General features: G+C 42.2%; 1 protein-coding gene across 1 annotated transcript; it reads left to right on the plus strand.

The window, feature by feature from the left end:
* The first annotated feature begins 4,116 nt into the window (after positions 1-4,116).
* SC5D (sterol-C5-desaturase) lies at positions 4,117-22,247 on the plus strand. The gene is made up of 5 exons (XM_010357008.2): positions 4,117-4,214; positions 12,606-12,825; positions 13,543-13,675; positions 15,567-15,667; positions 16,236-22,247. The coding sequence occupies exons 2-5, from the start codon at positions 12,616-12,618 to the stop codon at positions 16,689-16,691; spliced, it is 900 nt and encodes a 299-aa protein (XP_010355310.1). The 5' UTR covers positions 4,117-4,214; positions 12,606-12,615; the 3' UTR covers positions 16,692-22,247.
* The last annotated feature ends 49,842 nt before the right edge of the window (positions 22,248-72,089 follow it).

The following is a 72,089-nucleotide window of genomic DNA, read 5'->3' on the forward strand; positions in this document are numbered from 1 at the left end:
ACAGGAAATGAAATCGGTTTGCTGAAAAGATATTCTGTGCTTCCATGTTTATTGCAGCATATTCACAGTAGCCAAGATACGGAAACAACCTAAGTGTCTGACAATGACTATTTTTATTAGCACTCATTTTCTTGATTTTCATAGAAAATGATTTCTTTGCAGACTCGAGTTTTATCAGTTTATGCAATTCAATTAAATTACATAAGTATGAGGCATACAATGGAAATGAAGTTTGGGAACAAGCATAGTTGACTCTTGGGGAGTATTTCACTTAGCTGGTGGAAGCAGATATGTAGGAGTAAAACAAAGTGAAGGCTACTAGCTATGAGTCTTCAGTATTTTGAGAATCAGTTGGCATATTTCAGAAAGGGAATCAAGAATATTAAGTTGATGTTAGAAAACTTCTGTATGCACATATGTATTTTCTGGGGAAAGAGTCCATAGATGTCATTTAATTTTTGGAGGGATCTATGATCACTAAAATGTTAAGTACTGTTAACTTAAAAATTATTCAGTTTATAAATTTAAGAAAGGAGAGAAGAATTTCTTATAAAGTGTTACTATAAAGCCTGCAAGGTGACCAACCCACAGGCTAGGAAGTGTGCCTCCAGCCAAGACCAGAGACAGGCACTTTGGAGAAGGGGCTGGAGTAGGAGCTTTATGCTGAACAGGTTGGCTAAACATGCACATTCAACAGGTTACATGAGCTATGAATATTCATGAAGCTGATCCTGACATGCATATTGAACAAACATACATGTAACATATGACCATGTTCACTTTGGGATGGAGATTTAACATTTAAATATATTACCATTAGGCCCTATATGTCAAAATGTTTTTTCAGGACATGAAGGCATATAGATGTGCAACTTCTGTAAACTGATCAGAACCAGCTCATGGGTCAGCGGTATTCTTATCAGGAGAAAGTTACTAAAACCAGTCTTTTATCTGACGAAAGCCATAGTTGTGACTTGTGGAATAGGGGTCAGTTAGCATCTGGTGGATCTGTAAATTGTTTTAATATTGCTTATCTGAAGGCCAGTGTTTGTTTAGCTGCTAGAGAAAAAGAAAAATCTTGTGACAGTCAGAACATAGTTTATTCTTTAAGTGTAGGGTACATGACTTAACCCTTGCCTGGCACGAGTTTGGGTCCTATTTATAATTTGGTATTGTATTGTCACAAAGAATCTGTTCTGCCAGTTTTATGATCTGTTTTAACATCAATGCTGGTCAGTTGTTGTGTCTAAAAAGCGAAGGAGTACAATGAGGCCTGTCTGACCTCATCCCATCATAGCTGGGAACTAAGTTTTTAAGGCTTTTCTGGGATCCCTTTGGCCAAGAGGTGGTCTATTCAGTCTGGGGGGGGGGGGCGGTTTAAGATTTTATTTGTAAAGTATTATACTATAAATTATAAATCCAATCCATGGGGCCAGGTTAAGGAATAAACACTTTCTCTTCCTGTAATCTACTTTTGGACACTGGTACACCCACCTTTTTCATGAAGATTCTTTTCTCCCTAAAAAAAAAATTCATGCAAACAGATGCTTGTGAGCCAGTGGCCCAACCAGTTCATCAGAAACATTCACTCTAAATAGCTTGGTGCCTAGTGTTCTTAGTACAGTCCAATGTGATGTAATGAAGACAGGTTGATACATTACTGATGCATTCAGTGACAACATTTCATTAAGAAGACTTTTCTGTTTTACACATCTGAAAACCAGTTAGAAAGTGACATGATTTGGATGCTTCCGCCCCTCCAAATCATGTGGTGAAATGTGACCTCCAATGTTGGAGGTGGACTGAGTGGGAGGTGTTTGGGTGTTGGGGGCGGATCCCTCATGAATGTCTTGGTGCTGTCCTCTCAGTAGATTGAGTTCTCACTCTGTGAGTTCACATGAGATGTGGTTGCTTAAAAGAGCCTGAGTTTAATAAAAGAGAGAGCCTTCTTTCTCTTGCTCCCTCTCTTCATGTGATAGGCCTGCTCCCCCTTTGCCTTCCACCATGATTGTAAGCTTCCCGAGTTCCTCTCACCAGAACCAGATACCAGCACCACACTTCTTGTACAGCCTGCAAAACTGTGAGCCAAACTAAACCTCCTTTCTTTGTGAATTACCGAGTGTCAGGTATTCCTTTACATCAACGCAAACGAACGAATGCAGAAAGAAAGGGTCTGCATTTCCTAACTTCAGAAACTACAGTCTTTGTAGTTTCCTTTTGTAGTACCTTTGTAAAGACAAAGGTCTTTAAACAGTTTAGTGCTTAGTGTTCTCATTAAAGTATACTGTTGTATAATGAACATGGGCTGATAAATTATTGATGCATTAAATGGCAACATTTTATTTAAAAAAATTTAAACTCGAAATCTCAGTTTAGAATCTTCCAAGTGAATGAGGACTTCTAACTCTGTTCAGGTCAAATGTTGCCCGCCCTCTCAGAGAACCTCACTGACCACACTGTCTAACAGCTTCCGTTAATTTTGATTCTCTTACCCTATTTTCGTTTTCTTCATAGCACTGATCACTATCTGACATTGTATTATATATCTATTATTAGTTTTCTATCTCCTTACTAGCATGTAAGCTTAAAAAATAATTTAAAAATTTTAAGTGTATTTAACAAGATTGTTCTCTTGAGGTTAACTTATTACTACTTTGAGTTGCCAGAAGTGATTGCAAATTTCTTGGGAATCCCCAGGTCACCAAGAATAAAGACCACTTGTAATAGCTAAGGCATATTCAATGATAAAATTCTAGAGATTCAGGATATTTGATGTTTGCTTATAACATTTCACTTTTGAGCTTTTATTCATTTAATGTTTTATCTTCTATGCTCAAGAACATTAAGTGTCCATTCAGATCATTTCATTGGGCAAAGCAATGTTCCTTCCCTAATTTCCCTCATCAGAATAGCCATTTTGTCTCTGTGCTCAGCCCATACCACCAGTTATTGTTTATTTCCTCTCCTTGTAACAAGCAACAGTTATTTATACACGCCCATTTCTCCCATAGCGCATAAGGTCTTTGAGGTTGGGAACCATGTCTTTGCCATTATTTTAACTTCTCTTTCCGTTCCTGGTGTTTAGTATGATGTGTTATACGAAGTAGACACTCAAAACTTTTTAAAATTTAAAATTGTTTTTATTTAATCTGAGTCCTTTTTTTAAAAAAAACCACCTACAGTATTTTAAATTCATTTGAACTTTGTCCAGTATCCTATGTACATCTGAAGTTTACCAGAAAAGTCTTTTGAAGGCAGATTGAATCACGTTTTCCCTTAAAAATCCCTCATTTCTGTCATGTGTTCCTTGTATTATTTATGTAATACATAAATGGCCCAGTTTGCCACTTGGAGGTTGCTGAGCTGGTATCACAAGTCAGTCCCCTGTTTTAATCTCTGTTTAAGGAAAGTCACTCTGAAACGACAGATCTTGTGGTTCCTTATTTCTGCTTTCCTCCGTTCTCTTCTGCCTGTGAAGCCAGCCTCCTCTGCTCAGCTCTGTTTCGGGAAATCGGAGCTGCTCGAATCACATGTAGCAAATCAAAGCCAATTAGATCTGCGGTAATTTTGGTTTTCAACAACTTGTACTGTGAAAAGGTTTTTGTCCATGTTTACCCTCATCTTGCCACCATTTAGACCCCTATGTACACCGGTTCGCGGAGCCTCCAGCCATTCAGCGCTAGAAAATCGGGGGGACTACGCCTTAAAACCTTGAGCACCTGTTTGGGAACTTCTGCGCCTCCTCCCCTGAGGGAGAAAACGTCCCAGACATTCGCGTCAAAGAAGTGTCTATTTTCCTCAACGCAGGGCACCCGTTCTAGGAATGTTTACATAAACACCGTAAACCTGCCTGGTACCACCATGAATGACGGTCACCAGAGCTAGTTTAAAAAGAAAGCAAAGAAACGCAAAACCCGAAACCCCATTCTCCACCGCAGAGGTACTCGTATGGAGCGCCCGCCCTCCCCCATAGTCAGAGGACGGAGGGGGCGTGGCCGAGCGCGCGGCACCCACGTGACCGCGGAGAGCTGCGCGCAGGCACGTCGCGCGATCTGCCGTCATATCAGCTTATGGCGCCGGTCGCTGATTGGTTGGCCGCTCCAGTCTCCCGGCGCCGGCTCGGCTCCTCCCCGCCCAGCCAGCTTGCTGGCTGCCCGCGGGCCAGGGCAGTCTGCAGAGCAGTGGAGTGCGGAGCGGCGTCGTACCGCTTCCAGGTGTGGACGGTGGGTGGGCGGGCGGCGAAGGAAGCGGAATGCACTTGAGCGGGCCGGGCCGGGAGGCTATGGAATAAAAAAGGCTGGAGAGACTTCAGCGTCCGGGACTCGGGTGGGCGAGGCGGAGGGTGTGCTCGGAGCTCGGATTTTCTCCGCGCTGTGGGAGGTTAGCGAGTGCCCTCTGGATGGCAGGCGTTGGGTGGGTGCTAGGAACGCGGTGGTGGTACGGATCCGAGTCCTGCGCCGAGTGAGGAGAGGCTGGCAGGTAGCCTGGCATCCCGAGGACTGGCGGCGAGGGCTGTGCCGAGGGACCTCGGGGCGTGGAGGGCTGCGCCACCTGGGAGTCCGGGCGGAGGGGCCTTCCGCTCGCAGCGGGAGGGATCGCGGGGCGGATGGGGAGGCCTGGACGTGAAAGAGCCGACCGTGGACGGGCTTGAAGAAAATGCAGTGTTTGATGTTGGGTGTTGCAGATCTCTTACTCAAGGGAAGTCTGGTCCGGCTGCTGAACACGAATGCTTTACTTTTCCCTTCGTTCTTGGAGGGTGTTTTTCTTTTAAGGGCCAAAGGAATCAGGCTGAAGAATTGGTCGGTATCAGAATTCCTGACCACTGCAGCGCAAGCCTCTGTTACTGCGGCGTAGTTAGGATGAAGGGACAGCAGTCTGGGTCTGAGGAGACTGAAAGGAAAAGGGAAATAATCTATTCCTTTAGCACCATAGAAGGAAAAATAATATATACTGCCGTCCGCGTGTTACAGCAGAGTAGATTTCGAGGTGGTATAAGTGAAGAAAAGACCTCAGTAGATAGGGTTTCCATACTGGAAAGTTTGTGGCAGCTCGGTACTTTGAGCTGAAAGCCTCTGCAAGTTGTCTTTATATCACTCTCATTTTTAAAGTTTCTAATGATTGATACCTAATAAGTAATAACTGATCCCTGATCATTTAGAGTGCTTTTCCATTCATGATGTGATGTAATTAATTAGCATGTGTGGTACTCAGAATTCCTCATCTGCATGTAAAACATCTTGAGAGATAACATAATGTGGTAGCAAAGAGAGCAGGTTGTGGAGTGTACATCCCAGCTGGTTTTTTTTTTGTACTGAACAAGTTATTTAAATACTCGGACCTCAGTTTCCCTATCTATAAAGGGGATGATAGAAGTACCTGTCTCATAGAGCTAAAAGGATTAGATGAGGTTATACAAAGATAACACCTGGTTCTCAGTAAATATTAGCTATTATTTTTTCAGAATTCCTCATCTGCATATAAAATATCTTGAGAGATAACACAATGTGGTAACAAAGAGAACAGGTTGTGGAATGTACATCCCAGCTGGTTTTTTTTGTACTGAACAAGTTATTTAAGTACTCTGACCTCAGTTTCCCTAACTATAAAGTGGGGGTCATAGAAGTACCTATCTCATTGAGTTATAAGGATTAGATGAGGTTATACAAAGAATACCTGGTTCTCAATAAATATTAGCTATTATTTTCTATACTTTTTAAGTAGAGCAAAAAGATAATGGTAGACTGAGTTGTTCTAAGTCTGATATTGTTATTATAACTGAGTTTTAAAAAGTTTCTTTAATTCTGCAAGGACAACGTATTTAAGTTTCTGTTTGAAGCAGTGGTACTCAATTTAGGGTCCTTGGGGACCCCTTCAGGGCTTATAACCCCTTAAAATTATATGAGTTTGTAGAAGCACTGAGAGTTTTTAAAAATTCAGGAGTTGACGACTTGAAGTAGTGGTGAAGAGGCAATAGAACTTGGCAGAAGTTCACGTACTTTGCAACCAGATTGTGTGTATTTGAATCCTAGCTCCAGCATTTACTTACTCTTATGACCCTATGCAAGTTACTTAAAATTTCTGTGCCCAGCTTCTTCATCTATAATACAATACTAGTACCTAAGTTTTGAGGCTTCTTGAAAGGGTTAAATTAGTTAATATACGTAAAATATTTAGATTACCTAGTATATAGTAAATATTACTATCAACTACTGTCAGTTATTTTTCAAACAAAAATCAAGTGACACCTATTTTATCTTCTATTGAAGTAATTCTGACTCATTTTTGACTGCCTTAACAGTGATAATCATACAGGTGTTATTTTATTGAGTACCTTTCTTGGGTCAACTGTCAAAAGACTACTTAGTCTCTAAACCTCACAGCAATCAAACATGTTTGTGTTCTTTTTGGTTGCACCTTACTATTCTAGGTATTGTATTGAATTAGGGCTACAGGGCACTGTAGGAAACATGTAGATTGATTCATCAGCTGTTAGCAACCTTTACTGATATAGCAATATCCTTTTCAATTATTAAATGTTTATGTTCTCTGATATTACTTAGTACCCTGTCCCTGTTGCACCACCTCCCTTGACAGTCTTCACCCTTATTTCTTCAGCTACTACCTGTATACTAACTAGGCTAGCTTTTGAGCTTCACGTTTATATTTACATGTGGCCTATTGCCTATATCTAAGATATAAGATGAGCCACAGATAATTAGATTTTAAGATCTACATTGAACCCATTGTGAACCCCAGATATCTGAGACAGGTCTCAGTCAATTTAGAAAGTTTATGTTGCCAAGGTTAAGGATGCACCCGTGACACAGCCTCACACAGCCTCGGAAGTCCTGACAACATGTGCCCAAGGTGCTGGGGGATACAGTTTGCTTTGATACATTTTAGGGAGACATGAGACATCAATCAGTATGTGTGAGATCTACATTGGTTGGGTCTGGTAAGGTGGGACAACTCATAGTGGGGACTTCCAGTTTAGAAGTAGATAAGAGACAAAGGTTGCATTCTTTTGAATCCTTGATTAGCCTTCCACTGAATACACAATTTAGTCTGGCTCAGTGAATCTTCATTTTTACATAAACAATAGGGCAGAGGAAGCAATCAGATATGCATTTGTCTCAGCTGAGCCTCAGAGGGATGACTTTGAGTTCTGTCTGTTCTTTATCCACAAAGGAATTTTCTGAGGGCAAATTGTGAGGGAGGGATGTAGCTTCTTCTTCTTGTGGCTATCTTATTTAGGAATAAAGTGGGAGGCAGGTTTGCCTAACATAGTTTCCAGCTTGACTTTTCTCTTAGTGATTTTTGGAGTCCCAAGATTTATTTTCCGTTCATACCATCATTCCTTACCCACCCCCTATTCCTACCCTACCCACATCTGCTAGCTCTGCCAGTATTCCCTATTTCAATTACAATGACATCACATCACCATCTACTTAGACCTGCCAAAGTCTCACAGTCGCCCTAGATTTCTCTCTCACTTCACAGCATCTGTGGGTTATCCAAATCCTATGGATGTTTTTACTTGAGAAATCTCTGCTGGCTAGTCTTAACAGCCACTGCCTGAAGTCAGGCTATCATTTTCTCTGGGTTAGTCTGCCACAGGAACAACCAAACTAGTCTCCCTGCTTGTCACTGATAACCCGTATTTCTTTTCTTTCCTTTTTTTATAGTGATGGAGTCTCGCTGTGTTGCCCAGGCTGGTCTTGAACTCCTGGCTTCAAGCGGTCCTCCTACCCCAGCCTCCCAAAGCGCTGGGAATAAGCATTAGCCACCTCATCTGGCCCAGTACTCCAGATTTCTAATGGAATGGTTTTTATGAAATATGAGTCTGAGTGTATCTTTTTCCTACCCAGAAATCTTAAGTGTCTCCCTATAGTGTGTGAGAGGAAGTCCAAACTCCCCAGCAGGACAGCAGATCCCTCCATGCGTCGTCTAACACCAATCTCCTTTACAAGTCCATCCCCTAACATGTTTTTCCCTCTGCTCCACCCCATCACCCTGTCTAACACCCACCAGCCACACGGAGTGAGCCATGAATGCATCATGTTCTTCCCTTGCTTTGCAGTTGTGACTTCTCTTTGGAATGGCTATCCCTAACCTTTTCTTTCTGGTGATATCCTTCAAAGTCCAAATCTAATATCATAGTCACTAGGAAGCCTTTTACCATAAGCTGAGGTAGTTGTGTTGTGTTTTCTGATTTCATAGAATTTGCATATATATCTGTATTGCAGGACGTGTCCTGTTGATAGAATTGTTTCTGTAGTTGCCTTACCTTTAAGACTGATTTAAACCGTCTTTTTAATGTTTATATGCTCATTACCTAGTGCAGTGCTTAACACTTAAGTTCTTATTTGAATGAATTAACATGGCGTGTATGATAAGGAGTATGTGCTAATATCTGGCATTTGGTGCTAATGAAATTTTTCCTTCCCTGACAAAGTGAGGAAATGTTTATAATTCATGTCATAAACAAAGGGCCAAACTCCCTAATATATAAGGAGCTTCTAGAGTTTGACTTTTTTATAAAGATACTAAAAACCCAGTGGGAAAATGGGCAAAGGATAAAAACAGATAAACACAGAAAAAAAGTATAAATTATTCTAAATATATTGAATGATGCTCAGCTTTACTCATAATAAGGTAAATGCAAATTAAGTATACCCGAGATAGCCCTTCTTTCCTGATGAATATGTGAAAGTTTGATGATATCCCCTGCTAGTAAGATTGTAGAGAAATAGGTAAGGTACTGTCCTACATCGTTTGAGGACTATGAAGTCGTTGTAACCCTTATGGAGAGTGATTTAGCAATATTTACCAAAGTTATGAGTGTGTTACTCTTTGGCTCAGCTCTTCTGCTTTTAGAAATCTGCCTAATGAGGGCCTGTCATTGCAGCATTATTTGTAATAGCAAAAAATTGGAACCTATCCACATATCTAGATATGTGTTAAGTAAACACCTATATAACACTGAATTAGACATAATTCAGTTGAGCTCACAGAAAGGGACACAGGTCCATAGTCCCTAGTCACAATTTGGAAGTCTAGAAAGCTCTGAAAAAACAAAAAGTTGTCTTCTTTTTTGCTTTAAGTTCAGCTCCCAAACTCATTTGATGATCAATTCTGACTCCATCTGACTGAGGTGCCATTGTGTCTTGGCACCCCTACCAGGTATTTCTGGTGTTTTTTATTGTTTTGTTACTTTGAGTTTCATGTGGCAGTGTGGGAACTACCACCTCATGTGACTTAAAGAATAGAAAAACAGATTGCGGATGTTTTATAGTGGTAGTAAGGACTAAGAATTGATGAAAACTAGGGAGACATTGCACAGGACCACAAATGAAGATTCTGTGTTTTGGTTAAGTGGATTTCACAACAGGAAGTAAACAGAGACCACTGATTGCTTCGTTGATCATGAAAAAAGCTGTCATGTGTGAAGAACTGCTACTGAAGGATGTATGTTAGTATTAACAAGGAAGAATTCAGAAATTTAGGAAACAGTGTGGTGAAAAATACCTAAAAGTAAGGCAAGAGTCAACTGAAAATTTACTTTCTAGACAGCTCTGTTATCCATTCTCCTCAACCGTATATTATAGTTTTTAATCATTTACTTTTACCTCACTGTGAGCAGAATACAACCTTTTCCTTTGGGTCTTGCTCTGTTGCCCAGGCTGGAGTGCAGTGGCACGATCATGGCTCACTGCAGCCTTGAACTCCTTAAGCAATCCTCCCACCTTAGCCTCCTGAGGGTAGCTGGGACCACAGGGCTATGCTACCATGCCCAGCTAATTTTTATATATGTTGTAGAGACGGGATTTCACTGTATTGCTCAGGCTCAAGGAATAAGCCTACCTCCCAAAGCACTGGTATTACAGTCATGAGCCACCACGCCCGGCCAGAATACGATCTTTTTCTCCAAGGAGTGTTACGCTCTGGGAAAGAGCAAGTATATTGCTTGCACAGTTAAGGGAGGCCTAGGAATCAAAACTTCTTTTAAGAGTTCAGTTGTAAAGATCCTGTTTTCAAAATGACTTAATGCTTGAAATGATGATAAATCAGCAATAATAAATGTTTAACATTTTTAGCTGACAATGAGGTTTGAAAATGAACTTGTAGATATTTTGAAAGATTTTCTATCACGAATGAAGTGATGATACATAATGTATTTAAAATTATACCATACATTTAATGGCCAAAACCATAGATAGGTCAGGAGAAGCTGATGTTGACGAAATGCTGAACATTAATCATGATGCTTCCGTTAGGCATTTCTTGGGTGATGGGGAAATTGCTGAAAGGTTTCTGAATGCACCTAAGTGTCACGTGTCCATGTGAAGCGACCACCAGACAGCCTTTGTGTGAGCAATAAAGCTTTAATCACCTGGGTGCAGGCAGGCTGAGTCCACAGAGAGTCAGCAAAGGGAGTTAGGGGTGGGGCAGTTTTGTAGGATTTCGGTAGGTAGTGGAAAATTACAGTCAAAGGGGATTGTTCTCTTGTGGGTCACAAGGTGCTCAGTAGGGGAGCTTCTGAGCCAGGAGAAGGAATGTCACGTGGTAATGTCATCAGTTAAGGCAGGAATTGGCCATTTTCACTTTTGTGATTCTTAGTTGCTTCGGGCCATCTGGATGTACAGTGCAGACTAGGTCAATTGAGATTAAACAACTGGGAAGAGAAATATGAACAGACTTGGGGACACCATCACGCATTTCCACATAAGCATAATGAGAGTCCCAAAAGGAGAAGATTTAAGAAAGTGGCCCTAGACTCACCAGATTTGATGAAAAACTTTACACATCCAAGAAGCTCAACAGTATAGGGTTGGGGTTTCTTTTTGGGGTGCTGAAAATGTTCTGAAACTCGATAGTGGTAATGATTGCATAGCTCTAAGAATATGCTAAAAAACTAGTCAATCATATACTTTAAAATAGTGAATTTTATGGTATGTGAATTGTATCTCAATAAACCTGTTTCATTAAAAACAAAAAAAGGAGGAGCATGATCTTTATGTAGGGATGGAAAGATCTCCAAGATATATATATACAGTTAAGAAAAAGAAACTTCACAGTGTATATAGTATGCCACATTTTGTAAGGAAGGAGAGAAAAATCTGTTGTTCCATCTTACATTAACACTGTAAGGATTCTCAGGAAACTAATAGATATGGTCACTCAGAGGTGGAAATGAAATGACGGTGTGGTTTACAGTGACGTGGATGGAAGCGAGGCTTTGTATTGTATATCTTTTCCTATCGGTTTCTCATTTTGAACTATATGCGTATTATTTTTTAAGAAACTTTCTTAAATCCCTGTGGGAATTTAGTGGAGAAATCTCATAGGGAATCTAGTGAAGGAAATAGGCTACAAGGAAGTAAATCAGTATTTTCAGAATTTTCCTTACCTATGGGCTATTTTATTTCATAAATTGGTGTTTAGTAACATGGCCCAGTATGTAGGAGAGAAAGGCCATTTGAACACCTGAAATCTATTTGGGTAGGCAATTTGCAGATAGGCTTCTTGTTCAAAAATTTCAGTTCTAAGTGACAGAGGTATTTTAGATGCTGACCACATCTTCTTGTGCGAACAATGCAATGAGGAATGAGTGAGTCAATCGTAAATGATAGATTCCATAGTCAGATCACAAAAGCTGACCATAATATCACCGAACTGTATTGTAACAGGACCATGAGTATAGAATGTACTTAAATATGTACGGAACTGACTAATGTGTTTTAGAGTTTAGGCATCTGAAACAGGAGTTGGCAAACTATCTAAATGGCCAGGTAGTAAATGCCTTTGGTTCAATGGGCTGTACTGTCTCTGTTGCAGTGATACAAGCCCACCTTTGTAGCAGAAAAGCAGCCACGGACAGTATGTAAACATCTGGGTGTAGCTGTGTTCCATAAAGATTTTTACAAAGCAGGCTCTGAGTTTGGCCTGTGGGCTGCAATTTACCAACTCCTGATCTGGAATATTGATTAGACGTGTAGAGAAATAAATGTATTCTAGTTCTTAACACCAAGAATACATCTTCCTTTGTTCTGTCAATGGGAGTGTTAGAAGAACAGATAGATAGTCCCAATTCTATGGTTGTGGTGGCAGCATGGAAATCTTCTAGGGAATTTATCTTACGTGTCAGCGCTGAAGCAAAAATCTCTGAAGTATGAGTCCTTGAAGGAGAGAGATGCAGCTGAAACTTGTAGCTGAAAGAGGAAACTATTTTTCTGAGTACCTAGTCCCCTGCATTCCCATCTTTACTACTTGCCGTGCTGCCATAGGACGCACTAGGAAAGGACACAGAAATGGAATTGGATCTGGGGTTGTGCCGCTTAGCAGCTTGATGACCTTCCCTTGGCCTCAGTTTTTCTCTAACTGAACTTTAGTATCCCCATGCATAATATGAAGAAATTGGACTAGAGATGGCATCTAAGGTCCCCTCTGGCTCTAAAGATGGCATGTAGGGGATTCTGATAGCAGCAGATGTACTACATATGATTGTTCTTAAATCAGGAACTTGAGATACAGTGTTTCTGAAAAATTTTTGCCTGGAAAAATATAGACATGGTAACTAATTGTTGCACATGCTTATCTTTTAGGGGCTAAGTGATGGATCTTGTACTCAGTGTTGCAGATTACTATTTTTTTACACCATACGTATATCCAGCCACATGGCCAGAAGATGACATCTTCCGACAAACTATTAGTCTTCTGATTGTAACAAATGTTGGTGCTTACATCCTTTATTTCTTCTGTGCAACATTGAGCTATTATTTTGTCTTTGATCATGCATTAATGAAACATCCACAATTTTTAAAGGTAAGAATTTTTTTTACCCATTTTCTAACTATTAAAGTAAAAATAACAATGTTTCTGAGATTTTTAGATTGAGCTGATTATGTGTAACCATTAAATAAAATTTTGGAGACCAACCACAAATGGGTTAGATATTTTCATTTTTAACAAAACTGTAAGTCTAGTATCTTATATTGTTAGATGCATATTGGAGCATTTTTATGCTGATATTGATGAGTAAATGCATACATTTATGTCATTATTTTAATATGATTTTCACAAACTGAAATTTTTTTTTTTTTTTTTACCATGTTTTGTTTTTTGGCTAGATAGGGGATTCAAACTCAGTAGTTTGAAGTTGTTTACAATCATTTTTAAATTTCAGTTGTTTGTACTTGTCGGTGACTCCAGGGACTGAACAGCAAAAAGAAAAAATAGAGGATTGGGGATGGAAGTTAATTAGGAAAGAAACGATTATTCCATAAATAGAAGTTTAGAATGCAGATTTTGGAGGAAGGAAAAAAGGTTTCAGAATTTAAAATACTTACTGCATTTTCTCAGTACAAAAGGAATGATTTTCTTACCTACCTATTTTCAAGTTTTCAAAATTTTAATAGAAACAGTTTGGAGGTAAGCCCCTTCATGTAAAAGAGATTTTAAAAATCCAGTCCGGAACAGTTTTACGCTTGTTTTGTTTAACATGGATTTTGTGATTTTAAGTATTGGAAATTTCACTTTCAGAATCAAGTCCGTCGAGAGATTAAGTTTACTGTCCAGGCATTGCCATTGATAAGTATTTTTACTGTTCCACTGTTCCTGTTGGAGATAAGAGGTTACAGCAAATTACATGATGACCTAGGAGAGTTTCCATATGGTAAGTAAATAACACAAGTGTCAGGAACATAATAGTCTAAGCACAGGTTAGTTTTCTTAAAAAAAAAACAAATCTGCCTCTTTTTTTTTTTTTATCTTTTAAAATAATTACAAATTATTCGATTGTTTTCCATGTTCTATTTTCATGTGTTCATGTCTTGCCACATGTGCGTTTCTTTAGTTTTTCCATCAATCTAAAAGTCTGTTGTAGATGAGATTGTGTCTGGCCGAAGATTGGAGTGATCAGATGGGTCCTTGCATTTGTTTTCTATTAATTATTGAATTCAACCTTCTAAAAAAAACTTGAGTAGCTTATGATAATTGCTGAAAGTTAAAAACTATAGAGTTTTTAAATCCATTATCCTACTTCTTAGAAACTAACTCTTCTGGCATACGACCACCCACTTTTCTGCACCTGTATACTTCATTGTTTACATTACACAAATGAAGTCCTGAGGTGCATAGTGGTATGGGCTCTGCATTTTGTTTCTCTTAGCAACTTACATGGTTGTATTTTCATGTCAAAAAATCTTGAGATTATGTAATAGTACTGTGTGGATATTCATAAGTTATGTAAATGATACCTAATTGTTAGACCTTCAGATTGTTACCTACTATAAGTATAAATAGTCCTGTAGTGACTAAACTTTTGTGAAATTTTGAAACTTTTTCAAGACACATTTCTAGGATCTAGTATGTGAAAAACAATCATAGTATTTATTGAAGGCTGATAATGTGTCAGTGACAGTTCTCAGCTCTTCACAAGAATCAGTGCATTGTTTTCCTACAATTCTATGAGATAGATACTATCACTATGCTCCTTTTATAGGTGAGTCAATGAGGTGTACAGAGAGTTTCAGTAACGAGTAGGTGGTAGATCTGAGACTTGGACTCACGCTTGCTGGCACCCTGCTCTTTAAGTAAGAAGTCAGTTATTGCTGGGCGCAGTGGCTCAAGCCTGTAATCCCAGCACTTTGGGAGGCCGAGGCAGGCGGATCATGAGGTCAGGAGTTTGAGACCATCCTGGCCCACATGGTGAAACCCCATCTGTACTAAAATACAAAAAATTAGCGGGGTGTGGTGGTGCACACCTGTAGTCCCAGCTACTCGGGAGGGTGAGGCAGGGGAATCCCTTGAACCCAGGAGGCAGAGATTGTACTCCACTGCACTCCAGCCTGGGCGACAGAGCAAGACTCTGTCTCAAAAAAAAAAAAAAAAAAAAAAAAAAAAAAAAAGTTATTTAGAAGATGGGACAAAAAAAATTATATACTGGGGTACTGAATTGGCTGGGCTTTGAAAAATGGATATGATTATGAGTAAAAATAAAGGGAGAGAGGGCATTTTAGGTTCTTGAACCCCTATGAGGAAAGGTACAGGTACAGAGGTAAGACCTCCAAGATAGTGGGAAGATATTGAGTAAACCTGCCCGGTTAGAGCAGGAATACAGGATTGATGAGGTTGGAAAGATCCGAAAGGGTTGGAGTACGGAATAAATGCTAAATTTAAAGTATTTAGTGGGAAGTAAATTTTAAGCAGGGAGATAATGTGTAAAGATGGGTTTTAGGAAGATTAATATGAAGGAAGTGATGATTCCCAGAGATTTAAATAATAAAGATGTCTTAGGAGTATCCTGTCTCATAAATATCTTCATAGTTTAATTAAGAAGTACTTTAGGTAGAACGTTTCAAGTACTTATAAGAGGGAAATGAGGAAATGACCAGATTCCAGGAAGCCAGGAGAGATTAGTTTATAATATATTGAATTAGCTGAAATAGATCGTTTATAGTGTTTGAGTCTAGGATCCCATTTTACACTTAGATGTACATGTGAAAAGTGAACTCTAATCCTAGGAGCTGAGTTTTGATTCTTCTGTTTCCCGTTTTCTTTTCTAGGATTGTTTGAACTCATCATTAGTATCATATCTTTCCTCTTTTTCACTGACATGTTCATCTACTGGATTCACAGAGGCCTTCATCATAGACTGGTGTATAAGGTAAAGTCATTTGTGGGGAAAAGAGAAAAAAAGGTTACACATTTCAGCAATGTATGGTTATAAATTCCATTCTCTATTTCCAAGAATTTCCTCTAACCATATTAAATGTCTAGCCATAATCATAACAGGTACAGAGTGCATTTTGTTCATATTCTTTATGGGTCTAAGGGGCTGTCTTAAAGTTCTTCTGTTCTGGCAACAGGTACACATAAACTTACAGAGAGAAAAATAGACATTAGGGACTCCGGAAGGTGGGAGGATGGGAGAGGAGTGAGGGATGAGACCCTCCTTGTTGGGTACAGTGTGCGTTATTCAGGTGCTGGGCACACTAAAAGCCAGACTTCACCACTATACAGTATATCCATGGAACACCACTGCATTTGTACCCATAAATCCATATAAAATTATACTGTTTTAGGGCAAAGAAGGACATTTTATAGAATAAATAATTTTGCTGATTTCTACAGGATATGTTAGTTAGGTCGTTTCCAACATGAGTATGAGAAGCTAAGTTGAATGTTGCGTGGGGTAAGGTTTGCAGTGCTAATTGAGTCCTTTTCTTCTGTAGCGCCTACATAAACCTCACCATACTTGGAAGATTCCTACTCCATTTGCAAGTCATGCTTTTCACCCTATTGATGGCTTTCTTCAGAGTCTACCTTACCATATATACCCTTTTATCTTTCCGTTACACAAGATGGTTTATTTAGGTCTGTACATCTTGGTTAATATCTGGACAATTTCCATTCATGATGGTGATTTTCGTGTCCCCCAAATCTTACAGCCATTTATTAATGGCTCAGCTCATCATACAGACCATCATATGTTCTTTGACTATAATTATGGACAATATTTCACTTTGTGGGATAGGATTGGAGGCTCATTCAAAAATCCTTCCTCCTTTGAGGGAAAGGGACCACTCAATTATGTGAAGGAGATGACAGAGGGAAAGTACAGCAGCCATGCAGGGAATGGTTGTAAGAATGAAAAATTATTCAATGGAGAGTTTACAAAGACTGAATAGATTATTGCCCAGTTATTCCTAAGTAAGGACAAAGAAGGAAATATCATATTTCTTTTTTTAATAAGGAAAAAATAATCTCCATACAGCCAAGATACATAGTAAGCAAATGGTATCATTTGGAAATCAGCGTTGTGGGCACTGCTGAGGAATGATCATAGTGGCAGTCCAGGAGAAGATGCTGTGAACATCAGGATTTTAATCTTATGCTTAAAATGCCAGATGTTGTTCATTTGTATCTTTCTAGCAGCAGATCTGTAGTTTGTGTAGCCTCAACAACAATTAGAAATAAGATAGAGAATAAATTATTGAGGGGACTAGGCTATATGCATTTGCCTTAATCCACTCATTTTTATTAAGAATCATCGTGCTTAATACCAAGACTAAGCACCGTAACCAAGAAATACTAATATAAAGATTGTTTCTTGTTTCAGGAACGGTTAATTCTTCAATGTTGGTTTGATAATGATAACTTGTAGTACTCTATTCAAGTCAAAACATCAGTGTGGAAAAAAATTCGGATACTTTAGCAGCTATGTAACTGACCTAATTGATGGCAGGTGTAATAAGACTATCGTCTTCCTACACATAGGAGGCTCATTCTCTGGGCACACTGTCAACTGTTACATTTTACTGATTAATAAATAAATTGGAATTTTAAAATATCGATATCACCATGATTTAATCCAGATCTGGTATTATGTAACTAAACATGGTGGTGATTATTATTTAAAACCATTATTTAATAAGAGTAAAAATATGTGAATCTGGGTATATTTTTAAAAAAAATTTGATGCCCAGATGATATATTAGGCACTACTGATTTTTTAATTAAATTGATGGACTACGCTTTTGATGTTTCAAAGTTACAAACCTGTGATTTTTTTGTAAAGGAAATAATTGCCAAATACCCATTGCTGACGATTAGTTTTAAAATCTTATTCCTCCTCTTCTCCCTCACTTTTCCCTACTTCGTCTGCAAAAAGATTTGACAAATACTTTCATAAGGAAATGTGTGTTGTAACATAAATATATGGCAAAAACATAGTTTTTAAAGGCATTCTATAAGCTATTTATGTAAAATCAATAAAAGTTGATCATTATAATTAAACTGTATCAGTTAAATATTAGAGCAGCACAGAGTATTCTTTGTACAGATTTTGTCAAACTGAAGCCACAGAAATGATATGGATTGTTAAATGTGTTTCAGAACATCCCCAGATACTCAGTGTCACGGGGAGAAAGAAGTGGGTACCACATGCTGTTTATATTTCCCATTTTAACTAGATTTGAGTGTTTTAGCAAGAAATCGGTCATAAAAATCTCATGTCTGGGATCCAGAAGAAAATGTCTTTATGTGTTATTGTCACAATGTCATCTTCTTTAAATGTACCAATTAGTATTTTGTAATGGGCAAATGTCATTTAATACTTTTCACTAATCCCACTTGCCCCCGGTGCTCCACCTTGCCTAAGAAAAGGAAATTAAGGAGAAGTAAAGTTTATTTCCTAATATAATGACAGCTGATATTTATTGAGCTTTTCCTCTTTGCCCGGAGACTAGGACCCAAAGAAGTTAAGTCACTATTCCAAGGTTTATTTCTCTCTCATATAATGTCCCATGTGGATGTTTGTGGTCAGTGGACAGCTTTCCACCTAGTCATTCTGCGACCCAGGCTCCTTCCTCTTGGGGCTCTGCCTTTCTCTCAGTCCATAGAACCCTCTTTGTTGAAGGAGCGCATAGGAAAAGAAGGAAAAGTCTGAGTGGCAAATGTTCACGGGTGAGGCCTGGAAGTGGTGCAGATCTCTTCTGCCCATGTTCCTTTGGACAGACCTCAGTCACATGGCCCACCTAGAGAGATTCTGGCAAGTGTGTCCAGCTGTGTGCCTGGGAGGAAGGGGCACCATTTTCTTGAGCAGCTGGCCTGTTTGCCTTGTTTGTGGTGTTTATTTCCCTCTTCTTGACGTTGAAACGGTGAAGGAGCCATGAAGTATTTCAGGTTATCCACATGCTAATCATCTCAGTGTCTTTAATTCTGTAACTCGTTATGAGTGTTAAAGCTTCCTCTAGATTCTTATTCCTGTATAGCTAATAGAGAAGAAAGGACAGCTTCCTGTGGGGAAGACAAAGGCTTCCTCATAGGTGTTAGGAATAATCAAACTTGCCTCTGCCCTTTCACCCATCTCAAATTCTGGTCTCTTAAAGCAGCGTTATGTTAAGTAGTCCTAACATTTTAATATACACTACTGCCACATTCTCCTCTTTTCTCTTAGAGGAAGTCAGAGAATATTCATGGAAGTGAGGACCCAAATTACCTTCTACAGGTGACTCTGAAACCTTTTATAGTTACAAGACGGAAAGTGAAAATCAAGGTTACGTTTTCTACTTTTCGTGGTAGAAATTGAGAAGTGGGTGGATATGGTTCGACAAGACCTTTCAGAAACCCAGAGACTGAGTCTTTGTCTTCCTTCCTGTCTCTGCAATACCGAGTGAATTTCCTCATTCCCCTGTATCATGTTTTCCTCCCATCTTCTAGGGGACGGATTTGGAAGAGAATTACACAAGTTCAGTTTTTGGATTCATGGAGTTTACAGTGTATGCAGGTTATTTATGTAGAGAGGAGGTCTGGGAGAAAGATGGAAACTATAGGGAGGTGACTGAGAACAAATCTATTTGGGATTAACCCAGATAGAAGAAAAGTTTGAAACCATGAGATTGCCACAGAGAACATGAAGAAAGATACTCAAAGACACTAACGAACTTGAGGGGTGCAGTGGTGTGAATGTGTCCTCCCAAATTCATGTGTGGAAATATGTTCGCCAGTGAGATAGGATGTAGAGGTGGGGCCTTGAGGAAGTGATTAAGTCATGAGGGCTCTGAAATTAATGATTTGAAAAGCAGTGTGAGGCAACTGGTGAGCTCTTCTGTCCCTTCTAACGTGAAGACCCAGCAACAAGGTACCATCTTGAAAGCAGAAACCGGGAACTCAGCTAACACCAAACCCACTGGTGCTTAAGCATGACTTCCCAGCCTCCAGAGCTGTCAGAAAATCAATTTCTGTTATTTATAGATGACCCAGTTGAAGATACTTTGTTAAAGCAGTACGAATGGACTAAGACAAGGGGGAGGAAACTTCCATTCCTGATCTTCCCAGCTTCTTCAAATTCATGACACTTGAATGACAGCCTTATTTCAGCACTTAACAGCTATCACCTATTACTTTTATGTGCGTCTTACCTATTTTAGATGCCAGATTCCTTGGAAGTAGAGACTGTGTCTGAATCATCTTTGTATTAAACCACTCATCCTTAAAAAATGCCCAAGACGTGGTTAAAGTTCAATAAATACTTTGTTGAATTTATTAATAAAATGGCAGAAATGTCATTCTCTTCAATATATGTTTAATAAATCCCTGATGGGTGCCAAGCACTGCACTAGGTACAAATTTCTCTTCTGATGCTGTCTTTTTAGCCAACAGTTTTCTTTCTCATTTATTCATTAGCTGACATTTGCTGAGTGCCTTGGAGGGGTCAAAAGGGGAAGTAATGAGAAATCAAACATGGTCCCTTCATCAAAGATAAACTTTTTTTTTTTTTGGTCAAAGTCATAACCGTTTGGAAACAAAACCCACCAGTACCCCAGATTTTGACCACAGATGAATCAGTAATACAAGAACTGGTTAGAGAGTTGAATGAATCTGTATACTCAGCACTTAGCACTCTGGGTAAAAGAAAAAAGATCCTCAAAGATATTAGTTGGTTACATCAAGAAAGGGCAAACCTGGGAGGTTAATCTATAACTTCACCTCAGAGGAACAGGAACTTCGGAGATAAACAGGGCTCTGCCACTTGCAAGTTGCACAATCCTGGTTTCTCCATCTGTAAATTGATTAAAACACTGCCTATCTAATAAGATTAAATAAGTTAGAAGCATTCCGTTAAATGTCATCTGAAGCTGTTGTTCATGTAAATTGTGCTTGATGCTTTTTCTTTCTAGATTCAGTGATTATTGTCATTATACCTCAATAGGCCCTCAATAGAAATCAGTTGCAGAGGGCAGAAGCCTAGATATTTTCACCTTAAAATTGGAGGGTGAAAGACATTGAGGTGAAGTAGAGATAGAGGGTACAGAGAAAAATCGTATAACTCAGGTTAACATTATTTACTGTAAGTTATCTTTGTAAGAGAGGTAAAATACATTTTGTGTTGTTACCTGATTTCATTTAAAAAACACATCACTTTGTGTGTTTTTATATTGCTATAAACCATAAGGCCAGTCTACAAGGTTTGCAGATAAAATAGAAACATACCTTCCTTGAAAAGCAGAATAAATTTCTCAAAAAAGGCAGGAAGGAAGTGTTTGAACCATGCGTCAACAAGCTTTACTGTCAAAGCAGGCTTTTGGTATGGAAAGAAAAATACTTATAAATACTTGTTTTAATATTTGCTTTATTAAAATACATTTAAAATATAGCATTTTTAAATCTCTAAGTTCAACTTGAAGACATCATAAGAACAGTAAATTTGATAAAAATGAGAATTTACATTCCCATTTAACAATTTGCAAATTCCAATTATCCTGAACATTTAATACCACTTACATATTTTATTAATCACATTTTCTTAAACATTTGATAAGAGATTTAATATTTTGATCCAACCACCAAAAAGGCAGACTTGTGTACTTGACAGATTTTTCTAAACACTTGACAACTCACTATTCAAACAAACACAAAATAGCATATCAAAAGTTAATCACTCAGTTGGAAAACATTCATACCATAGGCTTTTGTTCATTTCTTGAATAATTTTGTTATATCTCCCTCTTTTAGACTGCAATGAGCTATAATTGCACTATTGCACTCCATGCTGGGTGACAGAGCAAGACGCTATCTCTAAAAATAAACATATGTTTATATATAAGTGTCTTCCTCTATTATAATTTAACTGATTAAGCCATTTATTTAGATGGAAACTTGGCCCCCGACGTGTGCCATGAAACAAGTAGAAACCTAGAAATTTAGTGCATATTCAAATATTAAGACAGACACTGGTGTGGTGACTTTTGTCTATCCCTTCATTGGGACGTTTTTTCTTTCTGATCAACTTAATGAAAGTATAATTTACTATAATTAAGTGTAGCCATTTTTACTGTAGAGTTCAGTGATCTTTGATGAATGTGTATACCCATGTAACCACCACCCCCGATCAAAGTAAAGAACATTTTCTTACCAGAATAAATTTCCTCTCCCTTTGCAGTCATTCTCCCCAGCCCTAGGTCACCACTGATCCACCTTCTGTTACTGGTAGGTTAGTTTTCTTCCCTGATTTAGAATTTCATATAAATTAAATCAGATAGTATATACTCTTACGTTTAGTTTCTTCAGCTTAGCATGTTTAGAGATACATGCTGTTGTGTATGTCTGTAGCTTTTTGTTTTTATTGCTGGCTGGTATTTCATTGTAATATACCACAATTGGTTTATGTATTTGCTGATGGATATTTGTGTTATTTCTGGTGTGGGATTATTAATAAAGTTGCTACAAACATTTGTGTACAAGTTTTTGTGTGGATATATGTTATTTCTCTTTGGTAAATATCTATTAGATTTGCTGGGTCATAGGGAAGAGACATATATGTATATGTTTAATTTTATAAAACACTGAAACTATTTTCCAAAGTGGTTGTACCATTTTACCCTCCTGTTCCCAATGATGAGAATTCCATTTTTCCCACATGTTCACTAACAGTATTGTCAGTCCTTTTTTGTAACCATTCTAGTGGATGTGAGGTAGTGTCCCAGTGTGGCTTAATTTGCATTTTCCTGTGACTAATGATGTTAAGCACCTTTTCTTCTTTTTTTTTTTTTTTTTTTTCTTTTTCAAACTTTTTATATCTTTTGTAAAGTATCTGTTCAAATCTTTGGCCATTTTAAAAATTAGGTTGTTTTTGTATTATTATAAGAATATTGACACATTCTTTGTTAGATGTATGTATTACCAATATTTACTCCAGTGTAGCTTGTCTTTTCATTTCCTTACTGTCTTTTGATAAGGAAAAAAAGTTTAATTTTTATTCAGACCACTTTATCAATTTTTATCTTTCATAGCTATTGCATTTTCTGTCCTACCTAAGAAATCTTTGCCAATCCCAAAGCAAACCTGGAATTTCCTTTGTGACAAGACTTTTGATAATGAGTTCATTTCTTAGAAGATAAAGACTTCATGTTTTCCTCTCTTCCTTTGTCAATTTTGATACATTGTTTTTCAAGAAATTTGTTTACTTCATTTAAGTAATACATTTTTTTGCCATAAAGTTGTAACATTCCCTATTTCCCTTTTAATGCCTATAGGATTGGTAGTTATATTTCTTATTTAATTCCTGATATTGATGATTTGTTTGCTCTTTTTCTTGATTAGTCTGAGATAAAATTGATTTTACTGATTTTTTTTTTTATTTATTTGTTTTGAGACGGGGTCTCACTCTGTCATCCAGACTGGAATAGAGTGGCTTGACCACAGCTCATTACAGCCGCAGCCTCCCAAATAGCTGGGACTACAGGCATGTGTCAGCACGCCCAGCTGTTTTTTTTTGTTTTGTTTTGTTTTGTTTGTAGAGACAAGGTCTCACTATGTTGCCAGGGTTGATCTCGAACCCCAGGGCTCAAGCAATTCTCCCACCTCAGCCTCCCAAAGTGCTGGGATTACAGGCGTGAACCACTGCGTCCAGCCCGCTATTATTGATCTTTTAAAGAACCAACTGCTGTGGGCTGAATGTGTCCCACAAAATTAGTATGTTAAAACTTAATTGCCAGTGTGATAGTATTAAGAGATGGGACATTTAGGAAGTGATTAGATCGTGATTGCTCCGCCCTTGTGAATGGGATTAATGTCCTTATAAAAGAAGCTACAGAGAGCTGCCACTCCCTTTTTCTTATTCCTTCTGCCACGTGAAGGCACAGCATTCATCCCCCAACCCCATCCCAGGGCATACAGCATTCAAGGTGCCATCTTGGAAGTAGGTACTGGGCCCTTTGCCAGACACCCAACCTGCTGGTGCCTTGATCTTGGACTACCTGGCCTTCAGAACTGTGAGAAGTAAGTTTCTGTTGTTTAAAATAACCCAGTCTCAGTTGTTTTGTTTTAGCAGAACAAGCAGACAAAGACACCAACTGTGGCCCTGTTGGTTTTTCTCTATTGCTTGTCTTCAATTTCATTTTTTTTCTTTTTTTCTTTTTTGAGATGGAGTCTCACACTGTCACCCAGGCTGGAGTGCAGGGGCATGATCTTGGCTCACTGAAACCTCTGCCTCCCAGGTTCAAGCGATTCTCCCACTTCAGCTTCCTGAATAGCTGAGATTACAGGCATGCACCACCATGCCCAGCTAATTTTTGTATTTTTAGTAGAGATGGGGGTTTCACTATATTGGCCAGGCGGGTCTCGAACTCCTGACCTCAGGTGATCTGTTCGCCTCAGCCTTTAAAGTGCTGGGATTACAGGCATGAGCCACTGCGCCCAGCCTCAATTTCATTAATTTCTGCTCGTGTATCTTTCTTTCTACTTATTGTGTATTTAAGTTGCCCTTTTCCCCCTAGCTGCTTAAGATGGAAGCTCAGATCATTTATTTTTTTCTTTATAAATATAAACATTTAAAGCCACAGCATTTCCTATAAGGACTGCTGTAGCTGTATCCCACAAATTTTGTTATATTTTCATTATTGTTAGTTCAAAGCATTTTTTATTTCTGATGGGATTTCTTCTTTGACTAGTGGTATGGTGGGCTTTTGTATTGTGTTACCTTATCTGAGCCAGAGCTCTGTTTCCCAGAATTACTTTTGTGCATAGTTACAGGTTAGCATGACTACAATGGGATGGGGGTATACAGGCTCCACGAGAGTGAGATTTAGAAGGTGGAAGTGGAGCAGTAGCCATCTTTCTATGCTTTGGAAGATGGAGCAGTCCACAAAAACACTTGGAATCCACTCATGTTGTCACTTCACTGGCTTGAGGGAGCAGCAGCAGCTCCTTTCTGATCCTCCTTCAGCTTCTCCAAATTCCAGGCCTGATGCATATTTAACTTCATGATGAAGGGCTCCAACCTCTGATGCAGGACAATGCCACCTCAAAGTTGAGGCTTGGAGATGGTGAAAGAATGACAAAGGGGCCGGTCTACCATCTTGAGTTGTCCTGCTCAACCTTCCAAGTTCTAGTTTGTTCTTGTCTCCCCCACCTCACAATCATTATCTTTCCTTCCTGACGTCCTACTCTTCAGACTTCAGATTCCAACACCAGACACAGGAAAAGTCATCTCACATAGACCTTGTAAGTAGCCTTCTCAGTTGCCTGTGGTCAAATCTCTGCTTCGCTGATGGAACACTGATCAAGAATTTGGCACTGGCCGGGCGCGGTGGCTCAAGCCTGTAATCCCAGCACTTTGGGAGGCCGAGGCGGGTGGATCACGAGGTCAGGAGATCGAGACCCTCCTGGCTAACACGGTGAAACCCCGTCTCTACTAAAAATACAAAAAACTAGCCGGGCGAGGTGGCGGGCGCCTGTAGTCCCAGCTACTTGGAGGCTGAGGCGGGAGAATGGCGGGAACCCGAGAGGCGAAGCTTGCAGTGAGCCGAGATCACGCCACTGCACTCCAGCCTGGGCGACAGAGCGAGACTCCTCCTCCTCAAAAAAAAAAAAAAAAAAAAAAAGAATTTGGCACTGAAAGTGGTTCCAGAGATTAGAACCTTACAAATGTGTTCTCTCAATTGGTCCTGTTATCTGCAATTGGTTCTCTTACATGATTGCATTTTGCAATGGTAAAGGGGGTGTTGGAAGTCCATCATGTGCACAAAAACAGCAAAACAATTACTTAAACGATCACCTATAGATACCGGTAATCATGTGCCAATAGAAGGCAAGGCTTGAGAAGAACAAGTATTTGCTGCATAGACTGTGTTAGTGGAAATAAGGTGTATGGTAAGTTTGTTTTATTGCTTCTAAGTGTCCTGAGGATCTTGGACAAAGAAAATGATGAGCTCATGACTAAATTCCCAGATTAGGGTCCCATTAAGGAACTTCAAAGCTTCTATTACTGCCCTATAACAAACCCTTAACTCCTATAGTTGTAATGCCAAGATTTCTGAAAGCCACCTCAAAGTTTAATTCTGCAGGCAGAAAATTGAGCTTCCCAAATTTACTGAGTTTTGTATGATAAAGTTATGTCAACGATTGGGAAGGAGTGAGACTCTGAAAATGAGCTAGGGCTTGAACCTATAAATTCTGTTGAGCCGTCCTTGTCAAGAGAAAATTATCTAGTAGGCAAGGTATATTGGGGAAGCACTGTTTAGCAGAAAGAAATATGGCATAAAATTAACATGGATTCAGATACTGGTTCTGAACTTACGTTTAAGGATTAAGCATTTCCAATATTGTAAATAGCTGCCATTATTGAATGCCTGTTTCATATAATGCATTTTGCAGAGACCTTTACATGCATTGCTTCATTTAATCTTCCCCAAAAAATCATGGGCAAGTTCTTTACATTACAGATGAGTACACTTGAGACTGGAAAGGTTAAGGTAATTTGCCGCAAATAAGAATTTGGCAAAATAAGAATTTGAACTCAGGTCTCAGACTCAGGTCTGTTTCATTTCACAGCCTATGATTATGCACTAGGATACACTGCTATAATGTAAAGATGAACTGAAATAACATTTGCAAAGCAGTGGTTGCCATTGTTATTATTCATTCTAACTCTGGTAACTAAAGCCCTTTTAATACTTTATTTGACTTCCCTCAGGCAATGAGGATCTTCAAAATCTGTTCAACTCTCAGTACTCTAAACCTCTTTCTCTAGGTTAAAGCCTGTATGATTCATTCATAGGTAGGGGTGAAGAACTAACGTATTAACTCTTCAAGAACGTTTTATGGAATCACAAAAGATTAGACCTATCTAGGATATCAAGGATCATGGGTTCAACCTTTTACTTGCAGAGGAAGAAACAAGTTCAAAGATATAAGTTGAATTACTCAAATGAATAGGGTGGAATAATAACTCTGTTGAGAAGGTTAAGAGAAGGATAAAATACTAAAGCAGGTGTTCACATTCCTCCTAAAGGAACTATGCTAATGATACCATCCAGGGAAACTTCAATTGTAAACTCTGTTGCAGTACTGGAGTTGTAAAAAGTAACCCCTTGATGAGTGTGAAATCACTTACTGGATAGTTATGGATAATCCTTACAAAATTCCATTGTTCTAAGTCCCATCCTACAGGAAATTAAGGAATCTGTTTATCAGACTTGAGTGAGGAGCTAACATGGGAAGTTCCTACTCCCTTAGGGGTGCCAAGCTTCCAGCTACTTGAGTAGCAATTAGAAATTGGGGCCGGACGCGGTGGCTGATGCCTGTAATCGCAGCACTTTGGGAGGCCGAGGCAGGCGGATTACCTGAGGTCGGGAGTTCAAGACCAGCCTGACCAACATGGAGAAACCCCATCTCTACTAAAAATACAAAATTAGCTGGGCTTGATGGCGCATGCCTGTAATCCCAGCTACTCAGGAGGCTGAGGCAGAAGAATCACTTGAACCTGAGAGGCAGAGGTTGTAGTGAGCTGAGATCATATCGTTGCACTCTAGCCTGGGTAACATGAGGAAAACTTTGTCTCAAAAAACAAAAAAAAAAAAAAAAGAAGAAAAGAAAAAAGAAATTGGGTATTTTTTTTGATACGGAAAGGCCTCTGTAAGGGCCTAACCTTACAATTTAGGACTAAGGATGGGGACTTAAAGTGGCATGGAAGTATTTTCTCTCTTCATCTTTCTGTTTTCCTCTTTCTCGGTAATTCAGTCCTAAAGCCATCAGGTTGGATCAGGCAAGTAAGATGTCCACATTGGTGATGGCCAAGTGGAGGAGCCCCAGCAGGTTGAGGAGGGCTTTGTGCTTTGCACACTGTTTAGTATATACGTATTACATTTCAAAATAAGCACAAGTCTAAAATACAGATCTAACTGATCTTTGGAAATAATGAAAGAAGAACTCATGGGGTGCTGTTTCAGATAAGGTGGTTAGGAAGCCCTCTCAGAAGCTAACATCTGAGCAGAGACTCGAATGAAGAGGAAGAGCAGGCCACATGGCATCCGAGAGAAGAGCATTCAGGGCAGATCTTGTGGCATGTCTGAGAAGGAACAAAGGGGCTGCCTCATAGAAACTGGAGGGTTATAGGAATGGGAGGCAGATTGTAGTGAGGACAAGGGTGAGAAATGTAAGGAGACCAGAAGGGACAAGGCATGTTCAGGTGTCTTGGGACACAGAAGAGTAGCAGAGGGGCTGTGAGTGAGGGAGAAAGAAGGTGAGGTGTAAAATGTGAAGACAGCACAGCAATGCAAGGTTGAGTAATTCTTGGAAACAGAGATGTCTTCCGATCTGTGTCTTACTGGTAGTCAGAGCACCTGATCTTGGTGGTCACTGTGTAAACTGTGGACATCCAACATCCTCTTCCAGTTTTTGTTCCCCATGTGTCAAAGGAAAGGCCAAATTTTCTGTCTCCTCCTTTTCTCATGGAATGGTATTTCCTGTTAGACACTAAATATTTGAATGAATAATTGATAACTCTGTAAGACACCGTTATTAAAATTATAGTCAATTTGAAAGGGTAGATGAAAAGTAAGTCTAGATTCTTGGGGAATACTCCCTGTTATGGACTCTGAAATTGCGTTCTTTCCGGTGGGCTTTTTCCTCACCTGTTCTGTTTGTTTTGTTGTGTTGTTTTTCCTGGCTGAGGCTGAGCAGTTTCTAGGATCAGACTGTAGGTGGAGCAGTTATGCTTTTCACCTGTGTTGCAGCAATGAAAGCAGAAGCATCCACATTTCATGTCTAGACAGAGGACGTGCCTGGAATCATAAAATCTTCAGACAGGAGGGATCCGGAAAGGTCATCTACTCCCTCCCTTGTCCTTTAGAAAATTGTGCTCCTAAACCAGCCTGGTGGGGATGCGTCCTCCCTGCCACGTTCCTTTCAACTGTGTTTAAAGCCCCGCCATTCCATTCCTGGCCATTTATTTTAGGCTCAACAACAACAACAAAACACAAAATAACAGACTTCAAATGTAATCAAATATGTGTGTGTACACACATCCCTTCCCGGGGACAAAATATCGCTCTTGGTACTGCAGGGTCTGGATAGTTCTTTACATTCTGATACTTTAGTAAATGTTATCTTTGGATTCTCATCAAACATTTTGTTTATCTTAGGTTAAGATTTCCTTGTGTTTTTGGTCCTGATACAGAGGGGGGAAAACATCGGGTAAATATCTTTACAAAAAGGCAGGATTAAAAGTCAATAGGGCAAGATTTAGATGCAACACCTCCATAGGCCCCAGGAAGACCCATGCCCCATGACTTATGTCTCACCCAGAAGGATGTTTATAGAAAGATTTTTCTCAAGTATATGAAGCTGGTTGCCCTGGAAGTTTTCCTGTGAAGTTATTGTCTGCATATCTAATCCTTTTCTTCCCATTTGAAATCACTTTGTTTTCCTTTGGAAAAAACCTAGATATAAGAGCTAATGTGAGGCCACATTTAGGGTTTAATAAATACTTTTTAGATGTTTAACGGACAATGTTGGCTGGGCATGGTGGCTCACGCCTATAATCCCAGCACTTTGGGAGGCCCAGGTGGGTGGATCACTTGAGGTCAGGAGTTTGAGACCAGCCTGGCCAACATGGTGAAACCCCGTCTCTACTAAAAATACAAAAATTAGCTGAGTGTGGTGGCACATGCCTGTAATCAGCTACTTGGGAGGTGGAGGTTGCGGTGAGTCGAGATCACATCACTACACTCCAGCCTGGGGCACAGAGTGAGGCTCCATCTCAAAAAAAAAAAAAAAAAAAAAGGACAATGTTTGTGATCATCTATTAATCATAATATTCAAAGCAGGTTTCACAGTATATGTACAAACTACTCAGCCGGTCTGAAGATAAAACAGCCAGGAGTTGTTTGAATCAGATGTTAGATACCTTTTCAATGAAACTCATACTGTATCCTACACCTGGAGACCAACACAGCTGCCTGGGTGTTGCAGCCTTTTCCTCCACAATTTTATGGAAGAGCCCAGTTGTTATGAATGAGCAGGCTGGTTTGGAAGCAGTGGGTGATTAGCAAATGGGAGAATACCCAAGGGCGACCCCCCTGAAGGGATGTGAAAATTCTCAAAACATGAATCCTCAGATAATGCTATTATCATTTAGGTAAATTCTTTCAACAAATAATTTTGATTGGTGTATAACAGGTGTTGTGCTAGAAGGTAGGATAAAGCAGTAAATAGTTAAGAAGGAATATCAATAGTGGACATTTCGATAGGAAATCTGTGGAAGTGCTATGAGATAGTAAGTTTGCAGGAGGTAACATACCCTAGAGAAAATTCTCCCAAAAGGATGCAATGCTTAACCAGATGTCTGAAAGTGACAGGTAGGAAGGCCAGTAGAAGAGGGTTCTGGGTAGCAATAGTTGGTTAAGGAAGGTTAAGAGTGGGAAGAGCATGGACCATTCAAGACACTAAAGGAGGTCCAGCATGCCTGGAATGTAGAATTCTAGAAGATTGGAAAGAGATAGAGGCTGGAGAGCAAGGTGAGGCCAGATCCTGGAAGGCTTTGTTGTTCCTGCAAAGAAAGTTGGTTTTATCATAAACGCAATGGGAAGACACTGAAAAGGATATTCTGTGAGGTGATGGAATCAGGTTTGTACGTGAGAAATATCACGCTGACTGCTGTGTGAATGGATGGGTGCCAGGGAGATATAGATTTGGGAGTTAGCAGGTATAGATGTGAACAAAAGCCATGAAGACATGGCCCAGAGAGTGTGTGTCGAGTGATAAAAGTGACAAAGATGGAATCCTAAGGAATATGGAAAAATCAAGAAGAGCAAGTAATAAACTGAGAAGGAGCCAGAGAACTGAGACTAACTAGGAGAAAGTTGCTTTGCAGGAACCAAGGGGAGAGACTGCTTCCAAAAGAAGGAAAGTCAGTGATGACAAATGTCACCAAGAAGCCAAGGAAACTAAGGACTGAGGAGCATCTGATGCATTTAACACAGGGAGGCGATGGGTAAGCTTGATAAAACCAGCTTCAGTAGAGTGGTGGCAGCAGAAGCCAGACTATGATGAAGAAATACAATGACTGGTTGTAAAGGAATGGAGATGGTCTTCTGGAAGTACAGTTCCAAATGTGGGGACAGATAGAGCCAATAGTCGATAATAGGGCATTGGGTCAAGGTGGGGAGGTGTTATACAAATACAAGAAATTTGGAGGATATTTAAGTACTGAAGGAAGTGGCAAATTGAGTGGGAGGATGGAGGAAGTCTCAGATAAAGTTTATCGAGAAGGCTGGAGAGGCTGTGATTCAGAGCACACACAGAGCAGTGGCTTTGTTTGGAGGAGGGATGGGCTTCTGCCTTTTGTGCATTTCTGGGTTCAGTGGCAATGGTGTGAGAGTGTTCCTGTCTGGCAGTTCTCATTCTCTCTGTGAGGATAAAAGGTACTAGGGACTACAATTTTCTCCACACCCATTGCAAAAGTTTAAAATTCCTCTCAAAGAGGAAGGTTTTTTTGGTTGTGTGTGTGTTTTTTTTTTTTTTTTTTTTGGTTTGTTTGTTTGTTTTTGTTTTTGTTTTAGGCGGAGTTTCGCTCTTGGTGCCCAGGCTGGAGTGCAATGGCGCGATCTCAGTTCACTGCAACCTCCGCCTCCCTAGTTCAGGTGATTCTCCTGCCTCAGCCTCCTGAGTAGCTGGGATTACAGGCGCACGCCACCACAGCCAACTAATTTTTTGTGTTTTTAGTAGAGATGGGGCTTTGCCATATTGGCCAAGCTGGTCTCGAACTCCTGACCTCAGGTGATCCGCCCGCCTCGGCCTCGCAAAGTGCTAGGATTACAGGCATGAGCCACCTCACCCGGCCCAAAGAGAAAGTTTTTAAAAAGTATTCATGAAATCGGAAGAAGGACAGAGAATTCCTAAAATGTGTTTTAAAAAAAACAAATTTAGGCAAAAGTAATTGATGGTCAAGACACCTTATGAAAGTAAACACCGTGCAAATTCTGCCTACAGCAATCGATGGTGGATGCACTAAAGACATGAATTCAAACAGAAACTGTGTATCTTACTCTAATAAACATTTATGAGCAAGTCTAATGGTTAGGTAAATGAAAACAATTCACTCTCCGTATCCAGATTTAATGGGTTTCATCTGAGCAGTTGAATGGATGCATAACCACTAACTGCAGTAGAATTATATGAAAATCAGGTAGTTTAATAAACTCTATGGATCTGAACAATAATTAACACAATAACCTGAACTTAATTAGATGCTCATATTAAATGCCGGCAATAAGCAAGTGCTTTCTTTGATGTCCACTTTAAGTGCATCCTTAATATCACAGCATAATCCAGTAAGAATAGACACGAATAGAGTCAATGATGTTTGAAGAAATGCGACAGAATAAATAAATCATACTCATGCCACCCTGGGGGTGGGGCGGGCACGGGAAAGCTTATCATTTCCTTGTCTCAACGTCATTATGCGGAATCCAATGTTTCGAACTACAAAGAGTTCATCCTCCTCACCGAAGCCATCTTTTTTGTAGTGTTTTTGGCAGAAGGGAGTCCTTGTCCTCTAGAAAAGGACCCACAGAGCATTAGGAGGGCTCCTTGGCAGCAGGAACCAATGTTCTCTTATAACTCAATCTACGATTTTCTCTCTTTCCAGCAGAGAGAGAAGAATGCGGATGTGCGACCTAGGATTCTACAGAAAACTCCCCTGAGTAATCATTCCAACACTCCTTCCTATATGGGCTCCTTGCATATCTTCTCTACAACATTTCCTTCTTATTAATTTTCCTCTATAGCAAAGTTAGGCGTTAACTTGAAACCTACAGGTGTGTAAGGAGCCCACAAGCTCCCCTACTCCATTGTTTTTTAAAATAGTATTCAATTTTAAATATTTATTTCTGTATTTGTTTATTTTAAACTGGTCTGTTGAGGTGTAATTGATGTACAAAAAATGGAACATGTACAATTTGATGAGTTTGGACAAATGCATACACCATGAAACCATCACAACCATCAAGGTAATAGACATATTCATCACCTCCAGAAGTTTGTGTTTCTGTTTTGTTTTTGTTCTTTTGGTGTAATTCTAAATGAATTACAGCAACTTCAGATTTGGTGCAGCAGTCCCAGAAGCCGTACTCACATGAGTTCTATTCCAGAGACGGTCGGAAACCAACCCCAGCCCCATGTCCCTTCATCATAATGGAGTAAGTTGTTTGCAACATCAGAGAGAAATCAAAGATCTACTCCTTTCCTGAAGATCACCACCCTGGCTCCTCAGGAACTGTGGGGACCTTGAATCTCATAGGCCAATATTGGCTATCCTGGGACCTGCGATATCTTGACCAGTCCCATCATCCTTCCTGGCTCTATTTTAGGCCAAGACCCAAAGGCTATACAGCCAATATTGGATACTGGTGGAAGGGCCAGGAGTGACCACCGAGGAAGTCACACTCTTGCACTTCCTTCCTCCCTCATTATCTCGTGAGAATGCCACTAACTACTTTTTTCTTTCCGAGAGGCTTTTTAAAAAATCATCCCTGTCTGCTCCTGTTACCTAATTCTCCTTTTTTTTTTTTAAGATAGGATCTTGCTCTCTCACCCAGGCTGGAGTGCAGTGGTACAATCACAGTTCATTGCAGCCTTGACCACCTGGGCTGACCTCCCTCCTCAGCCTCCTGAGTAACTGGGACCACAGGTGCAGGCCACCATGCCTGGCTAGCCTCATTCTTCTTGACCTTCATGTATTTAATTACTCAGAAATGTCAGGCTTGTTCTTGTTGGTGCATGTTAGGGATGTTTTGTATGTGTTTTGATGATGTATTCCAAGCAAAGATCAGTGCCTGTGTAGCTCTCTACTTCTTTCCTAGATGCCCATTCCTGTCTCTGTGCAGTGCAACCTCAGACCATGCCACTCATGATTGGACTGTTTATTGTAGTAAGAGCTAAGCATGTGAGTTTTGGCATTGGATGGATCTGGCCTTGGATCTTGCCTCTTGCCACTAGCTAAGTTTGAAAACTTGGTCCTCATTTTCATCATTAGTCAAATGAGAATGTAATGCCAAGTATTAATGTAATGCTCTCAGTCCAGCAGTTAGTGAGCATCTGAGATTCGATCTTTACCTATAACAGTTTTATAAGGAAGTAGACCATGATTGTTTTTGCCCTGTGCTGTACAAGATATTGTCTTCATAGATACTAAGAGCCCAAGGTGAAAGGCATTTTCATTTCTCTTTTAAATGGCAAAAGGAATGCTCTTCCCAACTACCCAAATGGAGATGAGCCTTAAATCAAAGTGTATTTACTTGAGTCAATACATTTCCACAATCTTATTCCTAGTCTTGTAACCTAAGGTCAGATGCCACCCATCTTCAGTTAAATCATTTGCATGAATCTTCTTTGTAGATAGATCTGAACACAGCTAAAAAAAGACTAGTGCTCTAGGCATTTGTATTTTCCATAAGAGTGTCATGAATCAAAAGGAAATAGTGAACTTTCACTCTTCTCATTTAACCAATATTCATTAAGCTTCAACGAGGACTAGGTGACAGCCACTGTGCTAGATGCTGGGACTGTTGTGAGAGATGAGACAGGCCTGGGATGCCCTCATGGAGCTTAGAGTCAAGCAGGGAGAACCCATTCACAAGAAAACGAACAAATCACATAAGCGGATGTGGGCCATGAAACGAACGCACACTGCAAGCCAAAAGAGTGATGAGGGGACTGGCTGCAGATAGTGTGGTCAGGAAAGGCCTCCCTTAAGGGGGGATTTGAACCTGCAACCTAGAGGATAAGAAGCTGACAACCAAGGGAAGAAGGAGGGAGACATTGTTTCCTGGAGAGGAAACTACAGCTGAGAGTGTTTGAGGTTGGAAAGGCCTGAGCTGACAGAATACTAGAGGAACAGAGCTACCGGAGCTGGTGGAGAGTGGGAGAGGCACTTCCTAAGAAACGAGATCCTGTTTCTCCTATTGCCTCCTCGAGTATTTCAGGAACCCATTCAAAAATGCTCTTAGAAAGCACCCACCTACATGTTTAACAATTTAGAAATTGATAGGTTATTAAAGCAAATTGGGAGTTTCAACAGAGCGTAGCAATTTAGGAAGGACATTTCAGGTTTGGTATCCTAAATTGGTAACTGGAACTGCACTGATTCTTTTTAAAGTGCCCATCACCACCCTTTAGTATAGAAGACTGCTACACCTCAGATCCCTTTGTGTTAGGAATCATCTGGACACTCAGCAGCTAGGTGTACCTTGAACATAGAGCAGGTTTCCTCTTTCATGATGAATTGTTATACAGTCGTAGTCTCTGACATTTTCCCTTGCCTCATTTTCTTTAGTGGTTTTGAAAACAATAATTGTACGTTCTTGACAATTTAAAAAATTGCAGGTTAAATGAAGATGTTTTTGGAGCACTGACAACACTGTCAACTTCATTGTTTGGCTCAAATCAAGCTTCTTATTTAGCTAGGTCAGTTTGACCTGCAATGGCTTTTTTTGCAGATTAAAATCGCACACCCTCTCTCCCTCTCTCCCTCCCTCCCTCCCACCTCTACCTCTGAAGAAGTGTACACTCACAAACCACAGAAACTGAACAACACTGCCCAAAAGTTCTATGCCCTTTCCCTGTCACCCCTACCCTGTCCCAGGCAGCGCTCCTGCCGTGGTGACGAGCAGCTTGCTCTGTTTCTGCCCTCAAAAAGGAACTGTGGTGCCCAGCATTTATACAGTAAGGAACCACTTTGATACTCAGGGCTGGCGGGTGGGCTTCTCTTACAGATAGCCCCTTCCATCCATTCCTCTCTGAGACCCTCTTCACCTCTTCTGTTTAATGCAGTCAACAGCAACCACTGACATTGACTTAGATGCATCTCATTGACTTTAACAACAAAATAATAGACCCTTGGAGAGGAAAGAACTCTGCCACCATCCTTCATGGGTCTTTAAAACATGATATTAGTAATGATAAGGAAAGCAGCAACCTCTTCCATCATTGACTGTGAGGTACTTCTTAATGCCTGACACATACTAAATGGGCAATATGTATTAAATATTAGCTAGCATTATCATCATCATTATCAGGTATTAAGCACACACTAAGTCCCAGGCCACTCTGCTGAATCCTCTCCATACATAATCTCACTGAATCATTGCAAGAACCCCACAGATAAGCAGATACCTTACGACCGTTTTACAGATGAGGAAACGGAGACTCTGTGAGCACAAGTGCCCACATCCACACATCTGATATATTCTGGAGCTGGGATTCAAATCCAACCTTCATAGCCTGTGCATCTAACCTCTAAGTTGACAGTATTTTTCTTCAAGTAGGAATGATTTAGAAATAGTCCTCGTGAAAGTCTGGGATATCAAGCTGAATGAATCTCTTAGACTTGAAAATTCTATAATAAAGGCTTAGCTTATTAAACATGAAATGCCTGTTGGTGGGGTAGGGGGAGGAATAGAAGAAAGGAAGAAGAGACATTTGTCAAGTATATGTTTGTACGTCTGTATTTATTGAGTATATATTTATCCTTTACATATATGTGTATATATGTGCATATAACATCTTGAGAACTTTTTTTATTATTTCATTTTTTAAAGAGGTTGACTTGCACAAGGTCACCCAGTGAGCTGGTGGTCAATTCAGAATTCAAACCCAGGTTGTTCTGGCTTCAGAGTCCAGCCTCTTAACTCCATTTGTGCTCCAATTTCATAACCCTACTGCACTGCAGGTTCTTTAATAATAATTTCATACTTTCTACTAAAATACTAAAATGGCTTGTCAAAGAAGTTTAGGAAGGTAGCTTACTTAGAGAATAGTGAGGGAAAGCACTAGATACTTGCATTTAGGGTATGGATTTTCAGTACAGAAGTGCCCAGAGATGTGAAGATGGATGAGTTGACCTCTTAGGTCCTTCCCAGTCTCAGAGCTCCAGGATTTATTTGCCAATGAAAATGTCAGGCTTTTTCTTCCATAAAATGGTGTATGATGGTCTGAATACATTCTCCACTTCTACCCCCACCTCCTTATATCTGATTAAAAAGCAAAGATTAAATCAGCAAGAATAATTTCCTCAGGAGTGATGGGGTTTCCCTGAGACAAGGCAACAGGGGGGAGTTGAGGGTGTGAAAAGGGATACATGGTAGTCGGAACAGGAAGAGTTGATCAGGTATAAAGTGGTGGATGGGACAAAGGACCGAGGCAATTGAGCGATGAGGGCCATTATATTGTATTAATCAACAGGCATGACATGTAAACCAGGTCTCTACTTTTGAAAACAATCTGCTCTAATTAAACAAAACTAATGCCTATGAAACAATTTGAGAACCATGCATTTTCTTTCTTTTTTTTTTTTTTTTAAGGTGGAGTCTCGCTCTGTCGCCCAGGCTGGAGTGCAGTGGCGCAATCTCGGCTCACTGCAAGCTCTGCCTCCTGGGTTCACACCATTCTCCTGCCTCAGCCTCCTGAGTAGCTGGGACTACAGGCGTCCGCCACCTCGCCCGGCTAATTTTTTGTATTTTCAGTAGAGACAGGGTTTCATCGTGTTAGCCAGGATGGTCTCGATCTCCTGACCTCGTGATCCACCCGCCTTGGCCTTCCAAAGTGCTGGGATTACAGGCGTGAGCCACCGTGCCCGGCTGAGAACCAGGGTAAGGAGGTCAGCCTTGAATCAGAACTCGTTCAACCGATACTCATTGAGCTCCTACTCAGTGCCAGACACTGCTGTGGGCACGGGGGATACAGAAATGAGCAGAACAGATCTAAGTCGCCACCCTACTGGGGCAGGCGGAAAAAATACAGGGTAGGTAAAACATGCAGTATTCTAGTCAGTATCATGTGCTGGATAGAAAACGAGGCAGAGAAATGCAGAGGAAATGTCAGGGGTGCGAGTAGGAAGTGGTGAGATTTGATAGGTGGTCAGGGATGCCTCGTGGTGACAGAGGTACCTGCACCAAAGAGCTAAGGGTGGAAGAGAGTGAGTGATCACGTCATCTGGTGGAGAAGAATTCCAGGCAAGGGAACACAGTGAAAGCTCCCGAGGTGGGCGTGAGCGCAGTGCCCTAAGAAAGGGTGAGGACGCTGATGTTGCTGAGTGGAGGATGGAGTCAGAGTTCACAGAGGCCAGATCATACAGAGCACTGACGGGATTTGAAAGGATTTTGCCTTTCACATGGAATGAGATAGAAGCAGGCTACTGAGCAGAGGAGGGAGGTGATGGGCTCACACTGCAACAGCATTGCTCTGGTGCAGGCTCAGGGGATGGGGCATGGGGAAGAGGCTGGGTACTGGGGAAGTGAAGGCAGGCAGACCATTGCAACTGTTAGGATTTGACAGATACCAAGTTCCTTGCTCCCTCCATTTTCACCCAGCCTGCAGGATCCTCCCGTCTTTCCTCTCCCGTCTAACCAGGCCAACTCAAGAGTAGATCACCGTTTCCTTGGTTGGCATCTCCTCCCCCATTCTGCCTGGTGCTCACACCAAGCCTTCACTCTTCTTAAGTTACTCTCTGTCAGCACATGGCCTAGCCTCCTGTTTCATCATGAAAACTGAGGCCGCTGGCACGAACTTCTTCTGCTTCCTCCCTCACCTCTTGCCTCCATTAAAAAAACAACGTCAACAACCAAGCAACCCCTATCACACATACCCTTCCCTCTTCTTCAGTCTCAGGGAAGATACCACCTTCCACCTACCCTATTCACACACACACACACACCCCACCACACACCCCACCACACACCCCACACACACCCCACATACCACACACACCACACATACCCACACACCCCACACCCCCCACACACACACCCCCCACACCCCCCACACACCCCCCACACACCCCCCCCACACACATACACACACCCCATACACAACCCACAAACCCCACACACAATCCACAACCCCCACACACCCACACACCCACACACCCCACACACCCCACACACCCCACACATCCCACACACCCCACACATCCCACACACCCACCCCACACCCCACACACACACCCCCCACACACCCCCCACACACCCCCCACACACCCCCCACACACCCCCCCACACAGCACACACACCCGTACACACCACACACACCTACACACACCACACACCACACACACACACCACAAACTACATACACCACACACACCACACACACACACATACACACACACACACACTTCTACCCCCCTCAAATCAGCTTTCATTCATTATCTCCTTTCCCCTTCGGGACCTTGCTGCATGCACAGTTTCCTTTCTTCTATAAATTAACTCTCTTGCCTTTTCGTAGTTGATTGTCCTCAGCCTATAAATACACCAAAACTCACCTATCAAGGAGCAAGACTCTCTTGACCTCTCCTTTTCTTCTCAGTCAAGCGTCTTGAAAATAACACCTATTTTGTGATGATAAATACTTGGAGTCTTTACTTCCTCACTTCTAAACTCACTGCCGCCTGGCTTCTGACCTTACCACTCAACTCAAACTGCTTTCAAAAGCGTCACCACCAAGTTGTCAAAGACACCGGACACTCCCAGTGTTATTCTGACTGAGCTTCGCATTTGACGCTGTTTCTTATCCAGACCTTTCCAGATTCTCTGCTGCTCTAACATCTCTCATGACTCTCCTCCTACATCTCCGCTCATTGCTTTTTGTTCTATTTCACGGGGACTTTCTCCTCTGCCAACTTTTAAATGTTTGCATTCCCCTAAGGGTTTCCTTCTGGTCTATTGATTTATTTTTTTGTTATCTGATACAGTCATTATTTTGATGCTCGCCTCCCTATGCCGATGGCTCCCAAATATAAATCTCCAAGACTGACATTGCTGCTGGACTTTAGACTCTTACCCAACTGTCGTCTGCTCGACATCTCCCTGGAGATCCATACATGGAAATCAACATGGCAAAACTAAATGCGTCATTGCCTCACATCTCCCTATTTGGATCCTTTTCTTTTGTTTTCTATCTATGAAACTAGAATTTTAATCCACTTAATTACCAAAGTCAGAAAACTGAGACTCGTCCCGGATTAGTCTTCCTTATTCGTACCAGCACAACGGGTGGAGCATTCATCTTTTCTATGTAGGATCCTAACCGTACGCTTGATCAGCCCTCTTTGTGTTTTTTCCCTGCCATGACTCGGGCCTCAAGCTCCCTGGTGCACATGACTCAGTCGCTTCTAGATTGGTCTCCTTGCCTTTGGTCTTTTGCTACCCCATTGCCTACCTTCATGTCCGTGCTCTGCAGTGTTGCCAGGGAAAGTAAGCTAGAACACAGTTCTGAGTGGGTTACCTGCCAGCTTAAAACCGAGTTCTCGGCCGGGCGCGGTGGCTCACGCCTGTAATCCCAGCACTTTGGGAGGCCGAGGCAGGTGGATCACGAGGTCAGGAGATCGAGACCATCCTGGCTAAAACGGTGAAACCCCGTCTCTACTAAAAATACAAAAAATTAGCCAGGTGTGGTGGCCAGCGCCTGTAGTCCCAGCTACTCGGGAGGTGAGGCAGGAGAATCGCTTGAACCCAGGAGGCAGAGGTTGCAGTGAGTCGAGATCGTGCCACTGCACTCCAGCCTGGGTGACAGAGTGACACTCCGTCTCAAAAAATAAATAAAACCCAGTTCAGAGGGATCCCATACATGACCTTCAAGATAAAGGCCTCCTTCGAGCACCCTCTTCCAGACCTGGCAAGCCACATCTCTTGCCCTCCCCACTCCACACCTATGTTCTCATTGTGTTGGGGTTCTAGGAGGTTCATGACATTGCACTTCTCTTCCCTGCTGGAGATCTGAATCAAGTAACATGACAAGGCGACCTCACATGAAAGATCAACACACCCACTTTATTACTGATGAAGTCAATACTGCAGGAAACATCTTTCTGTAGACAAGGGCACATCCTCATTGTGAACTCCAGAACAAGATAAGCACATGTTCCCTGTCAGCAGCCCATTCCCATCAACAAGAGAAGAAAGTGGAATCACGCACACTCGGGTTATTCTTGGATGTACTAATCAGAATTCACTCTCCTCTTGCCACTATGAGCAGAAGTAAAGAGAGAGAGGGGAGGAGTTGATAGGGGAGCTCCCTCCGTGTGAAAATGCACCACAGCAGTGGGGAAGGAGTGTCCGGGGACACCCGTTGTGCTGCCTCACATCTGCGAGACTTTCTCATGTTGTTTCACGCCCTGGAATAGTCTTCCTCCATTTCTCATGTTGTTTTCATGCCCTGGAATAGCCTTCCTCCATTTCTTCACCTGCCTAACTCATCTTCCGTGCCTCAGTCTGATTTGACCTCCTTCAGAAACTCTCCTTAACTTCCAAGGACAGGACCCTTCTCTCTGCTCACAAAGTCCCTATCAGAGCATTTGCCTTAGTGTAGCTACATGTACTAATTTCTGTATTTTCCTTGAGGGGAAGCATCGTGTCATTCACTCTTGTATTCCCAGTACCCAATGTAATGACTGGCATAGACCAGCTTCTTAAAAAATTCTCAATGGACCGGGAGCTGGGAGCAGTGGCTCACCCCTGTAATGTCAGCATGCTGGGAGGCCAGGGTGGGAGGATTGCTTGAGGCCAGAACTTTTTAAGGTAACAAAGACTGGGTAACAAAGCGAGACCCTGTCTCTACCAAAAAAAAAAAAAAAAAAAAAAAAAAAAATCGCTAGGGGTGGTGGTGCATGCCTGTTGTCATAGCTACTCAGAAGGCTGAGGCAGGAGGATCATTTGAGCCCAGGAGTTGGAGGCTAAGCGAGCTATGATCGTGCCACGGCACTGCAGCTTGGATGACAAAGTAAGGCCTTGTCTCTCAAAGGATGGAGCAGAGGTCTTCCAGGCTCATCTCTCCATTTGATAGATGCACTTTAAAAGCTGCCTTTAATTGGAGTCAGGCAGATTTGGTTTCTAATTCTAGATCTACTACTTAGGAACTGTGGGACCTTGCCTAAGTTACTTTGTGCTTTCTGAATCCCAGTTTTGTAATCTATAAAATGAGGATAATACAACCTTCCTTAGGTGATTGTTATGATAATGAAATGAGATATGGTAAATGAATTACCTGGCTCACTTGCGATTTATTTATACACTGGATAAATCATAGCGATTATGATTTTATTACTGTTCTTATTAGTAAATTATATTTCATTTGAGAAAAAAGTTTAGTCGAAAGAATACAGCAATAAATAATGATACAATTCCTATCCTCAAGGAACTTAGAGTCAAGAGAAAGAACATGCAAAATAATTCATGCTTATGTATAAGTGAAATGAATGACAACAATGATACAAGAGATGGGAAAGAGGAATTAGAATTTTTTTTTATCATGAGATACTTGTACTTCCCATGAAGTAGTATAATGTTATTTTCAAGTGGACCTAGGTGACCTTGGGTATGGCAATGACTTTTTAGATATAGCACCAAAGGCATGATCCATGAAATAAACGGTTGATAATCTGACTCCATTAAAATTAAAAAACTTCTGCTGTATGAAAGACAATATCAAGAGAATGAGAAGGCAAGCCACAGACTGGGACAAAAATGTTTGCAAATGACACGTTTGATAAAGGACTCATCCAAATATACAAAGAACTCTTAAAATTCAACAACTAGAAGATGATCAATTCAATTAAAAAATAAGCAAAAGACCTGAATGGACACATCACTAAAGAACATATAGAGATGACAAGTAAGCATAGGAAAAGATGTTCAATATCAGCTGGGCTCAGTGGCTTATGCCTGTAATCTCAGCGCTTTGGGATTCTGAGGTGGGGGGATAGCTTGCGGCCGGGGGTTTGAGAACTGCCTAGGCAACAGAGTGAGACTTCATCTCCACAAAAAAAATAAAAAAATAAATCTGGATGTGTTAGCACATGCCTGTAGTCCTAGCTACTTGGGAGGCTAAGGTGGGTGGATTGCTTGAGCCCAGGAGGTCAAGGCTGCAGTCAGCTGTGACCTTGCTAAAATGAGCCCTGTCTTTTTTTTTTTTTTTTTTAAGTTGAACATCATATATTATTAGAGAATTGCAAATTAAAACAATGAGTTACCACTACAAAGGTAGTGGTACATGAAGGTAGGCAATGGGGTAGCAAAAGACCAAAGGCAAGGTCAAATACAAATACAAAGAATGGTCAAAATCCAAAACACTGATAATATCCGATGCCAATGAGGTTGTGGAGCAACTGGAACTCTCATTCACTGGTGGTGGGAATGCAGAATGGTACAGCCACTTTACAAGATCGTTTGGCAGCTTCTTACAAAACTGAACATAGTCTTACCATGTAATCCAGCAAACACATTCCTTGGTTATTTACCTACATGAATTGAAAACTTAGGTCCACATGAAAACCTGCACACAGATGTTTACAGCAGCTTTATTCAGAATTGCCAAAACTTAGAAGCAACCAAAATGTCCTTTGGTTGGTGAGTGGATAAAATACACTGTGCTACATCTAGACAATAGGCTGTTGTTTTTCAGTGCTAAAAAGAAATGGGCCATGAAAAGACATGGAGGAAACGTAAACACATATTACTAAGTGAAAGAAACCAGTCTGAAAAGTTACGTACTGTATAATTTCAACTAGATAACATTCTGCAAAAAACAAAACTATGGAGACAGTGAAATCTCAGGGGTTGGGGGAGGGGAAAGGTGAGTAGGCAGAGGATTGGGGCGGTGAAACTATTCTGTACAATACTATAATGGTGGCTACGTGTCATTATACATTTATCAAAACCTATGGAATATACGACACCAAGAGTGAGCCCTAATATAAGCTATGAACTGTGGGTGATAATGATGTGACAATGTAGGTTCGGAGACTGTAAAAAATGCACCACTGTGTTATGGGATGTTGCTAGTGGGGGAGGTTGAACGTATGTGGGGGCAGCAGGCACGTGGATACTGGCTGTACTTTCTGCTCAGTTTTGCTGTGAACCTAAAGCTGCTCTAGAAAATAAGATTTATTAATTTGTTTTTCAAAAGAGAAGCAGCCTGCCTTGGATTTCCTCTCTTTCACCTTCCCACAAGCTGAAACAGACATCTCTCAGGTCACATTGGACCATGCTCTCCCACCAGCCTGGACAACTCACGTTGGGAGTGTCCCAACGTGGGCTACATTTTTTGTCACAGCAGCTTAGCCTTTACCTTAAGCTAGAATAAATGAATGGATGGATGCATTTGTACCACACTGTAGCTGAAAAGGGCACTTAAGTTAGATTACAATAGTTTGTGAGGCAGATCCCAATATAAAACTGCATTAAGAAGAAACAAGCGAATAAAACATTATATACCAGGAACTGGGTAGTATGCAAAAGCATCTGAGACTAGATAGTTACCGAATTTAAACAATGAGTTTAATTCTGAAATGCCTGGAAATTAAGGCGAAGAGAGAACAACCACTGCTCCCACTCCCACTGCCCACCCTCCCTCACTACCCCTTAGTACCTAGTGTCCCAGGTACATTGCAACTCTGCCAGCCCCTCCGAAACTCCAATTTCTGACTGCTGCTTCCTGGAGAGGAGAGGAGAGGAGGCAATGAGGTCAGCACTTCGGAGAATAAGAATTGAAGCCTATAAAGCTGTAAGGAAATTCTGTTAATTATCGAATTGTAACTTTTCAGTAGTCACTTGATCTTTTCAGCCGACTCTGGGAAAAGCAACACATCTATTTAATGCTGACCTTAGATCACCTCTTCATTCAGTACAATCATTCCTCACCTCCCCAAAGAGATTTGCTTGCTTGGGAAAAATCAGCGTCTAGATTGCTGGGAGCTTTGTGAGTTTTTCTTCCCTCTCTGCAACCTGGTTCTTCAAGTTAAAATAAAAATCACAGCCCTGGGAGGAAAGAAGGGCACATAAATAAGGTGGCTGAAGCTGATGAAAGGGACTACTGTAAATAAGGGGACATTTTATTTGCCAAGTTGCCATAATAAAACACAGGTTTCCGAGTATTTATCTGTTCATAATTTTAATAAAAAATCTTTCTAATACATGGGCATTATAACATTTTTAGAAAATACATAGAAAAACAAAAAAGGAAAACTGATTACCATCCCATGAAAACCACTATTAATATTTCAGGGTTTAGCCTTTCTCTGGATCTCCCCACCTCTGACAGTCTCTCCATTCCTCACTATCTCTTCCTACCTCTTTCTCTGTCTTGCTCCCTCTCTCTTGCAGAACTGGAATCACCAAGTACACGATGTTCTGAACCTGATTTTTTTTCTTCGTTATTTATAAGAAATAATTTTTCATTTTTCGACACACACAGCCATGAGAGGATGATGCAGCTCAAAGCTCTAAATTCAGGGGTGTGTTTATGTATAGCCCAAACACTTATTGAGTGCCTACTGGGTACTAAGCTCTGTGCTGGGCCTTCATGTGGTGAGAAAGACCTGGTCTCACAGAGCTTACAGTCCGAGGGGAGGATGGATGCTAAATGATACCAGCAGAGAAACTGCTTCTGCAAAGTGCCTGGATACTTTGCTGGATGGTGTTGGCTTGGAGCCAGCAGCTTTAGGGCTGCCTGCAGAAGGTCTCCACGCTGAGGTTTATGATTATTATTTGGTTTGCTGGTGAGACACACAGAGAGTCTGCACAGCATCTGGCTGCGGGGTGGATTATGGTTCGCCAAGGGTTCCTTTTTATGGATGACAGCGGTAGTGAAGTTGCAGACTTACCTCCAACCTCCTCAATTTCTGATGGGAGGCCTGAGTCTGACAAACAGTCCCGTGTCCTCAGTCCCCATCACTCTAGCCCCATCGGAAGCTGCCCATTGTTTCTAGGCACCAGCCCAAAAGAGAGGATGATTAATACTTTTCAGGCTGCCCAGCCATGGCCCATAGAACAGGGGCCAGGGGAGGGCACAAGAGAGAATTCTAACCACCAGCCCACTGATGTCTACCTCTGATGGCCAGCGGAGAGGAGTGAGCATCCGGGGCTGCAGGACCTTCTTGTGTGTGTACTTGGCCCCGCTGCCCCTTTCTTCTTTGTAAGGGGCTCAGCGCACCATACACAACTTCAAAACTTTGATAGGGTAATTTTTATCTTAAAAGAAATCCTGAGAAGTAAAGGTTCTGAGCTTTGCAGAGAAAGTAAATAAAGTGTAACATTCTGACCCTCAGAGCTGAAGGAGTTGTTACAGTGTTACACCAGGAGCTAGCCTTTAATAAAACCTCCTTTAAAATTGTGTCAGATGTACTGAGTCCCGCTTTCATCTAATGCTTCCTCTTAGGGGAATTAGCCAGGTTGAGCATCAGCAACAGATGCCCATAGGCTTCCCACAAAGAATGTCAGTCATTGGAACTGAGTTGCACTGCTGACTATTCTCAGGCTTGTGGTCCACCATAGCACCTGATTCTTCTCACCTAAGTATGCAGCCAGCTCTCCTCCTGCATTTGTGCAGTTGAGTTACTCTACTTGCATGTGTCCCAACTGAACAGCATATGATGGTTTCTGACTTACCACTTCTCCAATATAATGGACCAGTTGAACCACAAAGAATGCCCAAATGGCAGCTGCCCTAGATTTATGGGTGTGTGTGGGTATATCCCTAAAAATAATGAGAGCTCATGTCTGCGGGGGCTCTGCAGTGAGAGCAATAATTTCAAAGCTGGATATCAGCAGGAAAACTAATGAGACCATTTAAAGTGTGTGTTAATGTGGTATGTGTGTAAAATTAACAACCCTTTGATAGCTAAGCCACAAACACCCTCCTGAGGTCAATCTGGAAGTCACGACGAAGACTGGCTCTGTGGGGCAGTGTGCCAGATGTGAGTGCGAAGGCCCTGGAGCCTAGAGATGACTCAGTTGCATCTTAAAAATTAATATTGTGTTAAATTAGCTCCCACGTAAATGCCATTTTGTAACAGCTGCCTGGCCTGTTTGTGGGAGCAACAGCGATTGGGAGCACACGGGGTCCTACTTCGGGACCATCTTCTTCCTTTCGATTAATCAGTACCAAACACTAATAGCAAAACTACCACCTAAATAACAACTGTAGCTACCACTTATTGAGTGCTTAGTATGTGCCATCCTCTGTGCTGAACGCGTTGCACACGTGGCTTGTCTAGTTCTTCCAGCATCACTGTGAGTACTGCTGGCGTCCTATTGAACAGATGTAGAAACTGAGGCTCTGAATGTGACATGCCCAGGCTCACAGGCAAGTGGGCGAGCTGGGATTTACTATCTGGGTCTGACTCAAACAGGTGCTCTCTTAACTTGAAGAGTGTTCATCCTTTTTACAAATAATAAGTGGTGAGCCTTCTTCACAGAGATGTGTGCATTGCGGAGGTAGTGGGTGGAGGGGCGTTTCTCTTGCAGCCAGAGCCCAGAAATGTTTCCAATCAAAGCATTGATATCTGTTCTGCTTGAAGGCTGGGTTGGAGGCATCTGCATTTTGGTATAGTAAGATCTACTCCTAACCTTGCTGCCAGCAACAGAACATAACGAGAAAAAGCAAGCTCTTGTGGAAATGCAGTTGAGGAGTAGGAAAAAAGTCTTACAGAAAGGAATCATCTCCACAGAACATCTGAGCATCTGTTCATTGCCCAGCACTTTCTGAACTAGTCTGGACCAGAGAAGAGGCATCTGTGACTTTATCCGAATGGCCTGGTGTCCTGGGGAATGGGAAGCTACCCATAGTGGCCACGCCTCCCACATGTGTTCTAACTCCACCACCCGCCCTCCCCTCTTCCCCATTCCAGGGACCCCTGAGGGGTCAGCAGGGATGCCCTGCTGGAGTGTGCTCCCCAGGGCACCTTGGGGTGAAGTCCTGATACATACCGTCTCATGTTGCACAAGTCACACTGAAGCCAGCCTCTGCCAGCAGAGAAGTGAAGGCCTTTCACAAACTATCAGAAATCCAGCCAAGAAATCCATCCTGTCCCTTTGAGAGGGGAAGAAAGAGAGACAGTCAGTTGACAAGGAAGGAAAGTTCCTGGCAAGAAGCATAACCCAACTCCCAGTCCCAGGGTAGAAGGGAAAGAGAAAGAATTAAGAAAGAAAGAGTCAGCAACTTATGCTCCTTTCTATTTTCACAAACAAGATCTGCTGGCTGACCTTTCAGACCAGCTGGGAAATGATACCGCACACGGATCATGCAAATAGGACCCACAGTATTTCCCTGACACTCTGTGCCCTGCCTGCTCCAAGACCCCACAGAGACCCTGGGGACACCTCAGTTACAGCAGAAGATCCCAAATGAGCACAGCCTGGCTGGGGAGCCAAGATGGGGCCAAGAATCAAGATTCAGTATCAGGAGGGCTCTGGGGCCATGTGCTAAAATGTGTTCTGGGGCATGAGTCCTGGTTGCTAAGGTGACAGGCCCAACCCCTCATGCCGAGGACAGAAGGATGCCCACTGTGCCTTGGTTGGAAAAGGGGCTTGCCAGTGCCAGATCCCAGGAATGCAGGTCACTCAGCTCCTCCCTCTCTTGAAAGCATATAGAAGGGCAAATGGCCCTCCCAACCACCAGATAAATGTCTGTTTGTCCTTGGGGTATATTTCTTTCTTAGCAACCTGAACCATCTTCATATCTTCAAACTCCAATGCTATTCAACGCCCTCCACAATCTAGCCTCAACTCAGTCTTTCAGTCCGCCCTGTGAAATAGCCGATCTGAACTTTTCACCACTCTCCGACCTCCCACCAAACTTGCCATGTCTTTGTTCGAACGATTCTCTGTGCCATGCTTGCCCACCTCCTCACCTCCTCACCTCCTCTTAGCCAAAACAACCCTACCAATCCTTCAAAGACCAGCTCGAATGTCACCTCTCTGACGATGCTGTCCCTCATTGTTCCAGCCACAGGTTGTCTATGAAATTTGGGCAGCACCCCTCCTATGGCTCTTCCCACGTACTAGTGTACAAGGTGGATACTTGTGCGGTTCTCTTCCTTTACCATATTACAAGCTCCATGTGTTTAGGAAGCTGTGTCTTATATTGTCTGTCTCCTGTTCCTCTTATCAGCTAATCCGATACAATGTCGCTATTCCCTTTTCATTGTTCTATCTCATTCCAGCTCCCACCCTTTAAATATGGTGTTTCTCTACTCTGCTCTGAAAGATGATCTGACTTTTATCTGGCCTGGTGGCCTCTGCAGATTCTGGTATGTTTAGAACTACACTTTAGAAGCTTAGTCTGAGGGCATCACCTGGGAAGGAACCGTGTTGGGGAGAAAATTGGTCCACAGTGTTGCACTGTGCATTCAGAGAGACTTTCATATAAATGGTGCCCCATGAATCGTGCAACACGGCTGTGCAAAACAAGAAGCTGAAAGATGAGTGAAGGGGCTGTTTCAACAACTGAGGCAAAAATCAAATGTAACCCCGCTAAAGGAGAGGCAGAGGAAATGGGAAGAAGAGAACAAGTACAAGTGACGCCGTAAAGGAAGGAGCAAAGGGACATGAGACTCTAAGGGTCATTTGCTGTTTCCTACTTACCTATTATCCATCCCCCCACACCTCTTCTCATGCAGAATTCTGACTGATCTTCCTTTGAGGAACCACCTTTACCATTCACAGGCCGTGTGGCACGAATGGTGGATGTGATCACCACTGGCCAATGAGCTCACCATATCCCCATGAGGACTGGCTTGGGGTAGGCATGTAACCCAAGGTGGGCAAATACTGGTCTTGTCTGGGGCTTTTCTTGTTTTTGTTTTTTCCTTTTTAGGCTAGTGTGGCCACACTAGAGAACCTTTCAAGAATGAAAACAAATCAAAAACATAAAAATAAAGTAAAAAGACAAAGACAGCCTTCCCAGTCATGTGAGCCAGCTTATTTCTTTTGGCTTAAATCAGTTGGGCTGGATTTCTGTAACACACAATTGAGAGTCATGACCAACCTAAGAACTGCCAGATTTTGGACATATGGGAAACTGAAGAGTCAAAAATGCCCTGATATTGGGGGATATGGGAGGAAGGTGGTTACCACCATCAATTGTTCAAAGCACAAAAGACAAAGGGATTTTATAAATACCAGTATTTAGAAAGCTACACACTACATGAGCTGAAACCCATATAAAAATTTCAGCCAAGATTGGTATGTTCAGAGCAAAAAAGGGAAGGGAGGGAAAATGATATATTTTTAACAACCAGTGGAAAGTGAAATTAATTCAGATGCTGTTGTACTTCCGCTTTCTTTAGCAAGTGATATCTTGAAACTGAAAAGAATAGTACAAATACCATAAAAAGAGAAATGAAGGTGAAGATATGTGACAATCTAGTAAAAGAGAATTTACTCACTGAAAATGTGTTCACATTCCCAGGCCCGTTTGGACGACATCCTTGAGCACTGGAGGAATTTGAAGGTGTGGACTCAGCATCACTCCAGTTTTATGTCATTGAAAATGACAGAAAAGAGGAGAGAGAGATGCCAAAAGACAATGCCCCAACTTTGAACAAGGGAAAGGGAGGTAGCTTTTGAAAACTTCACACTGAAAATCTAGACATCAATCTGCAGCAAAATTCCAGGGTTGATTATTAAACAAGTGGATGTGAATACTTTAAAAATGAATGCGGTGGTCACCAGAAACTAGTGTGATTATACATATAAACCAACATCATTGCCCTAGTCTTTTTTTTTTTTTTGAGACGGAGCCTCGCATTCTTGCCCAGGCTGGAGTGCAATGGTGCAATCTCGGTTCACTGCAACCTCCACCTCCCAGGTTCAAGCAATTCTCCTGCTTCAGCCGCCCAAGTAGCTGGGATTACAGGCACCCACCACCACACCCAGCTAATTTTTTTTTTTTTTTTTGTATTTTTAGTAGAGATAGGGTTTCATTATGTTGGCCAGGGTGGTCTCCAACTCCTGGCCTCAACATCTGTCCTCCTTGGTCTCCCAAAGTGCTGGGATTACAGGTGTGAGCCACTGGGCCCAGCCTGCCCTAGTCTTTACAATGCCCCCCAAACCCATCATAATCTGGTGCCTGTTTACTTCTCCTTCTTGGTCCCATATCACTCTACCCACCTAGTCCACCCCTCACCCCTATCCCCACCCACTGCACACACATACATGCTCTCCCTCTGCTAAAGCCACCTTCATTCCATTTCTATAATGCACCAAATTCATTCCTTCCAAGGGACTTGGCTCTGATGATTCCTGGGACCTGGAGCCCTCATTATATCCCATTTTAGCATAGCAAGCTATTTCTCACCGATTAGATCCTCTCAATACTACCTTCTCAAAAAACCATTACTATGCAGCCATTCAAAAGAAGGAAATTTAGGCCACTGGGGTGGCCCATGCCTGAATCCCAGCACTTTGGGAGGCTGAGGTGGGCAGATCACTTGAGGTCAGGAGTTCCAGACCAGCCTGGCCAACATGGTGAAACGTGGTCTCTACTAAAAATACAAAAAATAGCCAGGCATGTGACACATGCCTGTAATCCCACCAACTCAGGAGGCTGAGGCAGGAGAATCACTTGAGCCTGGGAGGTGGAGGTTGCAGTGAGCTGAGACCATGCCACTGCACTCCAGCCTGGGTGACAAAGCAAGACTCTGTCTCAAAAAGAAAAAAAAGAAAAAAAGAAAAGAAATTCTGTAATATGTGACAGCATGGATGAACTCTGAGGACATTATGCTAAGTGAAACAAAGCCAATCACAAAAGGACAAATACTGCATAATTCCACTTATATGAGGTATCCAAAATAGTCAACTTCTCTAGAGTCAAAGGATTAAGAAAATGTGACACATATACACCATGGAATACTATGCAGCCATAAAAAAGGATGAGTTTGCGTCCTTTGTAGGGACATGGATGCAGCTGGAAACCATCATTCTTAGCAAACTATCACAAGAAGAGAAAACCAAACACCGCATGTTCTCACTCATAGGTGGGAACTGAACAATGAGATCACTTGGACTCGGGAAGGGGAACATCACACATCGAGGCCTATCATGGGGAGGGGGCAGCGGGGAGGGATTGCATTGGGGAGTTATACATGGTATAAATGATGAATTGATGGGTGCTGACGAGTTGATGGGTGCAGCACACCAACATGGCACAAGTATACATATGTAACAAACCTGCACGTTATGCACATGTACCCTAGAACTTAAAGTATGATAAAAACACACACACACACACACACACACACACACACACACAAAGATAATTGCTATTTCCAAAACCTATAAAAATTACCATTTCTATTAGTCATACAAAATTAACATAAAATCTAAACAAGGATAGAATGTTCATTTATAAATGCAACCTAAGCCCCTCCTTTTATCATAATCCTAATTTTAAAACCTTCTGTATGAGGAGTACTGGAGCATCCACTGAACACAATACATGGTAGAATCAATCTGACAGATTTACCTTTTATAATCAGTTGGTAGATACACTTAAATTTATGTAATTAGAAGTAAAATATACAATGTCTACTCATCATGAAATTTATGTTATATAGTTGTTTCTAATTGCATTCTTTTAAAAGAATCTTTTCTTTTTAGTTTTGAATTTTCTAAACTTAAGTGTAATTCTTTCTGTAATAAATACACAGTGATTGTATTGCTCTGATCATATGACGGCTTCTTGAAAGTTGAACAGTAAACCACATATGTACAAGGACAAAAAAAAAAAAGAATAGAATGGTGGTTGCCAGGGGCTGGGAGGAGGAGGAAATGAAGAGTTACTCATCAACAGGTGCAAAGTTTCAGTTATGTAAGATGAATAAGTTCCAGGAATCTGCAGCACAATACCCTATCTATGATGAACAATAATGTATTGTATGCTGCACTCCCTAGAACCGTCCTGTCCTATTTGGTAGCCACTAGCTACATGTAGCTATTGAACACTTAAACTGTGGCTAGTCCTAACTGAGATGTGCTGCAGATGAAATACACACTGGTTTTTGAATAACAGGTATTTTAAAAATGCAAAATGCCTCTTAATAAATATTTTGCATATATTCAGTTGAATGTAATATATTATTAAAATTAATTTTGTTTCCTCACTTTTTGTAATGTGACCATTCAAAAAATAAAATTACATGTATGACTTCTAGCATATTTCTTTTCTTTTCTTTTTTTTTTTTTTTTGAGACAGAGTCTTGCTCTGTCACCAGGCTGGAGTGCAGTGGTATGATCTTGGCTCACCGCAACATCTGCCTTCTGGGTTCAAGCGATTCCCCTGCCTCAGGCTCCCTGGTAGCTGGGACTACAGATGCACGCCTCCACGCCTGGCTAATTTTTTGTATTTTGGGTAGAGACAGGGTTTCACCATTTTGGCCAGGATGGTCTCCATCTCCTGACCTCATGATCCGCCCGCCTTGGCCTCCCAAAGTGCTGGGATTATAGGTGTGAGCCACCGTGCCTGGCCGGCTTCCAGTATATTTCTATTGGATAGCAATGTCCTAGATAACAAAAAGCTTTTTCTTCTTTTTTTTTTTTTTGAGACATGGTCTTGTTCTTTCACCCAAGCTGGAGTGTGGTGGCATGATCTCAGTTATCTGCAACCTCTGTCTCCCAGGCTCAAGTGATCCTCCCACCTCAGCCTCCCAAGTAGCTGGGATGACAGGGCATGCCACCACACCCAGCTAATTTTTATATTTTAATAGAGCCAGGGTTTTGCTATTTTCTCAGACTGGTCTTGAACTACTAGGCTCAAGCAATCCACCTGCTTTGGCCTCCCAATGTGCTGGGAGTATAGGCATGAGCCACTGTGCCTGGCAAAAAGCTTCTTAAGAACAATGGTGTTATCTGTGTTGTTCAACACAGATATAGATATAGATACAGATATACATTCACATTTAGCACTATGGTTGGTACATAGCAGACATTCAATAAAAGATTTGCTGATTGAGTTAATCAATTGCCTTTTCTAAAAAATCAAATATGGGGTCACTAGATTGGTAAATCTTAGAAATGCTCTTTTATTCATCAAGGCATTTGACAAAAGCTGTCATTTGTTCCTAGCAAATCTAAAGTCATCAGAAGGGTTATTCCCCAAGAATGCTGACTCCAGGTCACTGGGATAAGCTACTTTCAGGAAGAGGAAAAGCAAGTTTGAATTATTGAATTTCACTGAATCTAAGTCACCATCCACTGTAAATGAACTACTATTTTATACACAACTGAAAGACAAAAACTGCCAAATAAGCTAAGATACACTATTGATTGTAAACTGTCACCCAATTTCAGAGATGCTAAAATATGAGGAAAAATGTGTATCTTAGAATGTATTCATCCCTTCTGACTGTTCACCCAGACCCTCTCTGGACCATCTATGTGGAATCGCTAATTTAAAACAGTGAATCTAAAACATGGTCAAACATTGTTATAAGTTGGTAACACAATATCATTGAATTACAGTGCAGATTACTGGGTCCCACCCCAGACCTACTGAGTCAGATTCTCTGACTGTTGTCCAAGAATAAAGCTGATCGCCTGGAAAACAGGTGAGCTGTCTATCACTGGAAGTGTTGTCATCGTGGTAGATGATCAGGTTTCAGCCAAGTTCATGGAAGTTCCTTTATTGGGAGTTCCTCTGAATTAGAAAAGCTCTCTAATAAGACCTCCAATACTATGAATCTCTGATTTTATCACTAGACTGGAAATCAGGATTTCTCCCCTAAATTCTCTGCCTTTAGCACTAGTGAACTGTAACAATAGGGGTATGCAACAGAGTGTTAAGTATCCTAGGAATATTTCTAGTACTTTAACAGGAATAAGACTTCATGAATATTATGCCTTGGTTCTGATATATTTCCCAGACAGAAGAGATCAATATAACTAATTAAAGAATGGAGAGAAACAATGCAAGGATAATTTGAATTCATCTTTCGGTTGCAGAGATAATAAATTCTTACATTTGAATATGGAGTAGCTATTGGTATATTACAAAACTAATAATAAAACTTCAACTCAGCAGGCATTACTAAGGCTTCCTGGCATCCTCTCTGTTCTCTGCCTCATGTTTTTTTTCCTCTTCACTCCATGCCAGGTATAGGTAGCATAAGCTCTGTTTCTCTCAACTATGGGATCTAATTTCATGGGTTCATCCTGCCCTATGTGTGAGCCATTCCTGACCAAGTTGTGTGTGCATGTGTTCCTTCATCCAACAAATATCCATTGATCCCTTGGTTTGAACAATGCCTTAAGTTTTGTGATTGGACTAGAAATGTGAAGGACAGAATCCTGTTACTTCAGGTGGAGAGGCAAATAAGGGATTCCAGCAATGAAACTTCCATAAACCCAGAATGCAATTATGAGTCCTCCTTTCCTTAATCCCAACCACACACGCTCAACCCATTCCCTGGAACTTCTGCCTCCATTTCTCAATCATACTCCAATTCCTATTCTCCAATAGCAGCCCTGCCTTGAGACCCATCTCCCTTGGTTGAAACTCTACTAAGAGATCCTGCTTCATTCTCTGGTCATCAAACTCAGATGCTTCTTGCAATCTCCTCCTCCCTAGCCCCACACTGCGACCTGTCTGATTTTGATGTAAGTAGGGTATGAAACCGCCTTTGCAAAATTACAGCTGAGGAAATGATGACAGTGAAAGATCAGACCTAACCGACTCCATCTTGTTTCTAACCTTTAAGCTGTCCTTGTTCATTCCTGGGCATAGGCCAAACTAAGTTTGGGAAGGAATTCAGTTCATGGTTTGACTCTGAAACAAGATTGCTAATAGCCCTTTCCCAAAAAGACCCCATTCTTGCCTGGGGACCAGTCTGCCTTTGCAGGACCAACAAATTAGCTGCAAGATTAGAAATTACAGTTAGGGGTCATGCAGCCTCTGGTTCCAAGAGACTGAACTCCCCAAATTGCTCCTGGGGATAACATCACTATTGTAAAACCTAAGATCAATGCTTGAGATAATTTGCAGACTCTGTACTCCACGGATCAGCTAACACCACCCAGACCAGTAATCTGGTTCAAGTGGTTCTGCTATGCCACCCAGGAACAGAAAACAGCAAGAAAACCTCACTTCAACCCCCTATGACTCCATCTCCAACTTGATCAATCAGCACGCCCCTCTTGCCAAGCCCCTACCTGCCAAATTATCTTTAAAAACTCTGATCCCCTAATGTTCAGGGAGACTGATTTGAATAACAACAAAACTCTGGTCTCTTGGCTCTGTGTGAATTACTCTTTCTCCATTGCAATTCCCCTGTCGTGATAAATTGGCTCTGTCTAGGCAGCAGGCAAGGTGAACCCATTGGGCAGCTACAAGTAGATCTCACCATTCTGAGGATATAGATGGAATCATGGTAACCATAGTAACTCATTTTGGGTATCATATCAGTCCATAGGTATGGATTCCAATATTGTTATGGAATTTTCCATTTTGGACACTTGCATTCCTATATGCTAATAATTGCCAGACCTGAAGGCAATCTAAGAAACTGACCAGACACTGTCCTCAAAATTGCCCTTCTTCTTTTTGAGCAAGATTTTTTTCCCCAGGGTCACATACCTGGTCATTTCCTCCTTTAGGATAAATTCGCAATCTTGTCTCTTGATGAAAATCGTGTCTTCTGACTGGTGGCCGGTCAAATGACCACTAGTCTCATCAGCTCCTGAATACACACACTGTATCAGGCTCCTTGGGATATTTACATTGCTTTAAGTCGAGTTCAAATTTGCCAGACTCCTGTGGAGGCTGTTATGGTTTGAATGATGCCCCCTATCTCAAGAAGAAATGTTCAAGTCCTAACTCTCAGAATCTCAAGAATGTGACCTTACTTGAAAATAGGGTCATTACAGATTCTAATTAGTTAAGATGAAGTCATATTGTAGTATGGTGGGCCCCTAATCCAATAAAAGTGGTGTTCTTATAAGAGGAGGCAAATTTGGACACAAATGTGTCCAGATAGAAGACTACATGAAGACACAGAGCATGTTACCTGATGACACAGGCAGAGATTGGTGTTACGCAGCTGCAGGCCATGGAGGCTGCTAAAAGCTGGAAGAGACAAGGAAGGATCCTCCCACAGGTTTCAGAGGGAGCATGGTTCTGCCACCCCTTGACTTTGAACTTCCCGCTTCCAGAACGGTACGACAATACATTTCTGCTGTTTTAAGCCACTCCGTTTGTGGTCCTTTAGTTACAGAGGCCTAGGGAATGAATGCAGGCACCTTATCCCTGACCAGCTATCCCTCCAGGGGATGTGAAGGAAGGAGGGTGGAGACTGCAGCCTTGCTCTGTCAGGAAACTTTGCAGCTTACTTTAGTTCTTTTGACCCTGCAGCTGGCTTATTTATCCCCAGAGCTGCCTGGCTCTCACTCCTGCTCGTCCCCTTTCCCAAGGCCAGCTGCTAAGATCCTTGCAGGCTTCCCAGTTTATCTATTTGATTTGTGACAACAGCAAAGACTTTCAGTCTTCCTGGCTTACATATTCCTGGGGATGTAAAGAAAAGTAACTGCTTTTGTCTACAAGATTTGTTCACCTAGCATCCTCAGGGTGGTAGGCTGCACGAAGAGGGAGAAAAAAAAAGTTAGATAATGTGCTGTCAATCATATTCCAAGATAATAGATGCTCACTATCAAAAGTGCATTTGCTTTTAGGCTGTTTATCTACCAGTGGTGCTGATACATACCCTCTTCCCCACCTTCTGAACACAGATAAGAAGATAAACTGTTGCTTCAGGACTGAGCAAAATTAATTTATCTATGGGGGAAATGGACCTAACACCTGGTTCCAATGAACAGATTATATCAGGTACTAACTCATACAACTGAGAAAAGTTAGTTTCTAAACTTGCAACAGAGAATGCTATCTCAAGCTGGCTTAAGAAAAAAAGGAATATATTATTATTAAAAAAAAAAATAGATTGTGTCCACAGCCAAAGGCCCAATGAAGATGACTGGAAACAGAAGCTGGAAAGCTGGCGTGTTTGCTCTCCACCTTTGGCTCTGCTCCTCTCTCTGTAAATGATTTATTTTTTTCTCTCTGAAGACCAGCTTTCTTGGTGCATCAATTAGTCGGTGGAAATGGTTCCCATGTTAACATGTTAAAGTCCAGCCGTTAACCTTGTCTCAGTGCCAATTCCTAATTCCGAGGAAGGGACTCTGATTGGTCCAGCTTCAGCCAAGAGCTCAGCTCTGCACCAGTAGGTGTAGTGAGGTGGGGTGAGGAAGGAGTGGGCACAGCACAAGGCTGGCACATAGCTGCCAGGAGTCGCCCCCATAATTGTAAATGACAGTGTCAAGGAAAACGGGCTAGCTAGACAAATAAACCTAAAGGTATCTTCTACCATGATGCTCTAAAAAGTTTCTCTAATGAGCCACGCACATGCAATAGTAATGTCAAGAGAAGAATGAAAATAGACCTATTAAATAATCGATCTTTCCTGGTTCTCTATAGGATTCATAGATGGTGTTTGGGACAAATCCTAGAGACCGGCCCCACCCTGTACTTGGGATTGCTCCTCTCCTGCTGTTCTCTCCCTCAGGATAAGTTCTCTGGCAGGACATCCCTCAGTTCTCTAAGCAAATAGGCTGCTATTAACGCCAATAAGCCACAGTGCAAAGAGAGTGAAGATCGTGTAGACCAGGGGTTCCCAACCCCCAGGCCATAGACAAATACCTGTCCGTGGCCTATTAGGAACTGGGCTGCACAGAAGGAGGTGAGCGGTGCATGAAGGAGCATTTCTAGCTGAGCCCCGCCTCCTGTCAGATCTGTCAGATCCCTACTTGCCTAAGTAAGGCTTAGGCAAGTTACTTAACCTTTCTAACACACAGTTTACCCATCTGTGATGTGGTCATGCTAGTACCTTCCTCACGGAGCTGTCAAGAATTAAACGAGATCATCGATGACAAGTGCCTAGCACAGTGTCTGGCTCTATATTCATTGGCAGCTGTGAGTGTTACAGCTAGGTTTGACTATCACCTCTTATTGGCTTCTCTGGAGCCCTAGCGCTCTTTTTTTCTATGACTTTATTTTCTGTAGTAGAGAAAATATCCCATAAAAGAAAACCTCAAATCTCAGGTACGGTTCTGTTTTAATAGAAGATGCTCCCCCCGGCCCCTAACATTAGGGTTAGGAGGAAAACCACCAGCCCATAAGTTAGCTTTCCCATAAAACTGTGAATACCGTTGGAGTCTTTACAGTCTGTGACTTTGGCCTCTCTACAGCCGAGCTGGGTATACAGCATTAGGGAAGAAGTTTAGGATGCTTTGGAGAGAAAACAGTTGAAAGCAAAATATTATTAGCACTCTAGTAAATCAATCACAGATGGCCTTCAGAAACGAACCCGAAAGCAGAATGCTCATTTTCAGAGAGTGCCTGCCTTCTTGAAATAATCTGGAAAAGTCCCAAGAACATCTCTCATGTAAAAGTGATTCAATATTCACTGCTTCAGCTGGAAATGTACAAAACAAAAACAAAAAAAGTCTTTGTTCTTTCCATCATTGCTGCTCCCATTTTCTCTGACAATAGTAGATAGGGAAATAGCACATAATGACTCCATTGGATGTGGACCAGGGGATCTGTCTCCCATCCTGGGAAAGGGGCTGGTCCCCTCGGAGCTGAGCTTCTCTGCAGGACACTGCGGCAGTAGGATTTGTCTCCCTGGGTCCAGGATGTGACTGTCACCCAAAGGGCACCTGAACTGCCCCAACTCTGCTGCCTCCCGTAGCCAGTGGTCCTTTTCCACTGAAGAGTTGTTTATTGCGTAATTAAGGAAAGGTAATGGCCCTTGCAGATACTTTACCAGGGAGTTCAAAATTTAAACTCACGCTGCTGATTAAGATGGACTCTCCTCCTCCACTCTTAATTACCCAGCTCTGTAAAACACTTTTAACGCTCACGGGGCCTCCAAGAGTATCCTGGGTTGTTCATCTCAGCATCAGCAGACTCTACTCTCAACCAACATCCCTACAAAAATACCACAAAAGGGCCTACCAAGGGGGAAGGAAGGCAGGCATTAATTTTTCCCTTTCTCCCTGTTACCTACTTTCTCCTAGGAGGAGAAGCTCAACCAATAGTTCCTGGTTGGCTGGCCAGAGCCCCAAGCTCTGCTTCTGCTCTGAACTTCCAACACATGGTTAAAAATCATAGCTAATGCTTCATGGAAATAAATATTTCAAAACCACGTGCTTTCTGGCCTGCCAGATGGCTGCATTTCACACTTCCAACTGTGTCAGACTCCAAGAAACTCAGTGACTCCAATTTTGTGGTGGGTTTTATGGTCCTGGAACAGGGGTTGGGGTGGTGGATGGGTAATAGAAGGAGGGTTTTTCTAAATTAAAAAAAAAAATTAATGGAGTGAGTCCTGCTTGCTTTGCTCGAGTAACCTAGCCTAGCCATATGAATATTGTTCACAGGTAATTTGGAAGCAAAAAATCCCAGTTAGTCAACATAGTCAGCAAAGTTCTGCTCGTATTTTATTTACCTCGCCCCCACTGCCTCCGCCCCCACCTCCAATCCTGCGTCAGCTTAGTCACCCCATCTTCTCTTGCTCCCTGCATGGATAGATTCAGACAACACATCCTCTAGATGGGTCAGCACACTTAGAAGTGCGTGCATGTTAGACGCAGACGTGCAAAAACCCCAAGTAGGACTGAGAGGTAGAGTCCTCTGAATCCTTCCACATTTTCTGTCTTGATTTCTCACAGGTCCATCCCGACTGTTTTTCAGGTGTTGTAGAGGCATCAGGATAGTAGGTCATTTAAGTCTCTTGTTGCCTGATGTGTATTATTATTATCATTAGTAGTAGTATTCTTATTATATAAGTTCTCTCTATGTATATACTCATTAAAGAAAAATTAGAAAATAAGAATAAAGAAGCCAAAATTCAAAACATACGTATTCACACAAACCACCCTGAATTGCATAGCACAGAGAAAACCACTACTAACATTTTAACATCGATTCTCCCTTGCTTTCTTTATATATAACTACATAGGAGACACATATATGTATTCACAATATATTTCATGACACCGGCTTCATGCTCTATGTACTATTTTCAAACTTGCTTTTTTCATTTAACGATGTATTGTGGGCCTCTTTCCAAGAATGCACAAGCCTTTCTGCACTTATGTGTGCACACACAGCATCAGGATCACTGCAAACAGAAGGAGTTTCTTCCCCCAAAGATGCCCACAGATGTCAAAAAGCTTGGTGTCATGGGCGAGCATAACTAATGAATAAGAGCAAAAGGATGCCATTTTCCCCCTGAGCTGGCACATGCTCCCTGTCTCAGCTCTGATCTGCTCTGGTTATAAGGGTGGGTTAGGAGGGGGAGGCTGGTGACCCCAGTACAGGCAGCATGAAAAGAGGCTGAGCTCAGGCACTCTGTGTGTGTATGAGGACAGAGGAGATGAACACAAAAGCTCTGGGAGTGATTCCAAAGCAGAGGTCCTTGTTCTCACCTATCCTTAGACAAGGCCTAATGTCCAGCATCAAAACATAAATCAACACAGCTGTGGATGCTGCCTCCATTCCTAATTAGCATGAGAAATGTCATGTCCTTGGCAGCTCTCACTGCCTCTCTCTGTCCATAAAGCCAGTTGAGAGAGTTTTAGCAGCTGGGAGCCTCTTGTAGCCCTGCCAACCAGCCTTTCCCCAAACCCGAGGGAGCTGCCACCATCCCTGCATTCTCTGCCAATAAGCCTGGCAAGAAAGCTGCTCTTCAGAAATCACTGCTTCTTAACAGCCTTCTCCAGGACAACTCCTCACCTGACAGGCAACCCGAACCACAAAGGCCCTCTTGGTCTTCAGTACACCAAGTCCTCTAAAGCTCTAGGAACCAGCAGTAGCCTTTGCACAGAAACTGTAATATAAATGAGCTACACAAGCATCCTACACACAGAATGTGAATTGCTCCACACAGAACATATGATACAAACATGAAGAAAGTGAATATCCTTCAATCTTGCATGCACTCATCAAGCATATTTATCAATACCCTGGCACTGACAGCCAATGGGGCTCACTGCAATGAACCTGACTCTGGACTGGTGATTGAGACAGCTGTCAGTCCTGAGGAAGGGGCTCCTAGTTTCCCCCACGTCTCATTCTCATTTAACCACCATCTTCCTCCTTTCACCCAATCCTTGACCAATCTCAGTGCAAATTATGCACCCTTACTGAACACTCCATTGCAGCCCATTTGAGCACTCGTAGCTAGACTCACCATCTGCATCTACCCACTCCAGTGGCTCAAATCTACTTATCTTCTAGGCTTTTTCTTTTTTTTTTTGAGACAGTATCTCACTCTATCACCCGGGCTGGAGGGCAGTGGTGTGATCTTGGCTCACCGTAACCTCTGCCTCCTGGATTCAAGCAGGAGGATTGAGTCCTCCTGGATTCTGCCTCAGCCCCCAGAGTAGCTGGAATTACAGGCGCCTGCCACCACGTCAGGCTGATTTTTGTATTTTTAGTAGAGACAGGGTTTTGCCATGTTGGCCAGGCTGGTCTTGAACTCCTGATCTCAGGTGATCCACCCACCTCAGCCTCCCAAAGTGCTGGGAGTACAGGCATGAGACACAGCGCTGGGCCAGTACTTTTAAATTTCAATTAAATACACTGCCCCAAACATATTCATCCAAGTAAGAGCCCTAAGATTTTGTAAAAGGCCCTCTGCTCCTATCTTTCCTATTCTATCACAAAATCTGGTTCATTCTAACTCTTTAAAATTTGTTTTTTAAAAAGTCATTGGGTCTATGTTGTCCTTTTCAAGCCCAATTCTTCATTAGTTTCTACCTAAGTGAAGTTAACTGTGGCAGATCTAGTTGTATCTGTCCTACACACTTGCTATTCCTTCTTTTGGTAACTGTGCCAGTTTATCTTTTAGGGAAGTGCCGTTCCTCCTTTTCCTGGGGAAACTGATGGTCAAGATACGCCTGCTGCCCCAGTCCACAGGAGCGGCCACATAACCATGGGACAATCATAGTGCCCAAAACTCTTGTCCATTGGGAGACATGTTCTACACAGAGGCATCAGAATGCTCCCATGAAATCTGATATAAAGATTCTGGGAGAAAGAGGGTCTATTTTACTTCTGAACCAAGAGCTATAATGATTAATACAGACTTGAGGTTTCCAGCAACCATCCTTCCTGCCATTGGACATAATCTGTCTGTGGTATTAAAGAACATAACACAATAAAGAAAAGAGAAAACTAGCACAGTTAAGAAATGGAGAGACACTTGATGTCCTTGTTTGAGCTGCTGGATCCAGCTGTGCCTGAAGCCCTTGCACCCAATTATGTGACTTGGTCTGTCTCTCTAGAAATTTAGCTTAGCTAATTTAAGTAGGGTTGTGTGTGTGTGTGTGTGTGTGTGTGTGTGTGTGTGTGTGAATTGTAACTGGAATATTGACAAATACCCCTCTAGATGGTTTTCTTGCTTCTGGTCTCACCCTACTTTCTTCAGTCTGTCTCCCTGACAGAGTAAACTTTATAAAATACATCATGATTTATAAAAAAAAAAATACACACACACACACACACACACACGTATATATCTCATACAAACAAGAGTGTTATTTCCTTAAGAAACATCAGTGACTCCACATGACCTACAGGATTAAGTCCAAACTCCTTATCATGACATGTTAGGCTCCTATGCTCTAGTGGCTGTTTCTCCATTCTCACATTTAATCATTACCTCTTTTGTCCTCTTCGTGCTCCTAAACACTGTCACCATCTCATCCCCTAGCTTTGCAAACACTCCTGTCATTTCTTTAGCTTGCCTTGCTGTTTCCATATTGTTTTTCATCTGCCAGGTGACCTCATAACCATCCACCGGGCCCCAGCTCAAGAGATGCTGACTTCTTTAGGTAGAGTTGGCGAATCTCTCCTTTGTGCCCCACTATATCCCATACAGACCTTTACTGTAGTATATGCGATAGCTTATTTACATGACAATCTCAACCACTGGACAAAAAGCTAATTTGGGGTCAAAGCTCACATCTTGACTTTGAGCTCCCAGTACTTAGTACAGTGCCTGATATACAGTAGGCACACAGTAAATATTTGACAAACAAGTGATTGAGCAAAAGAGTTAATAAAAGCCCTAAAGAGTATACCCTAAGGATGGCATGGCTCAGAGAGGTTATGTCAACAATCACATTTAAACACATCTAGGACATTTAAACACATCTAGGGCAAGCAGTCCTGACTAGTTACCTGTTTATCTCTCTCCTTCCTCATTCCTATCTCTGCCTTACCACTGTGCTGTTCCAAACTGGAAGGCTTGAATAACTGATGAAATAAAATTCAAGTTTTTCTCCCTCTGATATTGTGAAATATATATTTGGTCTTCATCCCCATTTCCTGGCATGCAACTCCTCAAATCCTCCTAATCTCTAAGGTGATATTTTTGTGTGCTAATAAGTTGACTGACGGCTGTCAGCCCTATGTGTCTTCAGGATGGGATTGGTCACAGGAAAGACCAAGGCATGATTAGAGGGTTGGGACTTCCAGCTCCATCCCTGAACCTCTGGGGAGGGGAGAGGGGCTGAAAGTTAACTTGATAACCAATGGCCAATGATTTACTCAATCGTAATGATGCCTCCATAAAAACACAAAGGGTTTGGAGGGCTTCCAGATCACTAAACATGTGGAAGGGTTGCGCACCCAGGGAGGTCATGAAAGCTCCAGGCCCCTTCCCACATGCCTTCTCCTATGCTTTTCTTCCATCTCTTCATCTGTTTCTTTTGTAATATCCTTTATAATAAATCAATTTATTATAAGTATAAGTAAAGTGTTTCCCTGAGTTCTGTGAGCTGCTCTAGCAAATAAGTTGAACCTGAGGAGGGAATAGTGGAAACCACAATTTATAGCCTGTGAGGCTGGAAATTTAGGTGACAATGTATTATTCATAATTGTAAGTGGGGACAGGCTTGTGGGACTGAGCCCTCAGCCTGTGGGACCTGATGCTATCTCCAGCTAGGTAGTGTCAGGGTTGAACTGAGTTAGGGGATACCCAGGTGGCATTGGTTGCAGAATCGATGGCTTGCTTGGTGTGTAGGGAAAACCCCCACACGTTTGGTGTCAGAAGGGTGTTGTGAGAGTGTAGTAGAAGAAACTGAGTTTGCTTTTCCTGTATCCTCAGACTCCTGGATACTCCAAACGTTTTAGAAAAAGTAACCTATTTGGCCTTTCCTCATTCAACATCATTCTCAGTAGGGAAGAATGGCACAGAGACACGCGGGGTTCACTGACTCTTGGCTCCATGAAGACCAGGACCCTGTATGTCTTCTTCATGACGATGTTCCCAGGTACTTAGAGGAGATCTACTAAATATTTACTACATGACTGATCAATTGCATGTCAAAGAGCAGCAACAAAGAACGTCAGCTCTTTGGCTGTTTCAATGTGTCATCTTCCCCTGCCCAGACACATTATTCTATTTTTTTAAACCTGTTAACATCTATTGACTCCTCTTTATTCTGTTTTTCAAAACCTGTTAACATCTACTGACTTCTCAAGCACAGTTAGAAATGTGAGGCTGAGTTCTCAGCCTCTGACTTCAGCCTTATCAGCCCAATCAGAATCTTGTGGGTCGGGCCACACACCATGCATGAGATCTGACATTCTTCGCCCTCCTCAACCCTTCAACCGTTTTTTGTTTGTTTGTTTGGTTGGTTGTTTTTTTGTTTGTTTTTGTTTTGTTGTTGTTGTTGTTGTTTTGTTTTTGGGAAAAGATCTTGCTCTGTCAGCCAGGCTGGAGTGCAGTGGCTGTGATCTTAACTTACTGCAGTCTTGACCTCCCAGGCTCAAGTGAGCCTCCACCTCAGCCTCCCAAGTAGCTGAGACCACAGGGGCATACCATCATGCCTGGCCAATATTTTTATTTTTTGTAGAGATAGGGTCTCACTGCATCTCCCAGGCTGGTCCCAGACTCCTGGGCTCAAGCGATCCTCCTGCCATGGCCTCCCAGTGTTGGGATTACAGGTATGAGCCACTGCATCCGGCCCTTTTTACCTTTCTGGGTGAGAACAGCTAAAGATGGATCTAATAAAGAGGGAGCTGACATTCTGGTCAGTCTGACACTCTCTCAAAGAAGGTAAATGGGACAGAGTCTGTGCTCAAGCAAACCAAAAGAGATTCACCTTGCTGTGTGAGCATCAGCATGCACCAGCTCAGTTAGAAGCTCTAACCGGGTACTGTGGAGAGGATCAGTTTTGAGATGAACAATATATTTATATTATCCACTGGCCCTGAAGATCCTGAAGGAACTTGTGTCAAGTTGGGGGAGGCAGGGAAGGAAAAAGAATGTTTTATATTATAGTAAATGCAAGTAAATGAAATAGTTGGGACAGCAAGGCATTAATCAGAATCTAACTTCACAGGGTCACAAAATTGAGGACTATTAAAAAAGTTAAATTGAATGAGAATATGGGCCTTTTCTTTTCCCTGTCACTCACTGGTGGTGCCTGTGGCAAAGGAGAAGGCCAAAGCCTGCAGGGGTGTAGGAGAAGAATGAAGCAGTGAGGTGGATCACCACCAAGCTCACTTAGCCAACACCTCCTCAAGACCACCAGGCAGGGAGAAGGCAGGGGCACCAGGGAACCTGAGAAGGAAGGAGATAAACCAGGTGGTCGGGAGGGCAGGTGGATGAGGGTGCAGGGCTGACAGTCCGGTGGCATTATGCTGGGGAGGGACACCAAGCCAGATCTACGACTGTGAAAGGGCCTGGGAAAGAAGGGCTCCCAATAGGCAGGCCTGGAGAGATTCACAGTGAGTGAGGTTATCCAGATTAGAGCAGCCTCCTACAAGGAAAGAAGCTTCTCCTTTGCAACTTACTGATCTGGGTGACTGAGTATGGGCTCCTCCACTTTGTAGCTTCCACATGGAAAAAGACCATCACCATCCTAAACTTGGGCTTCCCCAACCATAAAATGACAGTAATAGTGCCTTCCTCACAGAGTCACTGGGAGGATTCAGTGAGATGACTCATGAAAAGCATTGAGCTCTGTGCCTGGCAAATAGGACATGTTTAGTAATACTATTGTCTTTATTTTCAATACCAGGTTGGTATTGGCATGAGGCAGGCTGAAAACATCATCAGAGACCATAGCCCAAAACGAAGAACAACTATTATCTGTTCAATGATCCTTTCTGAGCACTTTCCAAGAACCGTTGCCAGGAGCTTGGACAAATGCCGGTGAAACAGTTAGTCATGAACTCCCTCACACTATCCTATGGAAATCACCTTCAGGGGTCATGGTTAGGCATCAGATCCCAAGAACAGCTCTGCAGGACTAGCAGGGACCCATTAGCTCTCAGGGAGCTGAGCTCAGTTTTGCCACGCACATATCACACAGAGGTATACCATGGGAGGGCATGTTGGAGGGAGAGCTGATTGTGTGTGTTAAGTAGGCATTTTTTGTGTCAGATTCTACTGCGTATTAATATCTGTTTCGGTTTTATACTCTACTAGCGTAATGGCCAAGATGGAGCTCATCTACTAAGGGAAGCAAATAAGCTTTCAGAACACCCAGGTTTTTAGTAAAATTCCTCTGACAACATGCAAGAAAGACATCTAAACTACTTCCCTTTGAGGATGCCAAAGTCTGTACAAAGAGAACCATTCAACTCTGTAACCAATGTGTCAGGCAATATTGCATGAAAACGCACCTTGAGCTGGGAGAGGTATACAGCTGGAGGTAGGGTAGGTGGCTGCCAAGATGTAGGGCAGTTCCCAGGTAGGGAACAAAACATGGTTTGGGATCCATATGACACTGGTAAATCCCTCTTATCTGCACAGTCTTCCTTTATAGAAGTTTCTGTGAACCTCACCATGATTTCCACACCCGGCTGACCATGAGAATCATCTGGGAGCTTGTTGGAGATGCAGATTTCTGCGTCCCATCCCTGGAGATCCCAGTTAAATAGACTTGTAGATGTGTATTATTAAAAAGCTCCTTGGATAATTCTGTTGCACAACTTGGTTGGGTAACACTGGTGGACAATGATGCAGAAAGCATGTCATCAGACAACTGCTGACCCCTCAGAAGAAGAAGAAAACAGCAGCCTGTAGGCAAGAGTGGAATGAAAGCCACTTGTCCAGGGCACCAATGACCCCATCTATCTCTTCATCCCCAGCCAGAGTGAAACCAACTGACTCTTGGTCTGCCGTGGACTCCCCTTCACAGAGGTATTGCAGAGGAAATTCAAATGGCCAACTCTGAGATCCTAGAATTCTGAGATATGAATATGGGGTGTTATAATGTGAAAGATGGAATTGCTCAAAGATAAAGCCAAATCATCCACAACATTTTGCTTTAAAGAAGCTTCCTAGCTGGAAGAAAAGTACTGGAATAAGGAGATGTATCTTTTCTCTTTCTGTCACCTCTCACTTAGATATAGGAGGGACACTGAGCATAACTGACCAGAGTCCCAGCTGCTGCGTTCTGAAATCCAGCAATGTAAAGGGGACATGCCTCTCACCAGCTGCTCCCAGCTAATGACTGAGGGGTGGGGCTAGTAAGACAGACCCTGAAAGGCACAATAGTCCTCTAGCAATGTTGGCTCAAGGGACCCCCCGACAACCTTTCCAAATCTTCCTTAGACTGCATGGATGTCTAGGGTGCCTCTCTCAACCTTCAATTTCTGGTCAGACTCACATTGGGATCTGCCAGTTCCAAAGCTAGTGCTTCCTACTTTCTCTCCATTTTCTCCCTTACAGGCACTTCTCTCCTCCCCAGGCTTTTTTTTTTTTTTTTAAAGACAGGACGTCGCTCCATCACCCAAACTGCAGTGTAGTGGTATGATCATGGCTCACTGCAGCTGGGACCTCTCAGGTTCAAGCAGTCCTCCCACTTCAGCCTCCCAAGTAACCGGGACCACAGGCATGTGCCACCATGTCTGGCTAATTTTTGTATTTTTTGTAGAGACAGGGTTTCACCATGTTGCCTAGGCTGGTCTCGAAATCCTGGGCACAAGCGATCTGCCCGCCTCAGCCTCCCAAAGTGCTGAGATTACAGGCATGAGCCACTGCACCCAGTCATTTCTCTTAATTAATAAATTCCTTGCATGTTTAATTCCGTCTTGGCTTCTGCTTCTTGGAGGACTCAGAAGAGTGCAGGAGTTTTGGAATGGCATCAGTTCCGAGGCCTCACTGGTCCTCCAGAAACTTTCAAGAGCTTTCAGACCTGTGGGCTTTGAGGGTCCAGGCCTAAGTTTCCAGAGGCTTCAGGCTGATAGAGCCTGGGTAAGACCAGAAGGAATAAGCAGAATCCCATATTTAGGGACAAATTTTCATGGTCTAAGCAAAAGTCAGAGGTATGAAAGCGTCTGCTTTTCCTTATTTACTCATGACAGTGTGTTAGGAATTATACCTCTTTTACAGATAAGGAAACCAAAGCTCAGAGAAGTTGAGTAACCTGCTCAAAACCACTCAAGTAATAAGTGCCAAGGCCAGGATATTTCTGTTTCAAGACTACTTTCTTTCCATTCTACTACAATAATCCATATTCACTAGGAAGGCAGCATAACATGGTGGGTAAGAGCATGAAGTTTGGAACCTGACGACCTCAGCCTTGTCATCTTTAAAGTAAGAATAGTGGACAAGGCACCAGACAAGTCCAAGGCAGTGGCTACTGCTTCCACATAGTTCAGTGCAGCAAGTATTTATTGAACATTTGCTGTGTGTCTGCTCCTGGACTGGCCTCTGAGAATATAAAGATAAAAAGACAGACGTAGCCGTTACAGGGCTCATAGGCTAGTGAGGAAAGAGACATGGCTAGATACACCAACATGATGCAAGCATCAAGAAAAGTAACATACCATGCATGCTTGACACCCTAGCCCTATTAAACCTCTCCTCGTTCCCAGTAGGTCCCCCCTCATGTTGCGGTCAGTCATCACATGTGCTTCTCTTTCTGCCCTGAATCTTCTTTCTCTCCATCTTTGTCTGGCTAAACTTTTCATTAGGTCTCAGCTTAAATGCACTTCCCCTGTGAACATCCATGATCCTTGAAAGCAGGTATCTCTGCTGTCTGCTCTAGGAGTTTATACTCAAAGTTCCATGGATGTGGGATTGTTTTATTCACCATATATTCCCAGATTCTAGCTCACTGCGGATTGAATGCCATAGGCATAAGAAAGGGCTCAGTAAATAAGTGTGAATAAATGAAGGAGGAGCTAAAAAGAATTAAGGTTCTCTAGAGGGACAGAACTAATGGGAGATATATATAAAGTTTATTAAGGAGTATTAACTCACATAATCACAAGGTCCCAAAATAGGCTGAGCTGAGGAGAAAGCTGAAGAGCAAGGAAGCCAGTTCGAGTCCCAAAGCTGAAGAACTTGGAGTCTGATGTTTGAGGGCAGGAAGCATCCAGCATAGGAGAAAGATGTAGGCTGGGAGGCTAAGTCAGTCTTTTCACATTCTTCTACCTGCTTTTATTCTGGCTGCGCTGGCAGCTGATTAGATTGTGCCCACCCAGATTGAGGGTGGGTGTGCCTTTCCCAGCCCACTGACTCCAATGTTAATCTCCTTTGGCACCACCCTCACAGACACACCCAAAATCAATACTTTGCACCCTTCAGTCCAATCAAGTTGACAGTTAGTATTAACCCTCACACCTGGGGTTGACTCGGGCCACACTGGCATCCCAAGAGATTAAATCTAGTAGGTAGGGGACTGCAGAAAGAAGTTCCAGAAAACACTAAATTTAAGCTGAAAGAGCAACGATATTTAAGTCTGTAAGTGATGAGTCCATTGGAACAGCAGCAGTACAGAGGATAGAGCCCAACTTCGGGGGCAGAGGGCAGTTAAGGGGAACAAGACGTGGTATCAGGAGCCCAGCCACGCCTGTGGAGGTTCAAGACAGGACATCAGTATCATGGGCAACTAGTCGAAGGATGTAGACTATGTAAGAACAGTTCACAGGTCTCAACTCGGTGCCAACCCCATCCGGTTGTTAGGAATTGGTATACTGAGATAGACAGTTTCTGAGGCAGACATGTCTGCACAGGAAAGGGTCCTGAGATTTAATAGCGATGCTTAGCAGTGAGAACCAGAAGCCAAATAAAGGGAATCTCCAAAGATGTTTGCTATATCTGCTGTTTGGGAGTTGAGAAGACAAGATCTAGTTAGCTCCCTGCCCTGACAATCTCTGAACACAGGGCTGAGCAGATGGTAACTCAGTTGGGGTTAGTTCTCACCCTCCATCCTTAGGAACAGGATGGGCCAAACATGCTTGCAGTGGGACGTGTCTGGGAAAACAAAGGACTGAAGATGACAGGAGGCCTGGTTGCCAGCCAGAACTTTTCTCCAAAGATGCTGGCTCTTGCCCCTCACACCCAATCTCACCTCCACTCCGTAAGGCTCAGGGATGTAATGTCACCTGTCTGCTCCATCGGACAAGGTAGCTGAACCTCAGCTTCCTCATTAGTAAGGTAGTAATAGCAATACCTTGGCCACTGAACTGTTGTGAAGATCAAATTGGTGTTAGAATACTTGGCCCGATGCCTGCCATCCAGTAGGAGCTCTGTAAACGGCAGTTGAAAGGCAGTATCTAGATGGTTTTAAAAACACCTTCCTTGTCTTTGGAATTGTTAGTCCTTTCATTCTGGGTCCCTCTTCCACTTCTTGGTGTACTCCCTTTGCTTATCTGCCATATGGCCTCTTCTTTCATGCTGCCAAAAGCTCCCTCTTCTGAGGCCCTGACCAGGTCTGCTGGACCCACATCACTCCCTGTCCCCAAATCACCTCCTGTCCTTCTCCCTCTTCAGAATTCTGAACACTTGCTGAATTTGATCTTAAGTGCTAGAACTCTAGGGTTTCACATCGAGTGCATTTTAAAGAGGCTACTTGTTAATGGAAACAAACCCCCGTTTAGTGGAATTGCAGGGCTGATGATCTCTGGCAGTAAAATAATATAGAGTGTGCCAACCAGGTCAGGCAGAGGAGTGTTCATGACCTTTTTAATTGCACTGAGCAGACTGCACTATGCTTCTCAACCCTGCCCATGCTGCTAAATCATCCTGAGAACTCTTAAGAAAATACAGATTCCTTGTGGCCACCCCAGACTTTCTCACTCAGAATCTCTAGGGATGATGAGGAGGACAAAAACCCAGGTGACAACTTCACTTGCTTTAAAGGCTAAGCAGACCGCAGGCTGCACAGCCTGGGATGAGAGGTGCTCTCCTTCCCTACCAAGTGTTGGGGTTGTACCCAGCAACTGGGTACCTCGACTTTGAGAGAATCCTGTCAGCACAAGCCTGGTGTCCTGGAGAACACCTTTCCCTCCCAGTTCCTCCTAGATCTCCAGTGCCACTGCCCTGGTGATGAGGAAACACCTTCTCCACTCCTACCCGCATCAGCACAGACTCCACTGCAGTGTCTGCTCCAACAAAACACATACAGGCAAGTCTTACTGGATGCATTACGTACTTAAATAAGTGTTCGCGTCCATTATTT

This window comes from Rhinopithecus roxellana, chromosome 15 (genome assembly GCF_007565055.1).
Source record: "Rhinopithecus roxellana isolate Shanxi Qingling chromosome 15, ASM756505v1, whole genome shotgun sequence".
Lineage (NCBI taxonomy): Eukaryota > Metazoa > Chordata > Mammalia > Primates > Cercopithecidae > Rhinopithecus > Rhinopithecus roxellana.

Excerpts from the sequence above, each read along its gene's own strand:
- SC5D (XM_010357008.2), top strand. The coding sequence starts at position 12,616 with ATGGATCTTGTACTCAGTGTTGCAGATTACTATTTTTTTACACCATAC. Across the intron at positions 12,826-13,542 it reads AACATCCACAATTTTTAAAG|AATCAAGTCCGTCGAGAGAT; the intron begins GTAAGAATTTTT and ends TTTCACTTTCAG. Across the intron at positions 15,668-16,235 it reads ATCATAGACTGGTGTATAAG|CGCCTACATAAACCTCACCA; the intron begins GTAAAGTCATTT and ends TTTCTTCTGTAG.